This window comes from Salvelinus sp. IW2-2015, linkage group LG4q.1:29, assembly GCF_002910315.2.
Source record: "Salvelinus sp. IW2-2015 linkage group LG4q.1:29, ASM291031v2, whole genome shotgun sequence".
NCBI lineage: Eukaryota > Metazoa > Chordata > Actinopteri > Salmoniformes > Salmonidae > Salvelinus > Salvelinus sp. IW2-2015.
The window spans coordinates 51,837,241-51,909,329 of record NC_036842.1 but is presented as its reverse complement, the minus strand read 5'-3'; the positions used below and the strand labels follow the sequence as shown (position 1 = coordinate 51,909,329).

Sequence of the window (72,089 nt, the reverse complement as noted above, 5' to 3'; positions counted from 1 at the left end):
ACACTTGATATTGTTTCGAACATTTGATCAAACAAGAGGGAGGCACCAGCATTGAGGCTAGACTGTGTGATCAGAGATGAAAGTGAATATGTAATTAACACTCTCCCTATAATTGCTATCAGACATTCTTTTCATTTGAAGATTAAATGAMTTATGTTCTCTTCCGAAACCACGGTCAGATGCCCAGTCATACATATTTAATAAAACAGGCAGGATTAACACACGGGCGGGCAGGCTGGCTGCTAAGCTAAATGCCATGCTATCGTGTGCTCTATCGTGCATCTCTAAATGAATTAAATGGCATATCTAAAGTACACTCATCATGCAGACAATTATTACTGTAAAATGAAATCAAACTTGGTGATAGAGTTGGAGTTTACTTAGCCACGCAGCCATGGGTGAACAGGGAATACGTTAGAGGACTGTGTGTGGAGTAGGTGTTGTTTCTTATCCTGTATTTGTGCATATTAATAGGCCCATAAATGCATATCTTAGTTCATTATTATCTCACAGTGCAAAACGGTCTATTTCATTGAACCATGTAACGCTAATAGCCCCTACTTAGAACAAAAAACAGTTGGGTTGTTTCATTTCAGCAAGCCATGACACCCACAATCTCAGATTCTTCTGAAGTGGATTTCTGTAGTTAGAAACAGATAATATAATAATTCCTGCAACATTATTTTTGTTGAAAGACAWTTTGAACTCTGAGACATTAAGCTAATTTACTGCACCCAAATTGGCCATTTTAATTTATGGGATTCATATAATATATACTATATATTCAATAAATATAGTACCCAACATCGGATTTGGACCAAACCTCTTCTTAACAATCCAACTAAATGGTCAAAAGCTACCCACGGACCACCCCAAACCCCACACCAAGCCCACCGCAATGGCCCGTATACAGTATCAGGACAAACTGAATTGCTTTCATGGAGGATTGGCTTGAATTGTGAGGATGACCACACTATTTATTTTCATAATGAACAAAAGCTATTGTTGCAAAGAAAATGTACTCAGCTCTGGCAACCCATTATGACACACACCTGGCAACCCTCATTACGCACACCTGCGCCCCATCATGAGGCACACCTGGACTTTATCACTACCCTGATTACTTCCCCCTTTATCCAGCACTCCCTAGCATCACTCTTCAGGCAGTGTTGGTTCACTTTTCATGTCCAGAAGCTTCTCTTGTTTTGTAACGCGCCATCTTCGTTATTATTAACCATCTGCACCTGCTTCCTGACTCCCTGTGTCTACATTACAGAATTCGGCCTCAGAAATGATGGAAGCAGCAAATGATTAGACCATCTTCCAGATGTTCAAGCAACAGGTTTAACTACTCTACTGGGTACGACCATGAAGGAGGTCCTACGTGTTCTCCACCGCCTCGACACCACCAGCGAGGTTCTCCATACCGCTGACGGAGTGCCTCCTACCATGTGTCGTCACAGTGAGTCAGTCCCCCAGCCGCCCGCCCAGGTCAGCGATGCCCGACTTTCCCTTCCGAGAAGGATGACGGTACTCTATCGAAATGCCATGGCTTCCTACTCCAGTGCTCCCTCTATTTCACCTATCAGACGGGAGCCCCCACCCCCGAGAGGTCCAAGGTTGCCACGGTCATTTCACTGCTGACTGGACAGGCGTTGGAGTGGGCTACGGCCGGCTGGGAGAGAGGAGAGGATGAGTTTGGTTCCTATGAGAGGTTCATAGCGGTCTTCGACCATCCTCTAGAGTGCAGAGAGGGAGGTGAGTGACTTTTTATTTTTCTTCGGGAGCACTGGTGTCCACCATGCCACTCCGCTCCTCGTTTGGCTGTCCTAAGGGAGAGCCTGAAACCATGAGGTGGGGGCCACGCACCTCTCCACGTCACGGGAGACAGCTGGGACTCTGTTCCTATTGTGGCCAGGAGGGACACCAGCTTCAGRGGTGCCCGGTGCGTGACCTTCCATCTCCCAGGGTAGGCATGAGTTTTCCATCACTTTCCGCCAAACCCTTTCTGGCTTCAATTTGGCTGGCTGTCCCTCATCTGTCTCTACAGCTCTAGTGGACTCCGGTGCCGCTGGGAACTTCATCAACAAGACCTTTGCCTCCTCCCTGAACATAAATTAATACCCGCTCTCCTCTCCTTTTCCTGTTCAAGCCCTGGATACATGACCATTGGGATCCGGCACAATTACGCACATCGCAGCACCCTCACCATGGGACCCATGCACCAGGAAAGCCTTCCCTTCCTCATCATCACCACACCCGTACAGTCATCCTCGGCCTCCGTTGGCTCGAACGTCATAACCCCACCATCTCCTGGTCAAGGATGAGAATCACCGCCTGGGGACCAGGATGCCGGAGGACCTGCTTTCCCACACCCTGTGGTTCCACGTCTGTGGAGGGTCCTGGGAGTGTCCTCCAGCCCATCAAGCGGTCCTCCCATATCGTTGGTCCCATGTTTTGGGACATAGATGTGGACATCTGCCAGGCTCTGGAGAGAACCAGTTCCTGCCACCTGCCCTCCAGAGCGCATCTACGTCCCCAAGGAGGTGAGAGATTGGCTGTTGACCTGGGCACACACCCCTTGCCGCTGGACACACATCCCTTGCCGCTGAACACCCAGGTATCACCCGCACCATCCAATTCCTCTCCGATAAATACTGGTGGCCCACCTTGGCGAAGGACGTCGCCCACTATGTCAACTCATGTTCGGTATGTACTCAATCCAAATCTTCCCAGCACACTCCAGCAGGTAAACTACTTCCCTTCCATCAGCGCCCTTGGTCACATCTGTCCATAGAATTTGTTACGGATCTCCCCATTTCTGATGGTTTTGCCACTATTCTGGTTGTTGTTGACAGATTCTCAATCTTGCCGTTTTTATCCTTCTCTCTGGTCTACCTACCGCTCTCCAGGTCGCTGAGGCACTATTCCAGCAGGTCTTCCGACACACGTCGCGGGTCTGGAAAGCCTTTATGGAGAAGCTGGGGACCACGGTCAGCCTCACATCTGGGTACTGGCCTCAGTCTAACGGGCWGGTGGAGAAGACCAACCAGGAGCTGGAGAGGTTCGTAAGGAGTCACTGCCAGGACTGGCAAGGGGAGTGGGCCCGGTTCCTTCCCTCGGCGGAATTTGCCCAGAACTCACTCCTCCACCAGGCTGACTCCCTTCCAGTGTGTCCTGGGATATCAGCTGGCCCCTGCTCTGTGGACTCCGAGCCAGACTGAGGCCCCTGCAGATTATGAATGGTTCCGGCGCGCCGGCAGAAGGATCAGGTGGACCACCACTGCAGTGAGGCTCCCGTGTTTCATCCTGGTGCTCACGTCTGACTCTCCATCAAGAACCTCCGTCTGCTCTGCTGGAAGCTGAGCCCCCGGTTTGTGGGGCCTCTCAAAGTCCTCCTGAGGGCCAATGGCATCACTGTCACGTCTCCTCCCGCTCCGGCGCTCGACATCACCGGTTTACTAACCACCGGTCCTGGTAACCCATCATTACGCACACCTGCGTCTCATCACCACCTTGATTACTTCCCCTTTATCTAGCAATCCCCAGCGTCAGTCTTCAGGCAGAATTGGTTCAGTTTTCATGTCCAGATGCGTCTCTTGTTTTGGAACTCCATGTTATTATTAAACCAACTGTCTACGTTACAAATGTTTTTAAAATTGTATAACTGCCTTAATTTTGCTGTACCTATTATGTGGATCCATAATAAATACAAATAAACAATACACTACGCCGCAGCTTCATAATACTTGTCAAACATAGAGAACTGATACTGGCCATTAGGGAGTGCTTGGTTTTGGGGGGTCCGTGAGTGGCTTTTGACCATTTATTAAAATCATTGTTAAGAAGACGTTTGGTCCAAGTTGGGTAKTATATTTATTGAACGTTACATGAATCCAACAAATTGAAATAGCCAATTTGGGTGCATCAATTGGCATAATTTCTTAGTTCTAATTATCTTTCAGCAAAATGTTGCTGAAATGCTTATCTGTTTCCATCTACAGAAACCAATTTCAGAACAGTCTGAGAATGTGGGTGTCGAAATCCTCTTGTGCTTTTTGAGATGGAATAACTCAGTAGCCAGACCTAACTATCCAGTACTCATTATAAAACTACATTTGGGACTCATCTGGTTACGCGGTTATGGTGGCTGGGTCTCCGACAGATGATTTCAGCACTTAACCCACTGCCATGCTCGATAAACACACAGCCCAACCGCAGTATTGCTTTCCGCGTATCCTAATATTGACATTATTAGCATTCACAGTCTGAGGAAGTCTCTGGTGAAACGTTTTCCGAACATGGAATATATAATCCAGGAATTATAACATTTTATGGGGGAAATATAAGAGTGTTACCGGAGCAGGCTTAAGACTACATTTGTTCTATGCTAAGCACGCCCAGCTGTGGTAAGGGCTGCTTCTGCCAATAAGCAACACTGCTTCACAGAGCCTAAGCATGAGTCCCAAATGGCACCCTAGTCCCTACATAGTGTCTTAATTTTGACCAGAGCCTTGGGCATGGTCAAAAGTAGTGCACTATATAGGGAATAGGGTGCCGTTTGGGAAACAYCCCAACATCCTTGTAGAAGCTGCTGTTAGTATTAGACTAGAGCCATTTCTGTGGGTGACCTCATGGACTGTGGTTTGGATGGCGCTCCAATGACGAACAATGTTTAAAGCTATGGCAATGGATGACAGAAAAGTGTACAGTACAACATGACCTCAACGTTTCAATCCTCGTCTGCTCTACACGTAGTAGCGTTTCTCCAACTCTTGACAGTCGAGCCAATTGATTGGCTAAACATTGCCTACARATTTTCATTACAAACTGGATACAGTACATACACTCTCAGAAATAAAGGTTTATTTTTGTTCTTAAAGGGGTACAAACACTTGTCACTGTAGTGATACCCTGTAAGGTATGCCCTTTGTACCTTTAGTTATAGGTACTTAATTGTACTCTTGCGGTTTGTACCTTAAAAGAGCCAATAGTGTACCTTAGGGGACAGGTACAAAATCATACCTTTTTAGGGTACCACCAGTGTGGCAAAACCATTTGTTCCTTTTAGTTGGCAAAAAATGTACCTCTAAAAAGGTTTTGGGGTGTTGTTTTAACAGGGTGTAAAGCCTTATTTGCATYTTTCCCAGTGTGCCTTTCAAGTTAATTTTAGAGTAGGCAGTAGCATGTTTGTTAGTGACAGAGACATGGCTGTTGCGTTRAATTGATTTTTGTCCTGTAGTCTTCACCAAGTGATTGCCTAAGTGAATATTTGTAATTGAAATTAAACTCTATGACCACCCACATGAAAAAATACTAGTTTACTATAGAATACTACAGTGCTTACTATAGAATTATGTAGTTAACTGTAGTATACTGTAGAATACTATAACAAACTGTAGTATCCCTCGAGCATGTGTACTGTAGTACTTACTATAGAATGTTGTAGTATACTGTAAAATASTACAGTAAATACTACAATAATGTCCGAAAAACACTACGTTTTTTTAACTATAGTAATAATACAGTATTCACTTTGCATATACCCTTCCCATTCCCCTCCCCCATATCCCAATTTGTGCCACCCATAAGTGAGAAACCTACATGCCAAGTATAGCATAGATTTTCTTTATTATTAGCCTATCAGATTTACTACCAATGCTCCTTATAGGACACATCACTGCACCATGTACTTCTCTGTAAACTGGCAATCTCTGTATAACAGGTGCAAGACCCACTGGTTGATGCTTATTTACATTGAACAAAAATATAAATGGAACATGCAACAATTTAAAACATTGTACTGAGTTACAGTTCATACAAGTCAATTGAAAGAAAAAAATGAGGCCTGGCCGAATCTATGGATTTCACATAACTGGAAATACACATATGCATCTGTTGGTCACAGATACCTTTAAAAAAATAAAAAAAGGCAGGATAGTGGATCAGAAAACCATCCAGTATCTGGTGTGACCACCATTTGCATCATTGCCTCATCTCCTTTGCATAGAGTTGATCAGGCTGTTGATTGTGGCCTGTAGATTGTTGTCCCACTCCTCTTCAATGTCTTTGCGAAGTTGCTGGATATTGGCGGAACTGGAACATGCTGTTGTTCACGTCGATCCAGAGCATCTCAAACATGCTCAATGTCTGGTGAGTATGCAGGCCATGGAAGAACTGGGACATTTTCAGCTTCCAGGAATTGTGTACAGATCCTTGTGACATGGGGCTGTGCATTATCATGCTGAAACTTGAGGTGATGGTGGTGGATGAATTGCACAACAATGGGCCTCAGAATCTTGTCACGGTATCTCTGTGCGTTCAAATTGCCATCGATAAAATGCAATTCTGTTCGTTGTCCGTAGCTTATGCCTGCCCATACCATAACCACACCGCCACCATGGGGCACTCTGTTCACAACGTTGACATCAGCAAACCGCTTGCCAACACAACGCCATAAACGTGGTCTGCGGTTGTAAGGCTGGTTGGGCGTACTGCCAAATTCTCTAAAACGATGTTGGAGGCGGCTTATGGTAGAGAAATGAACATTCTGGCAACAGCTCTGGTGGACATTACTGCAGTCAGCATGCCAATTGCACGCTCCCTCAAAACTTGAGACATCTGTGCCATTGTGTTGTGTGACAAAAAGTCATATTTTAGTGGCCTTTTATTGTTCCCAACACAAGGTACCCCTGTATAATGATCCTGCTGTTAAATCAGCTTCTTGATATGCCACACCTGTCAGGTAGAAGGATTATCTTGGCAAAGGAGAAATGCTCACTAAGACGCATGTAAACATATTTGTGCACAACATTTGAGAGTAATATGCTTTTTGTGCGTAAAATTTCTGGGATCTTTTATTTCAGCTCATAAATGTGTTTGTATTTATTATAGAAACCCATTATCTGCTGCCAAGGCTACTCTTCCTGGGGTCCAGCAAAATGTAGGCAGTTTATACAATTTTCGACACATTACAATACATTCTCAGATTTCACAACACACTGTGTGCCCTCAGGCCCCTACTCCACCACTACCACATACAGTTGAAGTCGGAAGTTTACATACACCTTAGCCAAATACATTTAAACTAAATGAAATGTCAGAATAATTGTAGAGAGAATGATTTTATTTCAGCTTTTATTTCTTTCATCACATTCCCAGTGMGTGTGAGTGAATTAGTATTTGGTAGCATTGCCTTTAAATTGTTTAACTAAGGTCAAATGTTTCGGGTAGCCTTCCACAAGCTTCCCACAATGTTGGGTGAATTTTGGCCCATTCCTCCTGACAGAGTTGGTGTAACTGAGTCAGGTTTGTAGGCCTCCTTGCTCGCATACACTTTTTCAGTTCTGCCCACAAATTTTCTATGGGATTGAGGTAAGGGCTTTCCCCCTTTTTCCTCCAAACATAACGATGGTCATTATGGCCAAACAGTTATATTTCTGTTTCATCAGACCAGAGAACATTTCTCAAAAAGTACGATCTTTATTCCTATGTTCAGTTGCAAACCATAGTCTGGCTTTTTTATGACGGTTTTGGAGCAGTGGCTTCTTCCTTGCTGAGCGGCCTTTTAGGTTATGTTGATATAGGACTCGTTTTACTGTGGATATAGATACTTTTGTACCTGTTTCCTCCAGCATCTTCACAGGGTCCTTTGCTGTTTTGGGATTGATTTGCACTTTTCGCACCAAAGRACGTTCATCTCTAGGAGACAGAACGCYTCTCCTTCCTTCGCGGTATGACGGCTGTGTGGTCCCATGGTGTTTATACTTGCGTACTATTGTTTGTACAGATGAATGTGGTACCTTCAGGTTTGTTTGGAAATTGCTCCCAAGGATGAACCAGACTTGCGGAGATCTAGAATTTTTTTTCTGAGGTCTTGGCTGATTTCTTTAGATTTTTCCATGATGTCAAGCAAAGAGGCACTGAGTTTGAAGGTAGGCCTTGAAATACATCCACAGGTACACCTCCAATTGACTCAAATTATGTCAATTAGCCTATCAGAAGCTTCTAAAGCCATGACATCATTTTCCGGAATTTTCCAAGCTGTTTAAAGGCACAGTCAACTTAGTGTATGTAAACCTCTGACCCACTGGAATTGTGAAACAGTGAATTATAAGTGAAATAATCTGTCTGTAAACAATTGTTGGAAAAATTACTTGTGTCATGCACAAAGTAGATGTCCTAATCGACTTGCCAAAACTATAGTTTGTTAACAAGAAATTTGTGGAGTGGTTGAAAAACTAGTTTTAAAGACTCCAACCTAAGTGTGTGTAAACTTCCGACTTCAACTGTATCTACAGTGCTAAATCCATGTGTATATGTGTGTATAGTGTGTATATTATCGTGTGTGTATGCATGTGCCTGTGCCTATGTTTGTGTTGCTTCCCAGTCCCCGCTGTTCCATAAGGTGGTTTTTGTATCTGTTTTTAAATCCAATTTTACTGCTTGCATCAGTTACTTGATGTGGAATAGAGTTCCATGTAGTCATGGCTCTATGTAGTACTGTGCACCTCCCATAGWCTGTTCTGGACTTGGGGACTGTGAAGAGACCTCTTTTGGCATGTCTTGTGGGGTATGCATGGGTTTCAGAGTTGTGTGCKAGTAGTTTAGACAGACAGCTCGGTGCATTCAACATGTCAATACATCTCATAAATACAAGTAGTGATGAAGTCAATCTCTCTTTGAGCCAGGTGAGATTGACATGCATATTATTATTATTAGCTATCTGTGTACATCCAAGGGCCAGCCGTGCTGCCCTGTTCTGAGCCAATTGCAATTTTCCTAAGTCCTTTTTGGTGGCTCCTGACCACACAACTGAACTGTAGTCAAGGTGCGACAAAACTAGGGCCTGTAGGACCTGCCTTGTTGATAATGTTGTTAAGAAGGCAGAGCATCGCTTTATAATGGACAGACTTCTCCCCATCTTAGCTAGTACTGTATCAATATGTTTTGACCATGACCGTTTACAATCTAGGGTTAATCCAAGCAGTTTAGTCATCTCAATTTGCTCAATTTCCACATTTTTTATTACAAGATTTAGTTGAGGTTTAGGGTTTAGTGAATGTTTTGTCCCAAATACAATGCTTTTAGTTTTAGAAATATTTAGGGTTAACTTATTCCTTGCCACCCACTCTAAAACTAACTGCAGCTCTATGTTAAGTGTTGCAGTCATTTCGGTCGCTGTAGTAGCTGACGTATATAGTGTTGAGTCACCCGCATACATAGACACTCTGGCTTTACTCAAAGTCAGTGGCATGTTGTTAGTAAAAAATGTAAAAAGCAAGGGGCCTAAACAGCTACCCTGGGGAATTCCTGATTCTACCTGGATTATGTTTGATAGGCTTCTATTAAAGAACACCCTCTTTGTTCTGTTAGACAAGTAACTCTTGATTCACATTATAGCAGGGGGTGTAAAGCCATAACACACATTTTTCCAGCAGCAGTCTATGATTGATTATGTCAAATGCTGCACTGAAGTCTAACGAGACACACAAATGACTTGTGATTGGCTGAGAGAAATTGATGATAAAATGATTGTGGGTGTTAAGTGCTGTGCTTGTTGAGTGCCCTTTCCTATAAGCGTACTGAAAGTCTATTGTCAATTTGTTTACTGTTTAATAGCATTGTATCTGGTCAAACACCATTTTTTACAGAAGTTTACTAAGGGTTGGTAACAGGCTGATTGGTCGGCTATTTGAGCCAGTAAAGGGGGCTTTACTATTCTTGGGTAGCAGAATGACTTTAGCTTCCCTCCAGGCCTGTGGGCACACACTTTCTTGTAGGCTTAAATTGAAGATGTGGCAAATAGGAGTGGCTATATCGTCTGCTATTATCCTCAGTAATTTTTCATCCAGATTTTCAGACCCCMGTYGCATGTCATTGTTATTGCCATACCGTATTATTTACATTATCAACATATGAATCACAACAAAACTTATTGTATGACCTCTTATACACTATATTATGCCCAGCCMTTGGAACTTTGGTTTTCCTAGATATACCTATTATATTGTGATCACTACTGTACATCCTATGGATTTGGATACTGCTTTAAAGCAKATTTCTGCACCATTAGTAAAGATGTGATCAATACATGTTGATGATTTAATTCCTGTGCTGTTTGTAACTACCCTGGTAGGTCGACTGACAACCTGAACCAGGTTGCAGGCACTAGTTARAGTTTAAAGTTTTTTCTTGAGTGGGCAGCTTGATGATAGCCAGTCAATATTTAAATCACCCAGAAAATATACTTCTTTSTTGATATCACATACATTATCAAGCATTTCACACATATTATCCAGATACTGACTGTTAGTGGTCTGGTGGTCTATAGCAGCTTCCCACATGAATGGGCTTTAGGTGAGGCAGATGAACCTGTAGCGATATTACTTCAACAGTATTTAACATTAGATCATATCTAAGCTTTACAGGAATGTGGTTCTGAATATAGACCGCAAAACCGCCCCCGTTGGGATTTCTGTCTTTTCGGTAGATGTTATAACCATGTGTTGCTACCACTGTATCATAAAAGGTATTATCTAAGTGAGTTTCAGAGATAGTCAGAATATGAATGTCATCTGTTACAAGCAAGTTATTGACTTCATGGACCTTGTTTCTTAGGCTACATATATGTTAATATGGGCTATTTTTAGCACTTTTCTGGGTTGCTTGATTGTTTTTAATGCTTTACTGGGACGCTTATCAGAAGTAGACCTACTCATGTTATTTACATTGGAGCTGTTAGTGCAGGGTGAGCTGCACAAAGTGGTCTTCCTACTAGGGCACACCGCCTCAGTGCTAACAGTGTAAATCTGGTTCATAGGCTCATGATTACTGCATACAATAGCTGTAGGATAAACGGAAGTATTCGGTGCAATTAGGGGTACATAAATTTAATTACTTACATTGTGTTTGCCAATGCCCCTAGGATCATGTACATTTGATGCAGCAGTATGACGACTTATTGTCACAATGGTAGGGATTAACTGAGCTGGTCTTGGATCATTGACCAGTCATTGCTTCAATGCAGCCTTGAAAAGCCAGTCCAGGAGTCCAGGAGCCAAGATGATTTGGATGGACTCCGTCATTCCTGTAGAGTATCTTCTGTTTCCAGAAGGTGTCAAAGTTATCTATAAAAGTGACTCCAGCAGAGCTACAATAGTCTTTTAGCCAGATGTGTAGTGTCTGCTGAATCTATCACACCGGCGGCCTAACGATGGTACTGGACCTGAAATGATTGGCCGTTTTTTGGAGTCTTTTAATACAAAAATCAGTTCTGAGCTAGCCCTCCTGATGTCGTTTGATCCCACATGGACTACGACAGTGTCAGCTCCCGGCATCTGTGGTAGAACAGTCGGAAGCAGCCTTGTTTTGACCTGTACTCGTGCTCCTGGGTAGCACATGGTTTGTGCCTTGGTAACCGAGATGTTTTTCACCATAGAGCTGCCTATGATGACAGCTGGTGATGTTCAATGGGCCGGTCTCTCAAGGAGCCTCATGGTCTGATGAGGGTGGGAACTCCGAGGATCTAAACCATGGAGACCCCCATTTCCAGAGGATGCGATTTCTTCGACTTCCACAGCGAGTGACGCACCTCCATGGCTGGTTGGTTGGGTCGAGAACAGCTCCGTTCTCCAGGGAAGGTGGAGATGAGGATGAGGGTTGCAGTGGGTATCTCAGATAGGGGTGAGTGAGGCCTAAGAGCGTTTTATACACGTTTTAAACACAACACTTCATGTATTTTCGTGAAATGCCTGGGTTCACCGGGGATCTCTCGGTGAACAGGGTAGCCTTGGAAAGGGGGTTGGGCCTTTTCGTGGCACGCTTGTAATCTTTGTAGTTCTTTGGCCCACTGGTCACAGGTCCAGAAATGTCTGGACTTTCCAAGTTACAGTATTTCCTTTATAACATTTTTAATGACATCACAAAATGACATTAGTGTTCTATAGATCACCTCTGACCATTCCCCACGTTCCTCATTAGAAATATTGTTCCAGTATTCGCTTTTGAACGTGTTAGAGTTTCAGCGGGAAAAAGGTCTGTTGAGACAAAGCACATTCCTTTAGTGAATTTGGAGAGTGCATGACTGGATCTTCTCCCTTGATTTACAACAGGACTTGATTTGTTCATTCCCACTAGTTCTCTCCTTCCCCCTCTACGGGTGAAAGGGGGTCTGATTGAAGTTATTCATTGCAAACCTGATCTGACCTATTTGAATCTCGTGGACAGAGTTGATACCAATCTACCATAAAAGCCTGATTAGTGGAGGGCTGCAGAGATGGTTGTCCTTCTGGAAGGTTCTCCCATCTCCACAGAGGAACTCTAGAGCTCTGTCAGAGTGACGATCGGGTTCTTGGTCACCTCCCTGACCAAGGCCCTTCTCCCCGACTACTCAGTTTGGCTGGGCGGCCAGCTTTAAGAAGGGTCTTGGTGGTTCCAAACTTCTTCCATTTAAGAATGATGGAGGACACTGTGTTCTTGGGGACTTTCAATGCTGCAGAAATGTTGGTACCCTTCCCCAGATCTGTGTCTCGACACAAGCCTGTCTCGGCACTCTACGGACAATTACTTCGACCRCATGGCTTGGTTGTTTGCTCTGACATGCACTGTCAACTGTGGGACCTTATATAGACAGGTGTGTGTCTTTCCAAATCATGTCTAATCAATTGAATTTACCATAGGTGGACTCCAATCAAGTTGTAGAAACATCTCAAGGATGATCAATGGAAACAGGATGCACCTGAGCTCAATTTCGAGTCTTATAGCAAAGGGTCTGAATACTTATGTAAATAAGGTATTTAAAAAAAWATATATCTTCTACATTTGCAAACATTTTGGGGTATTATGTGTAGATTGRTGAGGAAACCTTTATATTTAATCAATTTTAGAATAAGGCTGTAACGTAACAAAATGTGGAAAAAGTTGAGAGGTCTGAATACTTTCCGAAAGCACTGTATATGCCATATCAATTAATAAGGCTGCTGTAACAGATCAGAATGTTTAGCTTAAAATATTGATAAACTGTTTCTTCACATTTTAGTTGCAGCAATGTACACACTGAAATAGGCCCACTCATGATCATGAATGTTCCAAAGTGCAATTTGTAGGAAAACTCTGTTCTAAAATGCGCACGGTTTCATGGACAAATATCTGTTAGACAATTTAGAAAGAGGGGGGATTTAAAGATGCCTACCTGTTAAAATGATATCATGATTATTTGCATCAATCCAGTGGCCATTTATTTTGCAAACTCCAACAGTTCTAGGTGGCTGCACACTTGAATTAAATGGTAGCTACACTCAAAAATCAACATTTCTTAGATTTGTCCAAAATCTTAAAAGTGGTCTGCTGATGTGGTTTAAGCACTGTTATGACTTGAAACATACAATTTTGTTGTTTTTCAGTCAAATAATTATGACTTTGAGAGCGAAAACCTGTAAAAAAAAATATGAAAACTGTGAATTTCTGTCTCAGCTGACAGAATCATTTATCTGATTTAGGTCATTCAGAGTGTATGTCACTGTTTCTCATCAAATTCTTCACACCGGGCACCTTTCTATTGCCAGGCGCAGGCCTTTTAGATTTTTTTGTTGGCAAAATTAGAGTATACCCACTTCTCCAAGCATCAGTACACCACTGATTATTTGTCCTGAAGAGGGCACTCTATACATGGCTTTAAGCCTATCTTGCCTTGGCGCGCTACAGCAAGACTGGACACTATAAACCAATGCAACTACACCAGGGCAAAAAATATGCACTGGCCATATATAGTAGGCTACTGTTATGTGAAGTGTCATGGTAGGGTGTTCGGTGTCGTGACAAACAATAAATGCTATGCCCAAATGTAAAGCAAGTGCCGTGCTAAGAACGTTCAGCTCTGTGGTAAAGTTAACGTTACAGCCCTTTAGTGAATCTGGTGTGTTATTTTATATTTTTGCAAWGTGTAACCTATTCCCCAAGCTCTTGTCATTCAAATGTTTTCAGAGACACTAAATAAACATGGCAGTTTACAAAGTAGCGCTTCGTAGCTACGTTTTTAACCTTAACCCCTATGCTAACCACAASCCTTACTTACTTATATTTTATATTTGAGATTCTTCAAATAGCCACCCTTTGCCATGATGACAGCTTTGCACACTCTTGGCATGTACAAAAAGTGCTGTAATTTCTAAAAGGTTCACCCAATATGGATGAAAATACCCAACAATTAAAGCTGACAGTCTGCACTTTAACCTTACAGTCATTTTTATCATTTAAAATCCAAAGTGCTGGAGTACAGAGTCAAAACAACAAAAAATGTGTGACTGTCCCAATACTTTGAGCTCACTGTAAGTCTGGTTGCACATCTGATTGGCAAACTTACTGTAAATTGAGAAATTATGTGACTAAACTGAACAAAAATAAGATTACATTATTTTTTTGAAACCAAGATAAATGACAATGTATGATGGAAAAAGCTGAGGAATATTTAAATGGAATTATGGGCCGATAGACTAATTCAWCTCCKTCTTTCATTGAATCAGATGGCTCATTTATCACAAAACCTTTTGATGTTGCCAATTACTTTAATAATTATTTAATTGGCAAAGTAGGAAAACTTAGGCATGAAATGCCAACAACAAACTGTGAGCCATCATTTTCATGTATAAAATACCTAATAATGTAATTTAATTTTGAATTCTGTAAAGTTAGTGGGTGATGTGGAAAAAATATTGTTTTCCATCAATAATGAAAAACCACCTGGTATTGAAAACGTATATGGTACCATAACCTGTTGTTGAAAAAACATTTGTGTTATGGCTTTTCAACCTCTGCCATATTGTGGATTCAGAGCTTTCTATCTAATAGAACACAGAGGGTTTTCTTTAATGGAAGCTTCTTATTTGTGGTGTACCGCAGGTCAGCTCTCTTTTCCCTCTACTCTTTACTATGTTTYCTAATGACCTGCCARTGGCATTAAACAAAGCCTGTCTGTCTATGTATGTTGATGATGCAACCCTATACGCGTCAGCAACCACAGCTAGTGAAATCATTGCTAAATAAATAGTTGCAGACAGTTTTAGAATGGGTGGCCAGTAATAAACTAGTCCTGAACATCTCTAAAACTAAGAGCATTGTATTTGGTACAAAGTTCTAGAACTCCTCTGAATCTGATCATTAATAATGTGGCTGTTGATCAAGTTCATGAGACTAAATTACTTGGTGTTACCTCGGATTGTAAACTGTCATGGTCAAAACCTATTGATTCAATGGTTGTAAAGATGAGGAGAGGTCTGTCGAGATAAAGAGATCTCTGATAAAGAGAGCTCTGATTTTTTTTTACACCACACTCCACAAAGAAAGTCCTGCAGGCTCTAGTTTTATTTGATCTTGATTATTGTCCAGTCATATGGTCAGGTGCTGCAAAGAAGAAAAACTGAATCTGYCCAAGAACAGAGAGGCACATCTTGTTTTTCACTGTAATCATATCAAAACCATGCATGCCAGTATCTCTTAGCTAAAAGTAGAGGAGAGATTGACTGCATCACTTATTGCCAAATTGCTTGTAATAGTCAACTTACACACAACTCTGACACACACACTTACCCCATCAGACATGCTAATAGGGGTCTTTCCACAGCCCCCAAATCCAGAACAAATTCAAGAAAACGTACAGTATTATATACAGTGCCTTTAAAAAGTATTCACACCCCTTGTCTTTTCCATATTTTGTTGTGTTACAGCCTGAATTAAACATGTATTACATTTAGATTGTTGTGTCACTGTGTCACKKCATAATGTCAATTTTTACAGATTAATTAAAAATGAAAAGCTGAAATYTATTTAACCCCTTTGTTATGGTAAGCCTAAATAAGTTCAGGAGTAAAAATGTTGCATGGACTCACTCTGTGTGCAATAATAGTATTRAACATGATTTTTGAATGACTGCCTCATCTATGTACCCGACACATACAATTATCTGTAAGGTCCCTAAGTGGAGCAGTGAATTTCAAACACAGATTCAACCACATAGTCCAGGGAGGTTTTCCAATGCCTCGCAAAGAAGGGCACCTAAAAAAGCAGACATTGAGGATTTCCCTTTGAGCATGTTGAAATTATTAATTACGCTTTGGATGGTGTATCAATACACCCAGTCATTACAAAGATACAGGCGTCTTTCCTAACTCAGTTGCCCGAGAGGAAGGAAACCACTCAGGGATTMCATCGTGAGGGCACTGGTGACTTTAAAACAGTTAAAGAATTMAATGGCTGTGATWYGWGAAAACTGAGGATGGATCAACAACATTGTAGTTACTCCACAAAACTAACCTAAATTACAMAGTGAAAAGACGGAAGACTGTACAGAATACAAAATATTTTCCAAAACATGCATCCTGTTTGCAATAAGGCACTAARGTACAACTGCAAAAAATGTGGCAAAGGAAATTAACTTCATGTCCTGAATACAAATGTTGTTTGGGGCAAATCCAACACATCACTGAGTACCACTCTTCATATTTTCAAGCATAGTGGTGACTGCATCATGTTATGGGTGTGCTTGTCATCGGTAAGGCCTAGGGAGTTTTTTAGGATAAAAATTAATGGAATCGAACTAAKCACAGGCAAAATCCTAGAGGAAAACCTGGTTCATTCTGCGTTCCAACAGACACTGGGAGAAAAATTCACCTTTCAGCAGGACAATAACCTAAAACACAAGACCAAATATACAYTGGAGTTGCTTACCAAGATGACATTGAATGTTCCTGAGTGGCCTAGTTACAATTTTGACTTAAATCGGCTTGAAAATCTATGGCAAGACTTGAAAATGTCTGTCTAGCAATGATCAACAACCAACTTAACAGAACATGAAGAATGTTTTAAAGAATAATGTGCAAATATTGTACAATTGAGGTGTYCAAAACTCTAAGAGATTTATCCAGAAAGACTAACAGCTGTTATCACTGCCAAAGGTGTATTATACTTATGTAATCAATATATATGAATGTTTTAGATCTTAATAATTTTTTACAAATGTAAAAATGTTTGTCCACTATGATATTATAGYGTATTTTGTGTKGAAAATTGATGAAAAATTACAATTAAATCAATTTTAATCCCACCTTGTAAACACAACAAAATGAGGAAAAAGTCAAGGGYTATGAATACTTCCTGAAGTACAGTCATAGCCAAAAGTTTTGAGAATMACAGAAATATAWATGTTCACAAAGTCTGCTGCCTCAGTTTGTATGATGGCAATTTGCATATACTCCAGAATGTTATGAAGAGTGATCAGATGAATTGCAATTAATTGCAAAGTCCCTCTTTGCCATGCAAATGAACTGAATCCCCCCAAAAACATTTCCACTGCATTTCAGCCCTGCCACAAAAGGACCAGCTGACATCATGTCAGTGACTCTGTCGTTAACACAGGTGTGAGTGTTGACGAGGACAAGGCTGGAGATCACTCTGTCATGCTGATTGAGTTCGAATAACAGACTGGAAGCTTCAAAAGGAGGGTGGTGCTTGGAATCATTGTTCTTCCTCTGTCAACCATGGTTACCTGCAAGGAAACAGGTGCCAAAATAATTGCTTTGCACAAAAAGGGCTTCACAGGCAAGGYTATTGCTGCCAGTAAGATTGCACCTAAATCAACCATTTATCYGATCATCAAGAACTTCAAGGAGAGAGGTTCAATTGTTGTGAAGAAGGCTTRAGGGCGCCCAAGAAAGTCCAGCAAGKGCCAGAACCGTCTCCTAATGTTGATTCAGCTGCGAGATCGGGGCACCACCAGTACAGAGCTTGCTCAGGAATGGCAGCAGGCAGGTGRGAGTGCATCTGCACGCACAGTGAGGCGAAGACTTTTGGAGGATGGCCTGGTGTCAAGAAAGGAAGCAAAGAAGCCAATTCTCTCCAGGAAAAACATCAGGGACAGACTGATATTCTGCAAAAGGTACAGGGATTGGACTGCTGAGGACTGGGGTATAGTCATTTTCTTTGATGAATCCCCTTTCTGATTGTTTGGGGCATCCGGAAAAAAAACTTGTCCGGAGAAGACAAGGTGAGCYCTACCATCAGTCCTGTGTCATGCCAACAGTAAAGCATCCTGAGACCATTCATGTGTGGGGTTGCTTCTCAGCCAAGGGTGTGGGCTCACTCACAATTTTGCCTAAGAACAGCCATGAATAAAGAATGGTACCAACACATCCTCAGAGAGCAACTTCTCCCAATCATCCAGGAACAGTCTGGTGACGAACAATGCCTTTTCCAGCATGATGGAGCACCTTGCCATAAGGTTAAAGTGTAGACTAAGTGGCTCGGGGAACAAAACATCGATATTATGGGTCCATGACCAGGAAACTCCCCAGACCTTAATCCCATTGAGAACTTGTGGTCAATCCTCAAGAGGTGGGTCGACAAACAAAACCCCACAAATTCTGACAAACTCCAAGCATTGAATATGCAAGAATGGGCTGCCATCAGMCAGGATGTGGCCCAGAAGTTAAATGACAGCATGCCAGGGCAGATTGCAGAGGTCTTGAAAAAGAAGAGTCAACACTGCAAATATTGACTCTTTGCATCAACTTCATGTAACTGTCAATAAAAGCCTTTGATACTTATGAAATGCTTGTAATTATACTTCAGTATTCCATAGTAACATCTGACAAAAATATCGAAAGACACTGAAGCAGCAAACTTTGTGGAAATTAATATTTGTGTCATTCTCAAAACTTTTGGCCACGACTGTATATGAGATTTGGTTGCGTTGTCAGCTAAACACAATTCAATATTACTTTTGTAATACAGTAAATAGTCTACAGTTAAGGCTATCTTACAAACAAATGTAACATTCAATCTTAAAATGCGTAAACACATTCATGGCCACCTTTTGAGGTTACTGTAACTAAAAATGTCTTCTTATGTAATCATATAAAAGTGCGCATGTTCAAGATAGCATGGCATGCATAGGTCGTCACAGGTTTGTGGAGATCTTCACAACTGCTGTAACAATCTGCGCAACATCTCGAACGGCATTGATCACTTGCACAATGTCTTTTTAATGTCATCTCAACTGCGTTCCAGGTCATTTGGTTCTGCTAGATGAAGCACAGTGATAAMAATCTGTTGTATGAATAAACAAAATATCTGACATATTCCCATTTGAATTTTGCTGMGSTTTTAAATGGTTGAAAACGCATTGAAAGACATTTGGGTGACAACTAAACCAAAAATCAGACAGCGTTTTTTTCCATTGGAATTTGGTTGTGCTTTTAGATTGTTGAAAGGATAGTGATGAAAACAAATTGGAAATTCAACTAACTTTCAGCTGCCTTTTTGAGTGGGTGAATATAGGTTGTAATCTCATTGATCAACGCCTCAATGAGAGGGGGGGTAGTGACGAAGTGAAAGTCTGTGAGAAAAAGTGATGGAAAGACAGAAAAGAAAGTGTGTTTGTGTGTGTCTGTCTTTGTATATGTGTCTGTGTGCCCCCCAGTACCCTTTATACTGTTCTTCTAAATAATTTATGTATACACTCATATCTCTCAGTACACAACTTCTTTGATGCCCTTTGATGACAACTGAATTTAATTTGCGTCTAAAAGCCTAGAAAAGATTGAATTCATGATTATCAGCACATTCTTGACTTCTAAGCAATTACTGTAATTATGTAAATGTAGAACTTTGGACCACGTTCTGAATAATTAAAAATGTAAACAGACTGTTATTCAATATGGTAGAATGTTAAAGGGGAAGTTTAGGTTTTTACAACTGGATGTTAGATGACTCCTCACCCTAAAAGGAGAAGCTGTAATGCGTGGTTCAGGTTTTTTTCAAACAGAAAARCGAACCATCTAACATCAAGTAGTAAAAACTTCCCCTTTAACATATTCCATGGCAGTGAACTAGCGTGATTAGTCATGCTGAAAGGATGCTAAATGATGTGATGTTTAAATACGTTTTAAAGAACACCACAGAGATGGCTATGTATAATGGTGCCGGAGGATATGGCTGCCGTTTTACGGTCTCCTAACCAATTGTACTATTGTGTGTGTTTTTTTGCGTTATTTGAAACMTATTTTGTTCATAATGTTTCTGCCACCGTCTCTAATGATCGAAAATAGCTTCTAGATATCAGGACATCGATTACTCACCTCGTACTGGACGAACGAGTTGGACGCAAAGGATTTACTTCAGACACTCGACAAGCCCCAAATCCCTGTGATTCGCATGAGAAAGAGACGGAGATATCGGGGACGTAGGTCGGGTGCCTTGTAAGGATTCGAAAGTCCTACAGCTGCACCATCGAGAGCATCCTGAGCGGCCTCTGACCGCAAGGCACTACAGAGGGTAGTGCATACAGTCCAGTACATCACTGGGGCCAAGCGTTCTGCCATCCAGGACCTCTATACCAGGCGGTGTCAGAGGAAGGCCCTAAAAATTGTCAAAGACTCCAAGCCACCCTAGTCAGACTGTTCTCTCTGCTACCGCACAGCAAGAAGTACCGGAGCGCCAAATKTAGGTGCAAAAGGCTTTTTAACAGCTTCTACCCCCAAGCCATAAGACTCCCGAACAGCTAGTCAAATGGCTACCCAGACTATCTGCATTGTCCCCCCCCCCTCTTTTATGCTGCTGCTACTCTCTATTATCAATGCATAGTCACTTTAACTCTACCTACATGAACATACTGTATTACCTCAATTACCTCGACTAACCGGTGTCGACTAACCGCACATTGACTCTGTACCGGTACCCCCTGTATATAGCCTCGCTACTGTTATTTTACTGCTTCTCTTTAATTATTTGTTATTTGTTATTTTATACTTTTATTTAAATCTGTGTTGTTGATTAAGGGCTTGTAAGCATTTCACTGTAAGGTCTACACCTGTTGTATTAGGCACCATTTTTTTGAAATTTGATATTACTCAGACAGTCCCCTTGGTAAAACGTCTTTGCAATCACCCCAGCCAACTCTATCAAAAATCTTCTTCACCCATCGCACACAATCTGCAGCACATTAGTGATTTCCGCCTGCAGTCAAAGGTACATGTTCTAGACAGGCGGCCACACAAATTGTTAACATTTAGCCCATATCTGTAGTATGTTTTAGCTTTGGTTGTGCCTAGTGTCAGTGAGTTTGATGGTTAATGTGTAACCCCCACAAACTAACTGAACCTGGATTCGTGGAGATGCCCAGAGGAACATTGTGCTTTGATAAGCCAGCTGGTGTTGCGTGCTGAGTCACTGAACACACGACTGGACAAATAGGTGACAAGTTAGCACACATAATGACAGTTTGACTGGGTCCACACCACCGCAAGACAACGCTGTGTCTGAACAGCGCATGTTGGACTGTTCACTTGGTTGAACAACACTCAACTTGGGACTTACTACTACTACTACTAGTTGGTCGGAACACCGCTCAACTTGTTCTAAATACTACTCCACTACACTATCTTGGTTGGACTACCACTCAACTTGGTCTGGCTACCGGTCAACGTGGTCTAAAAACTACTTAACCAGCTTGGGRTGACTACCTCTGACCAAGTTTCAGACCCTGCCCCATCTTGAGTAGTAACCCTGCTTCAGGTGGTCATGGATTGTGGCTCTAAATGCCCCAGGGGTCAGCTCCTGCACCTGGATGTGTGTGTGGATGAGCAGAAGCCTCGCGGCGGTGTCCTAGAGCTCCTCGGGAGACTGAGGCCCCAGTGGAAGCCACAGGACATCAAGATGAAGGTAAGTGAAGGGATCAAATTGTCACATCAGTATGCCAATGGGCAAAACTGGTTGAAATTATGTTGTAATGCTGTAATTTCAACCAGTTTTGCCTGTTGGAATGTAAGCGAGAAGTATTAGTATTCTGAGAAGTGAGTAGTATTAACCCCTAGTTGTGTTCTCGTGCGTATCAGACCTTGAACATGTTTCAATGAAAAAACATTCCCCTCAATCTTCAACCAGACACTCAGAGGTAACAACTTCAGCAATAAGGTCATAGAAAACCATAGGAATCGCGTAGAACGTCTGTCCTCAGCTAACATAGCTTCTCTTAAGGTCTCCATTCGTGTGTGCAAACAGTGGGGCAATCTCCCAGAGAAATAGGATCTATATTTGTCAGGGTCACAGTGGAGCGGGCCTGACCTCTCAATCTAGAACAGGTCTAGTTTAAGCACACAGAGAGATGAACGCTACCCCCCCAGATTTCCCCCTCAAGCCCTCTGAATCAGTATTGAGGCTAGGTTTGTGGGGACTCTGAGCAAAAATATTAAACCAAAAATAGACACTCTTGGTTCATAAAGACGAAACTGTTCAGAAACGACAGAAAAGTGGGTATATAGACATCTCCGAGAAATTCTCAAAAAGTAGGCAGCATAGCCTCTCAAACTCTCTGGATTGAATTAAAGCTTTTCTGTCCGGTTCAAATGCCTTTGCTCTGTCAATCTCAACTCCGAGACAGACATTGTTCAACATAATTCAGAGGCCACGTTGAATAGATATGAGTCAGAATAAATTAGGGAGAGAGACTTTTCAGTCAGTTGGATAGAGAAATGATCCTAAGCAGAGCTTAGACCAAGACATCTAGTTTCACTGACTGGGCTGTGTTCATTAGACACGAAACCGAATAAAACATCCTGAAACCGGAAGGGACTGCCTAGACTTAATGTACGTTTTCCGTGGCAAAGATGGAAGAATTCTTACAGTTCTCCAATTCATCCAATTAATTTAGTGCTCCTCATACCTCTATTGAAGTACGGAACAGATAGCATAATCATCTCTTAAACTCCATAAAAAAAGACATCTATTCAAACGAGGCAAACACCTCTCCTTAAACCAGTGTTTTGGGAACAGGAATACAACTAATTGTTCTTTTAAAGTTGGATCTAGTAAGTCTTATACTACACAAAGCATGTGTTCCATCAAATGTGAGTTCACAACAGCATGAAGGCTACAGTGGCATTGGTGAATGGTGCTCACCACATTGTGCAAACCCAGAACCAAATGTTGTGTATACTGGCCAGCTAACAATTGTTCTAAGAGTCAACTCAAGTTTGCGAAAACATTTGTGATTGCTATCCAACAAAAGGCAGATTCTCGCTAGAATACACCCCCACACAAACGGTTTGTAAARGCATGGTCCTTCATGTTCAAGAATAGGTTATGGGTTTGCTCTCTTTGTCCCACATAACACACCGGTTTGATGACAAAAGCCTGTCGTATTTTATTACAATAGCCTATCTTGTGTCAGCTGTGGCATGTTTGTTCAAATGGCTCRCAATCCAGCGCTATGAATACTTCATCAAATGTCAAGGTGACCATGTTTGTTCTCTGCCACTCTCGATGAAACATTGTGTTAGATGCAGTCCCTTCGGGGTTTGAGGAGCCCTTGGGGGACAGTGGGAGTGAGAGAACGCTGGAGCAGGCAGTGAAAGGAAACAAACGTACATTYATGTGCATGTGGAAGGTCTGATATTGCTTACCATGACCACATCATAACCACTGAACATTTTCCAGTCGGTGCTCAATAATGAAAGTGGCCTGTAGGATTTGTCCTTGAAATTGTCCCAATCCGTTACATAATACACTGGAGTGACTATAAATGCTTACAAGCAGGATGTTTTAATGTTTCATTTGAATAGTTCCTCCAATTAAAGGGATATTTCACTCAAATTACAAAATGACATTAGTTTCCTTACCCTGTAAGCAGTCTATGGACAATGTAAGACAGCAGTCAATGCTATGGTTTTGTTGATCTGGCCACTTTCTGCAGGGAATTTGTATTTATTTMATTTTTATTTAACCTTTGTTTAAACTAGGCAAGGCAGTTAAGAACACATTCTTGACGGMAATGGTGTGGAATTTTYGTGAACCATCCCTTTAATGAGAAGGACCATACATACCCCTCTCCCTCCCTGGAAGAGTCTCCACCTGCTTTGAATAAGAGATGGGATTGTCTCTCTTTGGTTAATCATGGGCTAAATRATCACAACACTGTTATTCTTATTGTAGCGTAAAGTTGGGAGTCATAAACTATTGCGACCTGTCAAAATACCATCACAATATGAATGCTGGCCCAATTGAAGTGTTATGCAATTACTTTAAACAGGAACTTATGACTTGACGTTAGGATACACGTGTTATATTTAATGTTTTGGTTTGTTACGGAACAGTATTTGCCCACGTGGAACAAACCACAGCACGGCAAACCTTTCATTTTTAATCTCATGCAGTTTGGACTTTTGTTTTGGATTTGTTCTGCTCTTTTTGTGTGCTTTTCTCCTCTCTTTCCTCATTCATATTTMTATACATTTTTGGACTGTTGAGGAACAGAGATTGTGAGTCCACWGGCCTATCACCGTAAACATACAAAACATCATTGATGTAGACGTCARGTGTAAAAGTGATATAATCTGATTTAAAACAGGAGGAGTGGGAGACACTCACACATAACAGGTAGACAGTAGTGATGGGGGAGAAAATCGATACAGTTACATATTTGGATATAATTGTTTACAATAAATTGTATCGTTTCGACAATTTCGCAATATAATTTTTTGTACTAGTTGGCTGTACCAAAACTCCAGTATTTTTTCTTCATAGCTTGTTCTCCATCTTCTTTTTAAATAMGGAGCCAATTTGCTTTCAGCAGTTTTATTTCCATGACTGATTAAAACTCGTTTTCTCATGGCTCTCTCTTGTSCCTCTGCATCAGACATATGGTGAGCAATATGTTTGGAACATCGAATCGTAATATAATCACAGTGTCAAATCGCAATACATACATAATCMTGAGAATCACAATACATATTGTATCGGCATCTTATATAATATCGTGAGGTCCCTGGAAATTCCCAGCCCTAGAAAACAGGTATACACATGGGTGGGCTGTGACGTCGCAGCTGAGCTTGCGCTGTTTGTGAAACCTCAGAGCAGGGAACTAACAGCTCATGAGGGGGTTAATATGAGGATGAGAGTCAGGATCGTTACCGGGCCTCCCGAGTGGCGCAGTGGTCTAAGGCACTGCATCGCAGTGCTACCTGTTCCACTAGAGATKCTGATTCYAGTCCAGGCTCTGTCGCAGCCAGCCACGACTGGAAGACTCATGGGGCGYCYCACAATWGGCCCAGCGTCATCCGGGTTAGGGGAGGGTTTGGCCGGCAGGGATGTTCTTGTCCCATCGCGCATTAGCGCGTGGCACGGCTCTCCTGTGGCACGGCTCTCGACCTTRGCCTCTCTCGAGTCCGTAAGGGAGTTGCAGCGATGGGACAAGACTGTAACTACCAATTGGYWACSACAAAATTGGGCAGAAAAAGGGGTTAAAAATTGGAAAAGATTGTTACCGCTATCAACACTATCCTGATATTGTTGTGTTGTGTTCAGGTGTTCACAGAGGGCATCACCAACCAGCTGATGGGCTGCTTCGTGGGCTCGCTCCAGGAGTCAGGGGCTGTGCTGGTGCGTGTGTACGGGAGGATGACAGAGCTCTATGTGGACCGGGAGAGAGAGGTGGAGATGTTCCAGATACTCCACACTCACAACTGTGGCCCGCAGATCTACTGCAGCTTCCGGAACGGCATCTGCTACGAGTTTGTGAGGGGGAACGTGTTGGARGACACACTGCTCACACAGCCTGCCATCTATAGGTATCTGTGAAAAGTTCTAAATGTCTTACACATACTGTACATTTACGGTACAGATTTGAAGAACACAAATGAATAGATTTCATCATGTGACTTTCAAACAGTTACAGAGTTTAATGGCTGTGATAGGAGAAAACTGAGGCTGGATCAACAACATTGTAGTTCCTCCACAATACTAACATATATGACAGATTGAAAAGAAGGAAGCTTTTACAGAATACACATATTCCAAAACATGCATCCTGTTTCCAACAAGTCACTACAGTAATACTGCAAAGAAARGTGGCAAAGCAATTKACTTTTTCTCCTTAARACAAAGTGTTATGTATGGGGCAAATCCAATACAACACATCACTGAGTACCACTCTCCATTATTTTCAAGCATAGTGGTGGCTACATCATGTTATGGGTATGCTTGTAATCGTTAAGGACTGGGTAGTTTTTCAGGATAAAGAATTAACAGAATGGGRCTCCCGAGTGGTGCAGCGGTCTAAGGCACTGCATTGCAGTAATTAAGGCGTCACTACAGACCTGGGTTCGTTCCCAGGCTGTGTCACAACCGGCCGTGACTGGGAGTCCCGTAGGGTGGCGCACAATTGGCACAGCGTCGTCCGGGTTAGTGGATGGTTTTGCTGGGGGGGCTTCACTTGGCTCATTGCGCTCTAGTGACTCCTTGTGGTGGGCCAGGCGCCTGCAGGATGAATTTGGTCGTCAGTTGAACGGTGTTTCCTCTAACACATTGGTGCAACTGGCTTCAGYGTTAAGCGGGCGGGTAAGAAGCAGGGTTTGGTGGGTCATGTTTGGGGAAAGCATGACTCGGCATTCGCCTTTCCCGAGCCCGTTGGGGAGTTGCAGCGATGAGATCGCAATTGGATATCACGAAATTGGGGAGYAAACGGGGGTTAAATACAAATATATATTTGTATTATTTTATTATATATATATATATATATAATAAAAATAAACAGAATACAGCTAACCACAGGCAAAATCCTATAGTTGCTTACTAAGAAGAAAACGAATGTTCCTGAGTGGCCGAGTTACAGTTTTGACTTAAATCTGCTTGAAAATCTATGGCAAGACTTTAAAATGGTAGTCTAGCAATGATCAACAACCTATTTGACAGAGCTTTTGTACAATCCAGGTGTGTGAAGCTCTTAGAGACWTACCCAGAAAGACTGTAACACCTGTAATCACTGACAAAGGTGATTCGAACATAGCAAAAAGCTACGGACAATGTGTTTACGCGGAGTGGATCAGGGAAACCCAAGAGCAGACTCAGACGAGGAGACTGGGATGAAGTAACCAAGGTATTTATTGAAACACGGGGAAGATGGAGTGCAGGCCAGGGGAAGCTCGGACGGGTTGCAGGAAACCAGGTGRGGAGACTGAGGCTGGAGCGAGAGGGGTTGGGAATAAATCAAGGGGTATGAATAGTTTCTGAAGGCACTTTAGTTCCAATGCAAATGTTCTAACTTTCGGCGAAGTGTCTTACGTCTTGAGCGTCAAATATCTTGATAAAAAGCATCAGGTAGGATTTAATCAATACACAAATACGAATATAGTTTTATATATATCTGAAATGACTTTGTTTTTRGTGAATTTGATTACATCATCTTGAGGTCTAGTCAAGAGATTGTGGTGCATGAACCTGGAAGTATGACGTAGGAACGCGCCACTCTCATAGGGCGCTGTAGCAGTGTCAATCCAGTGAGTCTCACATTGGATCTGAAAGTGAACGATAACAGTGGAGCATGGGAATGGAGGAATGAGAGGGTTATCCATCCATGTGTCTGGTGCGGGGGTCATGGGAGTACTCTGTCTTTTAGGAGTATCAGAGGAGAGGATAGGGTCGCTGAGACATCAGAGAACAAAACGATGTGAAGGCTTTCACAGGTTCTTAAAGGTTTTCTTTAGAGTAGCACCTGCTGGTTGGCTGGCTGGCTGGCTGTGTGTGTGTGTGTGTGTACGTGTGTGTGCATGTGTGTGTTTGTTTGTTTTTACTTTATGTAAGTCTCTCAGTGTGTGAGTCTGGGGCGGTGATTAAGATTTGGGTCTGGATAATGGTTTCTCAGTGGGTACCATTGTAAAGAGTATGTTTGTTGGACTCAAACTGTACTAATACCAACCAAACAATTACAGTCAAAMTTRTGTGTATTACCTTCAACCTTCTGACTTACTTTTACCGACCTCATTAAATATGCTCACTCTTCAATTCACTACCTCTCATGTGTGCAAATCAGTTAAATACTGTATATTGTGATTGTATTTAATGATATATATTATGCCTATTATTTAATGTAAATCAGTTTCCTTAGATTTACTCTCTGGATACATTTCCTTTGATCCCCTGAACCAGTTTCCTTAGGTTCTCTAAACCAGTTTCCTTAGGTTCTCTAAACCAGTTTCCTTAGGTTCTCTAAACCAGCTTCCTTTGATCCCCTGAACCAGTTTCCTTAGGTTCTCTAAACCAGCTTCCTTAGGTTCTCTAAACCAGTTTCCTTAGGTTCTCTAAACCGGCTTCCTTAGGTTTTACTCCCATTGATCAATTTTAACTCTGAACCAATTTCCTTAGGTTCTACACGTGATTGTAGGTCAACTCTCGATCAATTTCGTTAAATCCTACTGTTCACCGACCAGATTAATCATTATAGGAAAATAGTTCTGCCAAATTGAACCTCAAAATGTTGTGTATGAGGAGGACAAGAGATCTTTCACCATTAAGACTCGGCTGGAAAACAGACAGTACCTCACAGAGATTTTTGAATAAGGTATCTTACCTTCTTAATTGTGGGCGGAGTTGCTGTCTGGGTCCAAGCCGAGTCAAACAGGTCAAGAAGTCAAGTCGCTTTTTTTGTGTGCAATATCTTGGTTCTGTCTCATTTGTAGTTATGTTATACAATTATACTATTTGTTTTCCTTCTGTAGATTGATTGCGACAGAAATGGGAAAAATCCACTCGATCAAGCTTGAATCGGACAACCCTGTGGAGAATATTCTGTGGAAGAAGATGGCCCAGTTTCTCAAACTTGTCCATAACGCTCAGAGCAACACAACAGCACCACATAGGTGAGTAAACACAACCCTATCTACTTAGAAACTTAAATGTTTTTTGTAAACCAAAGATTTGTAATAGTCGTTCACTTTCCTCTTCCTTTATTAGTTGTATTGATGGTGAAGTCTGACTCATTTAACCAGTCGTTACTGTTGCTATTATGCTGCGTTCATAACCAAGTAGGAAGGTGGTATTTACCAKATACAGCTGGGAAAAATTCAGTTGAATGTCCCTCCAACTGGTAATTACTATTGGTAAATAAGTCTATAAGCAATCTATTAATATGGTTTTTAAACACTATCATTTGTTTGTGAGCTTAATGTGTACTTTTAGATTAGGGTTGACATAGCTTGTTTGCCATCCGCCAATTTGTGTTTCTCAGCGGGTTCAAAGCATGTGAATGTATCCGGCTCGTATTGTAAGAAGCACTATGCAGAAATCGCTCAGCCATATCCTGGTTGAAAATTCTAATAGTTCTCCTAATTTCAGTTTGTATGACAAAACAAGCAGTCATTGTTCCAGAGAATCATTGTACCATCTAAACCGGTGTGAAACATATTTTCCATAACCAAAATTATTGTATTTCAGCTGTTGTACAACCAAAGTAAAAGACACAAAAACAAAACTACAGAAAGGGAAGCATAGAAATAGCATACATAGAACAMATCTACCGCTTCTTAGACTTGCCTTCAATGAAAGATCTATTACTCATATTTTTATGTGAATTTGCTATGGTTGCCCAAAAAGTTACATATTGTAGCTTTTAAGACTGAACAAGTGGAAATTACTAGCTTCCTATTTTGTTATGAACGCAGCATTAGTCCACTCTCTCTTGCTATGTGGGGACACCAAGATGAGAAGAAGTGATTGGCCCATTGAGGAGGTGGGGGAGTAGCGCCTGTGGTAATGACATTGTGCTATCTTAGCCAGGGTCACAGGGTGAAAAGTGAGATGGAACTTCCAGACACTACAAATAAAAGCAGACACTGGCTCGGTTTCCTTGAAACGCTCTCTCCCTTATCAGTCAAATGTTCTGCGTTGTTTACGTTTGCTAAGAGGGGTCGGAAGTCCATGCAAACTCGAGTCAAACTAGAGTCCCAAAGTAGTGGGTCTGCTTTAGTTTTTCAGATTGAAAGAATATCACCAGTCTAGTATGTTCGTTCTGTTTTTTTATGTTTTGGGGGGAGAGGGCAGGGCAATTAGCTGTGGAGTGGGTCATCCATTTAACATAGAAGTACGATGGGGAGATTGGGATCACTACGATAAGATAGAAGCAGCTTCCTGCATACATATGAGATGGAGTCAGCATGTCTCTAGTAGTCTTTTTAACATTGCTATGACAGGACACAGACAACTAACTTGTGTGTGTGTGTAACATCCCATATAAGTTCTATTTTAAATAAAGAGAGTCGCACACGCTTGATATAAACRTCCAGTCATTTATCGGGTAAACCACCAACGTTTCGGCATCACTGTGCCTTCTTCAGGATAATGTKACGAATGCTTGAACCAGGTTATGTAGACAAACAGTGCAATTAGTGCAACCAATGACAATAGTGAGGGGGTGTGTCATAYTTACTGGGGGTCTACAAGCATGGCCACAGTATTGGGGATAGCTTAGTGAGATCTGACCTGCCCCCTGAGCCCACTCTGACACTCCTGACACCCATTCCAAATGGGAACTACGAATGTGGCTCATGCACCCAGTGCAATAGCACCACATGAACATCCTTCTTCAGACACCCACATACAGGTCAGAAAATCCCTGTTAGGGGTATCATCTCATGCAAGACAAAGGGAGTAATCTATCTCATCACCTGTCCATGTGGGAAAGCATAGATAGGACAAACGAAAAGGCAATTAAAACAACGCATAGCTGAACACCAAAGCTTAATCAGGTGTAAGAYCGTTGACTTTCAAGTAGCAGCTCACTTTGTTGGAGCTAACCATCCTATCTCCTCCCTCAAATACACAGGTATTGAGCAATGGCTATCCAGACTACTTGCATTGCCCCKCCACCTTTTACACCGCTGCTACTCTCTGTTATCATCTATGCATAGCCACTTTAATAACTRTACCTACATGTACATATTACCTKAATTACCTCGACTAACCGGTGCCCCCGCACATTGACTCTGTACCGGTGCCCCCTGTATATAGCCTCGCTGTTGTTATTTTACTGCTGCTCTTTAACTACTTGTTACTTTTATCTCTTATTCTTATTCGTATTTTTTCAACTGCATTGTTGGTTAGGGGCTACAAGTACGCATTTCACTGTAAGGTCTACACCTGTTGTATTCGGCGCATGTGACTAATACTATTTGATTTGATTTGTTACTTTACCTAGGAGAGGAGGTAACATCGAGACCCTACTACTACACAGGGAGGCCTACAGGATATCCTGTCTAAAAACACTGACCCCTAGTGGTCTGAATATTGACGTTGATCTCAAGCCCTTCTTATGAACATTTCTCCTTCTTATAAATGAATATATTCTTTCTACAGCCTATCAGCGTGCTTATTATGCATTATGGTTGAACCAAAAGATTACATGTAACAACAATGAAATGTAATGGAAACAAATAAATGTATATGAAATAAAATTCAACAGTAATGTATGTTGATGCTAATATGATGTACAATATCTAATTTATGTTGCCATATGATAACGATAGCCTAATATATTCAACATGCTGTAAACTATTGTCTTGTAASGGTTTCACTCAATTCATTCTCGTCAACCTAGTAATTATGACACACCCCCTCACTATTGTCATTGGTTGCACTAATTGCACTGTTTGTCTACATAACCTGGCTCAAGCATTCACGACGTTACCCTGAAGAAGGCACAGCAATACCGAAACCTTGGTGGTTTACCTCGATAAATTACGGGAAGTTTATATATATATATATATATAGCGTGCGACTCTCTATTTATTTTGATAGCTTACAGTTTACTCGCCGTTAGTCAGCACCTCTACACAAAATAATTTCTCAGGGTGTGCGCCWGCTCATGSTTTTTCTTAGACATATACATGATGTGGCATGACACAGGTAGTGGTATTTACAATATGATAATGGAAGTATAAGCAAACAATTTTCAAGAATCTTAGAAGTAACTAAGATGATGTTAAACCCAAGTATGTCAAGGCAATTGCTAACCTGTAGACAATTTKATTATAGAAAGGGCATTATTCATTTTGCAGAGCGTACACCAGCTTTAAAGTTGCACCGCATTCYGACGTCCAATAGATGGAGCTATATTGTGATACATTTTTAAACCTGGACAAATTGATCCACAGTTAAGTRTCAAAATCAAATTCATAGGACAAAAAAAGAACAAATAGAAAGTCAGAAAGGCCCCACTAAAAGGTTGAACATTGTCTCCAGACATTTGGATGCACAGGAGGTTGGTGGCACCTTAATTGGGGAGAACGGGCTTGTGGAAARGGCTGGAGATGTATAGGTGGAATGGTATCAAATACATCAGACACATGGTTTCCATGTGTTTGATGCCAATCCATTTACACCGTTTCAGGTATTATTAGGAGCCGTCCTCCCCTCAGCAGCCTCCACTGTTTGGATGTCTAGATCAATATTTAAATGTCGGTTTATACACTACATGACCAAAAGTATGTGGACACCTGCGAACATCTCATTCCAAAATCATGGGCATTAATATGGAGTTTGTCCCCCCTTTGCTGCTATAACAGCCTCTACTCTTCTCGGAAGGCTTTCCATTAGATGTTGGAACATTGCTGCGGGGACTTGCTTCCATTCAGCCACAAGAGCATTAGTGAGGTTGGGCACGGATGTTGGCCGATTAGGTCTGGCTCGCAGTTGGTGTTACAATTAATTTCAAAGGTGTTGGATGGGGTAGAGGTCAGGGCCCTGCAGGCCAGTCAAGTTCTTCCACACCGATCTCGACAAACCATTTCTGTATTGACCTCGCTTTGTGCACGGGGGCATTGTCATACTGAAACAGGAAAGGGCCTTCCCCAAACTGTTTCCACAAAGTAGGAAGTACAGACTCGTCTACAATGTCATTGTATGCTGTAGCATTAAGATTGCCCTTCACTGGAACCAAGGGGCCTGAACCATYAAAAACAGCCCGAGACCACATAGTTGGCACTATGCATCCGCCAAACCCAGATTTGTCCATCGGACTGCCAGATGGTGAAACGTGATTCATCATTCCGGAGAACACGTTTCCACTGCTCCAGAGTCCAATGCGAGCTTTACACCACTCCAGCCAACGCTTGGCATTGCGCATGGTGATGTTAGGCTTGTGTGCGACTGTTTGGCCATGGAAGCCCATTTCATTAAGTTTTCGACAAACAATTATTTTGCTGACATGGCTACCAGAAGCAGTTTGTYACTCGGTYGTGAGTGTTCCAACCGAGGGTCGACGATTTTTACACACTACGAGCTTCAGCACTCTGCAGTCCCGTTCTGTGATGTTGTGTGGCCTATTACTTTGAGGCTGAGCCGTTGTTGCTACAATAGACGATTTCACTTCACAGCAACAGCACTTACAGTTGACTGGGGCTGCACTAGCAGGGGCTACTCTGACAGTGCCACGTGGAAAGTCACTGAGCTGAATCCACTCATTTGAAGGGGTGTCCACATACTATTGTATACATAGTGCATGACATAATCAAATATGGTTGATTTCTGTGCAGAACAAATTTGTTTATATTTTTCACATCTCTCATTGTACGGTATTCCACTTATACAAGGAATTCTTCCAATCTATTGGCTCTTACAAGTCAATCGTCCATAAAATATACATTTCAAATTATTGCCTTGAATGTTTGTTTGTGGTTTTGTGTGTGATAAAAGGAGCCACAGAGGGAGAGGTTGAGAACCGGACAACACACAAAAGCATCAGAGAGACTTTTGTACTTCGGGAATGTAAAAGTGCTTGTGAAAGAGTGTCTTCCGAGGAAACGGAGGTAGAGGGGGAGCAGGAAGAGGCTGCACCTGCAGAAGAGCCCCTCAGTCAGCGTCAGACAGTCACCCGCTGGGGTGGGAGGCAGAAGAGAGGAAGGAGAGGAGAGAACAGGAGAGGAGATACATCTGTGGTGTTGAGGAGAGGGGGGAAGAGGGCAGAACAGGAGAGGAGTGGGGGAGGAGAGAACAGGACAGGAGAGATACAGCTGCACTACAGTTCCGAGGAGAGTGGCGAAGCCGGAGAGAGCAGCCTCCTGCTCTGCTCAAAGCCCTCCTGCTAATTCTTCCATTTAACACTCAACACAAACCACACAATACTGCCATAATCACTGCTGCTCCACTGGAGCTGGTAATCAGCTGTAAATAAGGCGCATTGATAACGAGCCGCCAGAAGAGGAAATTCCTCTAATTACTGTAGCTAGCTCTCTAGAAACTTCACTGAAAGAAATGAGAGGAGTGGGAGCCGGGAGACTAGCAGCATACTTCACGACCGCCTGCATCTGAAAGGCAGAGGAGTTGGGCAAGAGAAGGGGGGGAAAGTTCAAGATAGCAGAGTGGTGTTGCAATGTAAAATGTTTGGGAGCTTGTTTTTGTTGTTTGAATTTATTTTCAAGATAGAATAATTGATCGGAATTAATCCAGTTTTCTTTTTTACCATGGATTGTGCCTTTGAACAAACATTTGTTTTCTTCTGTACTGTTATTCTGCAAACAGAATAAAAAATGAGTTTGCATTTTTAAAGAGATATGGAATTTGCGAACCACATTTAATAGGACATATTTTAATGAATATTGATGATATTGAGATACAAATAAATTGCCCATAAAAAGCTAAAATATGAATGAAATACTAATATCATACTGTTTTATTTAACTAGTCAAGTCAGTTAAGAATAAATTCTTATTTATTATGACAGCCTACCAGGGAGCAGTGGGTTAACTGCCTTGTTCAGGGGCAGAATGACAGATTTTTACCTTGTCAGCTCAGGGATTTGATCCAGCAACCTTTCAGTTACTAGCCCAACACTCAAACCAATAGGCTACCTGCCACCCCCTGTACTAAGCTATTTTTAAGAGTTTCTGGGAAAGTAAAAAACTAAGAAAAAACAGGGTTATTCTAAAATTGCAAGAACACATGTTGTAAGAACAAAACTGTGTTACAGTGTAGGCTATATCCCAGAAATACAGATAACAGTTTTGACTGAATAGGGCCCAAAGCCTTTATGAGTGATGAGCAAAGTGTCCATTCGTAACGACAATGAAAAATTATTCAAACGGAGCTGAACAAAGTAATCTTCCATCCAAATGAGTGATTGTGGGTCTGAGAAAATAGTGCAGGGTCTGTAGGAGGGGAAAAGAGCTCTGTCATGACTGTAAACAACGGCCTACGTCTCTGCTTTTATTGTACGTTCCTAACAGACCCCACTAAATTATGTCGACAACTGTGTATAATAGCACCACAACTGTTTGTCCCCTTGCATAAATAGGTATAACAGTGTTTAAATTACTTTCTTGGATTTTTTTTCTTTGGCGATTGAAAAGAGACAAAAAAAATCATTTGAACGGCACAATGCTTACACAGCGTTTCCCAGGTGCATTTTCGAGTGGCGTCCGTGAAAATAAGACCTTTGTTGATTGATAGTGCTTTCCCAAGAAGGAATAACAAAACATTGTGAAGGCATGTAACCTCTCCGGATGATATGTTGTGCTGTCTAGTGTCATAAACAACTTGTTTTGATGTAAACGCATGCAGGCCTGGAGAATGCATCTACAGGTTGGAGAACTACTGCATTAAGTAATTCTCCCCCTGGTTGAATACAAGACCGGGCCAGACGTTTTCCTCTTCTAGACTTTCTTCAAGTCTTTGCAGGCACAGGAAGTAATGGACTTTATTTGTCTCTGTATTTGTACTGTGTACTGATAGATTAATGGCCAACATGGACGTGATGTAATGCAACAACTTGAAACATGGAAATAAGTCCAATATAGTATATTTTCTTTTAAAATGTCCGTATTCAGTCAGTGGTCAAGTCTCTTGAAGGCACTGAGCCCTGCACATGTACTATATACTGTTTACTGTTTCAAGATTTAAGTTTTATTGTCACATGAACAAGTACAGTGAAATGCCTTGCACGCGCCAAACCCAACAATGCAGCAATCAATATCATTGTAGCACTAAAAATAACAGAAGGTAGAACAAAAACAATAAGAATAACACAAGAAAGTAAGAAGCTATATACAGTGTCAGTTCCAATACCATATTATTAACAATGTGCAGGAATACTGGAGTGATACAGGTAGATATGTAAGGCGACTAGGCATCAGGATACATGATAAACAGAGAGGCAGCAGCATAAATGATGATTGTGTGTGAGTGTGTGTGCAGGTGTGTAGTCTGCATAAATGTGTGTGCATGTTATGTGTGTGTTGGAGTGTCAGTGTGCGTGAGTGTGCATAGAGACAGTGCAAAAATAAAATACAGTATAAGGGTCAACTCAGATAGTCCATGTAGCCATTATGTCAGCTACAGTATTTAGCAGGATTATGGCTTGGGAATAGAAGCTGTTCAGGAGCATGTTGGTGTCAGACCTGATGCACCGGTACCGCTTGCTGTGCGGAAGCAGAGAGAACAGTCTATGGCTTGGGTGGCTGGAGTCTTGAACGATTTTCCGGGCCTTCCTTTCACACCACCTGATATAGAAGTCCTAGATGGTAGGGAGATCGGCCCCAGTGATGTACTGGGCTGTCCGCACCACCATCTGTAGCACCATGCGATCGAGGGCGGTGCTGTTGCCTTAACAAGCAGTGATCAAGATGTTCTCAGTGCTGCAGCTGTATAACTTTTTGAGGATTTGAGGGCCCATGACAAACCTTTTCAATCTCTCGACTGTGTGAGTAGACCATTTTAAGTCCTTAGTGATTTGGACACAGAGGAACTTGAAGCTCCCCTCCATTGGTGGTATGCTCGCCCCCCTGTTTCCTGTAGTCCATGATCAGCTCCTTGGTTTCACTGATGTTGAGGGAGAGTTTGTTGTCCCGGCACCACACTGCCAGGTCACTGACCTCCTCCCTGTAGGCTGTATAATCATCGCCGGTGATCAGGCCTGCCACCGTTGTGTCCGTCAGCAAACTTGATGATGGTGTTGGAGTCGTGCGTGGCCACACAGTTGTGGGTGAACAGGGAGTACAGGAGGGGACTAAGCACACACCCCAGTGGGGCCCACGTGTTGAGGGGCAGTGTGGCAGTCAGGAAGCCCATGATCCAGATGCAGATGCAGATGGAGTTCAGTCCAGCTGATCTGCACATGCTCTGAGAATGTGCCCAAGAATATTGTCCGGCTCCGAAGCAGCGAACCTTCACTCTGTGGACAACGTCGCCGATGCATTTCCTAATGAAGCCAGTGACGGAGGTGGTGAGCTCGTCAATGTTATTGGCGGAGTCTCGGAACATATTCCAGTCGGCGCTAGCAAAGCAGTCCTGTAGCATAATCTCTGATTCTGATGACATTTCTCAACGGGGCGAGTCGCAGGTACTTCCTGTTTGAGCTTCTGCTTGTAAACAGGGAAGCAGGAATACGGACTCATGATCTGACATGCCGAATGGCGGATGAGGGAGGAGGGCCTTGGACGCTTGCTTGTGGGTAGCGTAACAGTGGTCTAGGACTTTATCGCCCCTAATGGCGAAGGAGATTTGTTGGAAGTTTGGCATCACGTGTCTTAATGACGCAGAATTAAAATAGCCGGCGACAAGAAAGGCTGCAGCACATGCATCTTTAGTACATTATAAAACACATTATACCGTCCTTCATCTGTGTAAAAACAGCATGTGGAATAGCATGAAATACATTTGAATGTGATGATACTTTCAGTGCCTGCAATGTGTAACTGTTATTTTATTGATTTTTTTTGCCCACACAGTTCCAAGCTGCTGCGAGAGATCCCTAGCATCGAAACCCTGTCAGATGAAATGGAGACGCTGAAAAGACACCTCTCTCAGATCGGCTCGCCGACCGTGCTGTGTCACAACGACCTCCTGACTAAAAATATAATCTACGACAACAAAGAGGGTGGGTGAGGGTGTATGATGCGAGTTCATTTTGTACAGTAGTTAGAAAAGCAACGGGGCATGAGGTAGAACTGGATTCATTAGAATTGAACTGTTTAGGTATAGCATTTGTTCTGCCAATCTGGTGCAATAGACCATCAGTGTCGGTAAGAATACAAGATTGCCATATTTTAGACTCAATAACTCTTGATGTCCCTTCGATTTCACTTATTTCCACTTATAAAGTGGTCTGATTGTAGGACATGTTCCACTTTAAAACTTTGACAAAATGTGGTTCACGAAACGGTCTTGATCGATCCCACAGCTTTCCTTTATTTTGCTACTAAACCTATACCCTATTCCCTTAATCCTCTTTTCATTTTTTTAATGTCCTAATGTCATTTCAAACTTGCAGCATTGCTATGATGCATGTAAGGCACACGATTATGATAAAGAAATTATTCATGTTTCTCTGAATCTTGTCAGGGACGTTGCAGTTGCAACAGTAAAGCACAAACTAAAAGCCTATGATACTGGAACATAATCTAAGTAAAATGGAAAATAATTTCATTGTATCTAATTGAGGAAATTTAGCATTGACTTTTGGGTGTTGACTAAGGTGCGGGAGGTAGCCTCGAGGTTAGGCTCAAAAGGTTGGTGGTTCAAATCTCACAGCCGACAAGTTGAAAAAACTGCCGCTATGCTCTTGAGCAAGGCACTTAACCCCAATTGCTCCAGGGTCGCTGGACAACGGTGACCCTGACCATGACCCCACTCCATCCGGGTGTCTCAGGGGGAGTTTGGATTCGCAAGAAGCACATTTCAATTACAAACTTGCAATGATGAACACTTGTACAAGTGTGTAACACGACAAATATAAGCACCCCCAAAACTATTATTTGTTGAAGCTTTCAGATCACACTATCAATTATAGCAACATGAATAGAGTACAGACTTGGGTTTCAAGTACTTGAAGTCTGCCTGGTGGGTGGAGTTGACAGTTTGATTTATTAAGCCAGGCAAGCTCCAACAGGCCCAGGTAAGGTATTTGAATGGATTTTTTACAAGTATTTGAGACCCAGATCTGGATTCAAATACGTCTATTACTGAAGTGCCAAAGAACAGTTTACTAATGTGCATGTGTGTCATCGTAATAAGCTGCATTAACCCTACATTAATCTCTCCTCCTTTAGGCATGGTGAGATTCATTGACTATGAGTATGCTGATTTTAACTACCAGGCCTTCGACATAGGCAACCATTTCAATGAGTTTGCAGGTGCGTTACTTCAGTTTATAATTCATAGGGAGTGGCCCCTGATCCGTGACTGGTTGTTTTATTTCTGTGTATCTCGGAGGAACTGGAAACTTATTTTCTTTACCTGGACCGGGTTAACTGCATAGTTTAATCCCAAAAATAGATTAGCAATGTCACTATGCAAAATCAAACAAACCCAACAAAAATAGCCAGTACAAAAATTGTATTTACTTAGGTGGTGTTGCAGTTTGCACGAGCTAACGTTAGATAGCTAGCTAGAAGGCCTCAGTAGACTATTTCATCTCGCTAGCCAAACAGTGTGGGCCCATCAGTCTCAGGCATTGATCTAAAGCGCTTGCTAAAGGGCTTCTTAGCTAGCTAGCTAACGTTAACTGGTTCTATTTGGAGCCTTAGCTGAGAGCGGTATAGTGTAAACTGCAAAATCACATGAGTAAATACAGTTTTTGACAGGGGTAGTGGCTATTGTTGTTTGTCACTGAGCTTTCTCTCACATCAGCTTTCTCTCTCATTATTTAAATGTATTTCAATATTTAATTTCGCCTTCAACATTGAACTTGTACTAACCAAGCTCATTAAATGGACATTACACTTTCAAAGTTTGTTTTCAGACCTCTAAAGAAGTATTTTTTCAGATCTCTAAGTCTAATGTCAAGACACGACCCCTGTCCATCTACAGTATATGCCTCCACCCCAAATGTATAGAAAAGATAAACTGACAAGTTAAATTTATGAGTAAAATGTCCCTTTAAGATGTGTAATCAAACCCTATGGTTTGACAAGTTCTCATTTATCTGTGTGTTTGATCCATCCCCAAGGTACGAGTGACACTGACTACAGCCTGTATCCCAGACCTGAACTGCAGAGGGACTGGTTGACTGCTTACCTTGAGAGCTACAAGCACAGTGTGGGGCTGGAGGCCACAGTTACAGAACTAGAGGTTCAGAAGCTCTATGTTCAAGTCTGCAAGTTCTCACTGGTGAGAGTCAATGGCACAGCACCTATTATCCGGCATTGATATTTCACAATAGTCTAAGTAGACAATCACAGCAAAATACTTTATATCTACTTTCTAACTCGCATATATATTTGTTGTGTTCATTGGCTGACACATCCATTTAATGAGTATTTGTTGATGCAGAGACAAGTAGTAGTTTTTGCAGGGGAGCCTGAATTTCACTATAGTTCAACATTTAAACTAACATCCAACTATGTCCGTTTATGGGTCCAGATTCCCAAAAACCAAAGTATGATCGACCTACCGCCCTGTGCGTTTTGACAGACTCTATCGGAGTTGATTTGAAACCACTGCAAGAAAAAATGACAGACAGCAGCCGAGATGTATTTTTTTTTACAACCACAATTTCCAGGCGTTGGAGGCTCGAGTGGAGCTGGACTAGACTCATGCTGCTTTCATAAGTCGACACAATATGCAAGATTGTCTTGGTAATCTTTGGGGTAGTGTCGATGTCTCTCAAAATAGCCCAGAAATGATGAGAAGGCATTTTCTTTTCCTCTAAACGTGGAGCGAGGAAGAAAAAATTATGGCCTGGAAATGAATAAGAGCAGCGATAACATCTTGTTGATTGAAATCAGATTTCTGTGACAAACCAAGAACTCTGGCTTGGTGAAGTGGGAGAAGTCACTCACTCACTGACAACTAATGGCTGTGTCAAGTTTCCAGTCCAAGTAATTTGCAAGTCTGGCGTGGAGATGGTGGATATGCTTGTTGATCAAAACAATCACGAGAAAAAACGTTTGGCGTAGCTGGTTTTCATTTAAAGGCCCAGTGCAATCAAAAATGTGATTTTTGGGGGGGGGGTTTTCTATACATTTCCACACTATGAGGTTGGAATAATACTGTGAAATTGTGAAGGTTATGATAATACCCTTTTAGTGTAAGAGCTGTTTGAAAAGGCCGCCTGTTATTTCAGCCTGTTTGGGTGGGATTGAGTTTTGGCATTCCTGACAACATCACCAGGCGTTATAAGTTAATAGACCAATAACATAGAGAGTTTCAAACCTGTCTGTTTTCAGCTAGTTTTCAGGTTACATATCCCTCCCTTTAGGCTCATCCAATTAGACGCCTCTCTCAGACCACACCCAGACAGTCCTAGCTACAGGACAATAGGCAAGCAGCTTGGTGAGAAGGCAACAACTGTTGGCGCAATTATTAGAAAATGGAAGAAGTTCAAGATGACGGTCAATCAACCTCGGTCTGGGGCTCCATGCAAATCTCACCTCGTGGGGATCAATGATCATGAGGAAGGTGAGGGATCAGCCAGAACTACACGGCAGGACCTGGTCAATGACCTGAAGAGATGGGACCACAGTCTCAAAGAAAACCATTAGTAACACACTACGCCGTCATGGATTAAATCCTGCAGCGCACGCAAGGTCCCCTGCTCAAGCCAGCGCATGTCCAGGCCCGTCTGAAGTTTGCCAATGACCATCTGGATGATCCAGAGGAGGAATGGGAGAAGGTCATGTGGTCTGATGAGACAAAAATAGAGCTTTTTGGTCTAAACTCCATCGCCGTGTTTGGAGGAGAAAGAAGGATGAGTACAACCCCAAGAGACAATCCAACCGTGAAGCATGGAGGTGGAAACATCATTCAAAGGGGACAGGACGACTGCCCGTATTGAGGGGAGGATGGATGGGGCCATGTATCGCGAGATCTTGGCCAACAACCTCATTCCCTCAGTAAGAGCATTGAAGATGGGTCGTGGCTGCGTCTTCCAGCATGACAACAACCCAAACACACAGCCAGGGCAACTAAGGAGTGGCTCCGTAAGACCATTTCAAGGTCCTGGAGTGGCCTAGCCAGTTTCCAGACCTGAACAATAGAAAATCTTTGGAGGGAGCTGAAAGTCCATATTGCCCAGCGACAGCCCGAAACCTGAAGGATCTGGAGAAGGTCTGTATGGAGGAGTGGGCCAAAATCCCGCTGCAGTGTGTGCAAACCTGGTCAAGAACTACAGGAAACGTATGATCTCTGTAATTGCAAAACAAAGGTTCTGTACCAAATATTAAGTTCTGCTTTTCTGATGTATCAATATTATGTCATGCAATAAATGCTAATTAATTACTTAAAAATCATACAATATGTTTCTGGATTTTTGTTTTAGATTCCGTCTCTCACAGTGTCACGTTCTGACCTGTTTCTGTTAGTTTTTGTATGTGTTAGCTGGTCAGGACGTTAGTTTGGGTGGCAGTCTATGTTTTCTGTTTCTATGTTGGTTTGGGTACCTAATGGTTCTCAATTAGAGGCAGGTGGTTTTCATCTCCTCTGATTGAGATCATATTAAGGTAGGTGGGTCACATTGTTTGTTTGTGGGTGGTTGTCTCCTGTGTTAGTGTCTGTCTATGTTGCACCATACGGACTGTTTCGGTTTGTTTGTTCATTTTGTTCGTTCGGGTTTTATGTAGTCATTTCCCTGTTCGTGCGTTCTTCGTGTTACATGTAAGTTCGTAGTCCAGGTCTGTCTACATTCGTTTTTTTGTTATTTTGTTTAATAAATATCATGTCTAAGTATCACGCTGCGTCTTGGTCCATTCATTCACCTCAAGACGGCCGTGACAGAAACACCACCAATCCAGAACCAAGCAGCGTGAGTTCGAGCAGTGGACATGGGAGACGTGTTAAATGAAAAGGTTGCTACACATGGGAGGATCCGAGCTGGAAGAGATCGCCTTCCATGGGAACAGCTGGAGGCGATTAGGAGAGCGGAGGCAACGGAGAGAGAGACCGGATTTATGAAGTACGCGGCTGCTAGCACGGAAGCCGTGAAGAAACCCAAAAATTTCTTGGGGGGGCTAAGAGGTGGTGGGCCAAGGGCAGGTAGGAGACCTGCGCCCACTTCCCAGGCTAACCGTGGAGAGCGGGAGTACGGGCAGACGCCGTGTTACGCAGTAGAGCGCACGGTGTCTCCTGTACGTGTGGCATAGCCCGGTGCGGGTTATTCCACCTCCCGCACTGGTAGGGCTAGATTGAGCATTGGCCAAGTGCCATGAAGCCGGCTCTACATATCTGGCCACCAGTGCGTCTCCTTGGGCCGGCTTACATGGACAGCCTTACGCATGGTGTCCCCGGTTCGCCTACATAGCCCGGTGCGGTTTATTCCACCTCCCCGTGGGTGGGCGACGGGGAGATTCAACCAGGTAAGGTTGGCAGGCTCAATGCTCAAGGGAGCCAGTACGCCTGCACGGTCGGTATTTCCGGCGCTACTCCCGCCCAGCCCAGTACCACCAGTGCCTACACCATGCACCAGGCTTCCAGTGCGTTTTCAGAGCCTGTCCTCCTCCACACTCTTCCTATGGTGCGTGTCTCCAGCCCAGTGCCTCCAGTTCCGGCACACGCACTAAGCCACCTGTGCGTCTCCAGAGCCCTGTCACACTGTTCCTTTCCCCGTATCGTCCTGATGTGCGTGCCCGCAGCCCGGTGCCACCAGTGCCGGTACCACGCACCAGGCAAAAGTACCCTTTGAGAGTCCAGTGTGCCCTGTCCCTGCTCCCCGCACTAGCATGAAGGTGCGTGTCCTTAGCCGGTGCCTCCAGTTCCGGCACCACGCACCAGGTCTACAGTGCGCCTTATCCGGCAGAGCCATCCGTCTCCACAGCGCCATCTGAGCCATCCGTCTCCCTAGCCCATCGAGCCTTCGTCTCCCCAGCCATCTGAGCCATCCGTCTCCCCAGCGCCATCTGAGCCATCCGTCTCCCCAGCGCCATCTGAGCCTCCGTCTCCCAGCGCATCTGAGCCATCGTCTCCCGGCGCCATCTGAGCCATCCGTCTCCCCAGCGCCATCTGAGCCATCCGTCTCCCCAGCGCCGTCTGAGCCATCCGTCTCCCAGCGCGTCTGAGCCATCCGTCTGTCCCGAGCCATTAGAGCCGCCCGTCTGTCCGAGCCGTCGAGCCGATAGTCAGTCAGGAGCCGCTAGAGCCATTCGTCAGACAGGATCTGCCAGAGCCGCCAACCAGACAGGATCTGCCAGAGCCGCTACCAGACAGGATCTGCCAGAGCTGCTAACCAGACAGGATCTGCCAGAGCCGCCAACCAGACAGGATCTGCCAGACGCGCCAACCAGACAGGATCTGCAGAGCGCAACGCAGACAGGATCTGCCAGAGCGTCAACCAGCAGGATCTGCCAGAGCGCCAACAGACAGGATCTGCCAGAGCCGCCAGTGAGCCATGAGCATCCAGAGCTGCCAGTGAGCCATGAGCGTCCAGAGCCGTCAGCCACATGAGCGTCCAGAGCCGTCAGCCAGCCATGAGCGTCCAGAGCCGTCAGCCAGCCATGAGCGTCCAGAGCCGTCAGCCAGCCATGAGCGTCCAGAGCCGTCAGCCAGCCATGAGCGTCCAGAGCCGTCAGCCAGCCATGAGCGTCCAGAGCCGTCAGCCAGCCCGGAGCTGCCAGTAATCTGGAACTGCCCCTCAGTCCAGAGTGTCTCTCTGTCCGGAGCTGCCTTTCAGTCCGGAGTTGCCCCTCTATCCTGAGCTACCTCTCTATCCTGAGCTACCTCTCTATCCTGAGCTACTCTCTATCTCGCTACTCGCTGTCTGAGCTACCTTGTCCGGAGCTGTCCCTTATTTACATTTACATTTAAGTCATTTAGCAGACGCTCTATCCAGAGCGACTATCTTGGTGTTGCCCCTTATATTAGGTGGGTGGAAAAAGAGGGTGGTCATTCTAAGGGGGAGATGTAAGCTGGATGACTATGGTGGGGTGGGACCTCGCCCTGAGCTGAGCCACACACCGTGGTAGAATGCCCACCCAGACCCTCCTAGACTTTTGGTGGTGCGTTCGGAGTATGCACCTTGAGGGGGGGTTTGTCACGTTCCTGACCTGTTTTCTGTTAGTTTTTGTATGTGTTAGCTGGTCAGGACGTGAGTTTGGGTGGCAGTCTATGTTTTCTGTTTCTATGTTGGTTTGGGTACCTAATATGGTTCTCAATTAGAGGCAGGTGGTTTTCATCTCCTCTGATTGAGAATCATATTAAGGTAGGTGGGGTCACATTGTTTGTTTGTGGGTGGTTGTCTCCTGTGTTAGTGTCTGTCATGTTGCACCATAAGGGACTGTTTCGGTTTGATTGTTCATTTTGTTCGTTCGGTTTTTATGTAGTCATTTCCCTGTTCGTGCGTTCTTCGTGTTACATGTAAGTTCGTAGTCCAGGTCTGTCTACATTCGTTTTTTTGTTATTTTGTTTAATAAAGTATCATGTCTAGTATCCCTGTCGTCTTGGTTCAATCCATGCTCCTCCTCTTCGGATGAAGAGGAAGAGGAGAACCGTTACACACAGTTGAAGTGTACCTATGATAAAAATGACAGACCTCTACATGCTTTGTAAGTAGGAAAACCTGCAAAATCGGCAGTGTATCAAATACTTGTTCTCCCCACTGTAGATACTTTTGTACCTGTTTCCTCCAACATCCTCACAAGGTCCTTTGCTGTTGTTCTGGGATTGATTTGCACTTTTCGCACCAAAGTACGTTCATCTCTAGGAGACAGAATTTGTCTGGACTCACACTGGACTCACTATGTAGTGTGTGTGAGTGTGTGTGTTCGGGTGTCAGTGTAAGTATGTGTGAGTGTGTGAGTAGTGAATCCAGTGTGTGCCAGAGAGTCAGTGCAAGAGAGTTAGTGCAAAAAATGGTCAATGCAGGTAGTCCGGGTAGCCATATGATTAACTATTTAGCAGTCTTGTTCAGCAGTTATGGCTTGGGGCTAGAAGCTGTTCAGGCTCCTGTTGGTTCCAGACTTGGTGCACTGGTACCACTTGCCAGGCAGTAGCAGAGAGAACAGTCTACGGCTTGGGTGGCTGGAGTCTTCCTCTGACACCGTCTGGTATAGAAGTCCTGAATGGCAGTGATGTACTGGGCCGTACTCACCACCCTCTGTAGCACATTTGCGGTCGGATGCCTTGCAGCTGCTCTGTCAAGATGCATTCAATGGTGCAGTTGTTAAACTTTTTGAGGATCTGAGGGCCCATGCCAAATCTTTTCAGCCTCCTGAGGGGGAAGAGGTGCTGTCGTGCCCTCTTCGCAACTGTGTTGGTGTGTGTGGGCCATGTTAATTCCTTAGTGATGTGGACACCGAGGAACTTGAAGCTCTCAACGCGCTCCACTACAGCCACATTGATGTGGATGGGGGTGTGCTCGCCATTCCGTTTCCTGTAGTCCACGATCAGCTTCTTTGCTTTGCTGACTTTGAGGGAGAGATTGTAATATATTTAGTTATTAAGAGATCGTGCAATCATTCTCACGATAGTGTATTGGTACTAGTCAGTGGCAAATATCAAAGCTAAGCAGCACAGGGCTTGGTTAAAACCCTGGATGGGGGACCAAATGAATACCTGTAGATAGATCAACTATCCAGTAGGAGGTGCTGCCCAGCAAATAACGTTGAAGATCTGATGTTGTTTCAAAGGTACAAATTAAACATATTTTATATAAGGTTTGTCTATGTTGAAAATTGGTTACAATGATGACATAATCCCGTGGTTGAAATTCCACCCTCAAAACAACCGTTAACTTTTTTCAAATTCAATGTATTTTCCACGTAGATTCCGCAGCACAATACGTTTACAAATTACTTTGAAACAACTTCGATTCAACCAGTTGGTGCCCAGAGGAATGTAAAAGTAGACCTACCAATATCAATTTTGTTTATGATCTATTAAGTGATTAAATCTCTTAATTCTGTTACCAAATTGGGAAATGGGAAATCATAGCACATGTGTAGTCAGAAACCACGGACTTTGATTTATCATCCAGACCGGCCTTGACTTGGCCCAAACATAGACGTCAATGATTGGTGACCGGACCAAATCTGAACCAATCATTGATGTTTATGTTTCACAAGTTTGGACAGCACAGTTTTATTAGAGTACAGTACTGTAAATACACGTAGAGTTCAGTACAGTACAGTAGAGCACACTAGACTATAGTACAGTACTGAACTATACTTTGCTTTACTGTACTGCACTGAACTATACTCTACTCTACTGTGCTGTACTGTAAGCTACTTTACGCTACTGTGCTGTACTGTGATGTCCGAACTTATGAAACATAGACGTCTATGATTGGTTCAGATTTGGTCCGCTACGAACCAACCAAATGTAGCCAGTGGGTAGAATAATACCCAAATATGCAAATTATGATATTGCATATTTCTACATTTGTGTGCCTATTCAGGATACATCACCATGAAGAGAATGACTTACAGTTGAAGTCGGAAGTTTACATACACTTAGGTTGGAGTCATTAAAACTTGTGTGGGTCTTCCAAATGGACAATGACCCCAAGCATACTTCCAAAGTTGTTGCAAAATGGCTTAAGGACAACAAAGTCAAGGTATTGGAGTGGCCATCACAAAGCCCTGACCTCAATCCTATACAAAATGTGTGGGCAGAACTGAAAAAGCGTGTGCGAGCAAGGAGGCCTACAAACCTGACTCAGTTACACCAGCTCTGTCAGGAGGAATGGGCCAAAATTCACCCAACTTATTGTGGGAAGCTTGTGGAAGGCTACCTGAAACGTTTGACTCAAGTTAAACAATATAAAGGCAATGCTACCAAATACTAATTGAGTGTATGTAAACTTCTGACCCACTGCGAATGTGATGAAAGAAAAGCTGAAATAAATCATTCTCTCAACTATTATTCTAACATTTCACATTCTTAAAATAAAGTGGTGATCCTAACTGACCTAAAACAGGGAATTTTTACTCTGATTAAATGTCAGGAATTGTGAAAAACTGAGTTTAAATGTATTTGACTAAGGTGTATTTAAACTTCCGACTTCAACTGTATATATCCACGATTATGCATTTCTGTATAGTACAGATCAGGGACCCATTATGTAATTCCGTTACCGTAAATATTTTACCGGGTGTAAATCCACTACACTTATTGTAGTTCAATAACCAAAAGGGATTTTTTTTAAACTCAAGGTGTCATGTCATAGCTGACAAGCAATTCTTTCTGCAGACATCTTTGAATCTTAATTCGGAACACTATATTTGTTCAAGATTTTGGAAAATGTGGTCGCATAAAAAACTGAGCAAGATTTTACCGCGATTCTCTTACCAAACTTTGCATCTGCACAGTTCTTCCAGTAACTGTGTTTTTGTGAATTTCTCGATGGAAATTGCTCAAAGTAGTCCTTGTGCATAGAGTTGTATGGTTTGTTACCGTTATCCGTTTCTGTGGAATTGCCCTTCATCAATCACAAAAAGAGAAAGAACTGATATTGATGCCCCCTGAACTGCTGGGGTATGTTTTGATATTTCCCAGAGCCCTTTAATAGACAAATCGTCTCTGTGGCATCACTAAGAAGTGGCTCTCCGCCAATGTTCTTGGGATGGGAGCTTCTCCACTGCTCCTCTCCCCATCTTAAGCCCAGACAGAGCGAGCCAAGGCACACTGAGTTCTCTACAACTCGCTCTATGATAAAGAAATTGCAAAAGAGAATGTTTTTTTACGCAAACTGAACATTTTTAATATCGACTGCCATATCTAACAAACGTTCTATAAATCTGTCCTGCAGTGTGCAGTCCTTTGGTCATATATGCATGTTTGGAAATAATTGGTGTAGATCAAGAATCAGACACCAACGTATACACAAAACTCATCCTCCTAAAACTTGAAAGTATTTAACAAGACAGTACTCATCCCCTTTACTCAAAACTCAGTCACAGCAGCAGCCGGACAAGGGGAAAGAGACTTTTTCAAAAGAAAATCAAAACAGATAGATATGGGGACTCATTTTTTCCCCAACATCCATTAGGCTGTATAATAGATAGTCTGTTGGTCCCTCGAGTATACATGTTATGCTGATGAATGAGGACCCAAAAGCGACGTAATAGTAACAGAGTCTTTATTCCAGTAATAAACAAATAATGATTCTCCTGGATATAATCAATGGTAATCCAAAACAGGAAACTGAAATCCTCTCGTCAATAGAGAGGAACGCCTGGAGACGCGACCACAGACTGCAGGTCGCTTCGGGAAGGCACTGGCCGTAGCTGACATAGACACCTGCTCACACGCAGCATCTGAAGAAGGCAAAGAACACGACAGGGCGAAACAACGACACAGGAACAGCAAACATCAAACAAGAATCCGACAAGGACAGGAGCGGAAAACAGAGGGAGAAATAGGGACTCTAATCAGAGGGCAAAATAGGGGACAGGTGTGAAAGAGTAAATGAGGTCGTAGGGAGAATGAGAAACAGCTGGGAGCAGGAACGGAACGATAGAGAGAGAGAAAGAGAAAGAACCTAATAAGACCAGCAGAGGGAAGCACAGGGACAAGACATGATCAAAGACAAAACATGACAATACAGCATATTGCACTTTCACTTTCAATGTGTAGCTATGGCACTTTGAATGAATTCCATTGTGTTGTTTCTGTGTGTTTCATGTTTTATGTACCGTCTTTTTAAGCACATGACCAAATGAATCCCCCCCCCCCCCCCCCACCCCACCCCCCGGGGGTATAATAAGTTGATCTGAATCTTCTTTGTCCCCATCAGGGAACCCCTTCCCAGGTACCGAAGGGCCAAAGACTGTGACTCTGTGATGATGACTCTATTTCGTATTAGTAGCATGCTTCGTCTCTGGGCTTTTCTGAATGGCTCCCTGTCATTGGCCATCTCTGCTTAGAGTTAGGCTAATGGCATCTTAATGTTATTAATCATAGCAACAAAAAAAATGCACTCCATCTCCATCTAGAACTGAGGAGAGACGTTACATATGAAAATGTGGCAGGGAAAAAACGAGAGGGGAAACCACATACTGCTCCAGTATTTCATTCCACCCTTTATTTGATTATCAAATAAAAATGTGATTATATCATTCGGCCACAGCACAGAGGTCTGCCTGGAACTCGTTAGGAAATGATTAGTGGTCCCACCATAGAGAATTACAATAAGGGTGGATGACAACAGAAATGTATGGAAGCGTGGGAACCTATAGACTTTTCCCCATATTTTTCAGAAGCAAAACACAGGGAAAGCAAAACCACAATTCACATGTGGTTTATGGGTATACAAAAGCCTGTCATGAAAATATTTCCTAAATAACATCCCAAAACAATACACCTCTTGCAAGTTAGAGTCCGGGCCTCTATTTCAGCTCTTGCCTCAAATTCCGTCCAGCCGCAGTGGGCAGTATTTTCTGTCGGCCGTTGCAGCATTTGTCGTCGTCATCTCATTGAAAACAGTTACATCTGTTTCTGTCCTGCCATCATGATTCGCCCGGGACGCGGCATAAGAAAGCCCATTACATTTCTGTCCGGTGGGCACACAATCTTTCACCATGAGAGGTACATCCTCAAAACCACAGCAATGTTGAACAAAGGCCGCTGGGGACATACATGACAGGACAATAACCAGAGAGGATTTTTTTTATTGTTTTCTGGCGTCTAAAGCACTTCAGATTCAACAGCAGGCTACAATGTCTCGATATGACAACTCAGTGGGTACTTCAATTTCAGAACTTTAAGATGGACAAGACTCTGAAATCTATTCAATAGTAATACAACATTTTTAGTCACAGGGTAAAGCATTGGATGTATACAGAAGATGAGGTCAAGTGCAACCCTGGCCTGAACAAGCAGGAAACCTGTGTCCTAACTTTTGCTTCTCTCGCTTTCTCCTTATCCCTCTGTTTTTCTCCATCTATTCGCAGGCCTCCAACTTTTTATGGGGTCTCTGGGCAATCCTGCAGGCCAGATATTCCTCCATTGATTTTGACTTTGAAAGGTGAGTGACCTGTATCTCTAGAGTCTTGAATGTGACCAATATTCCCATTGGGCAAAACTGGTTCATCAACATTGTTTCCACGTCATTTCAAACCCCCCAAAATGTATATGACGATATTGAATCAATGTGTAAAACTGATTGGATTTGTAAAAAGTCATCAGCGTCAGGGCATTTTGTATTTTTTTCACTCAACTTTTCACCTAAATCCAATGGCATGGTGAATTGTTTTGTTGATTTCATGTTTCACATTATTTGACAACTCAACCAAAGGTAAATCAAAACTAGACGTTGAACTGATGTCTGTGCCCAGTGCGTTGCTTCTAAATGCTGATACCAAGTAAAACCTACAAGTGTTTACATAGCTTTACTACGAATAGCCGTTCCTCTCGTCAGATCCCTGCCGCCCAACACTCACACAACCTTCATGAGAAATAAGAAAAATTATTGCACAATGCATTAACTTTAATCGAATCACCTGGTAACACATTAGCCCCAGTAACAAATATTTGTATTTTCAGGGGGACCAAAATGTATTATGAACAGCATAGTCCTCTGAGCAGAAAGTATTCCTGTCCTCCAATGCCCCATTGTACCCCACAGAAGCAGCAGTCGCCACTGTGCTGACGTTAATCACTATTGACACACGGCACCCTCCCCTATGTGTGGCTTCGCTGTCCGCTCTGTGGATCAGTGACAGGGGCCCCACCACTTTATATCGGAACTATGGAGGAAATGCGATCCAGCAGGAGCAGATGGAACAGAGACAGTATTGTTCCAGTCTCATTGGTCCTCCATGTCTGTCTCTCACCCCTGGTTCGGCCATATGTGGCTGTTAGCCTGTCTGGCCCCACTAAGCTCCAGGCACAAGTTGCCCCAATGTGCGTAGAAAGAGTCAGATTACATCCCTATATCCCAAATCTAAGGTTAACCATAACAAGGTGGAAAACAACAGTGAGTTTGCACCAGTCACTTAAGGGGTCCCCCTCCAGAGCTTCCAAAAGAGAGCATATGTCCTAGACTTGGAGAAGGAGGGTCCTCACGATGGAGGTTTGTTGGGGTGTTTCTCTCTATGCCCATTTACTTGTTGCGTTATCCCTTTTAAGACGAGTCTCTGCTGACTACTCAACGAGTGACAGGCAACTGCTAGGCCTCACACTTAACCAAAGCCACATGTCCATGTGATATTGGGGAGCCGCAATGGGAATGCATGAACTCCACCCTCCCTGCCTCCCACCCTACCGTTGATATTGACTTTATTTATTTTTTGTTTCACTTGTATCTGCTAGGCAGCGGTTGAGTTTGTGGATGTATTGGCAAGGCAGCGGTTATTCCATGCTTCCAAAGCCAATTTGACGAAGACATTATTATGAGGAAATGAGTAAGAGGCCCACTGTTTGGAATGGTTTGAGTGAAGAAAATGGGGACATGCACAAAAGCACATTGTGGAATGGTTTACCTGCTTTTCAGTGTTTGAATTTGCCCCCCTTTTTCTAAATAGTAAATAGGAAAATGTTTTTATTTTAGATTTATTGTAAGATAATATGGTTAATTTTTTTCTACTTTCATTTTCATTTAATACTGTTGGAGAAGTTAAATGTAGGTTTTCTTTACTGCGCTTCATGTGGTCAATGAGGTCACGTGTCAAACGGTATGCCTACATCATATAACCATAGACTTATTTCATCTTTAAGCAAAAGGGAAAAAACTGCAAATTACAACAGATGGCTCAATGGAAAAAATATTTGTAATCATTCGTTCTCAACAATAACTGTTTTCTGATTAACCAAGTTACTATTAGAAGTCAGATGACGACTCTAAAACAAGTTCTACATTTTTCAGATAAATAACTTTTTATGAAATTGAACAATGGAAACAATTTACCATCCTTTCCATAATGTCATTGCCAATTTCAGGCCCAAACTATCAATTTTAACAGAGTGAAAGATTCATACAAAACAAATACAACAAAACAAAATCAAAACACACACAATGCCAAGGGGTACGTGGCGGAACTGGAATAGAGCTTTATGTAATTCAACTGTTGTGTCTAAATGAGTCTTTTCATCACTGAGTTAAGGCGCTGTCCAGTAACGTTCACACTATATACTGAGCAGGCATTGAGGAGTTAACGATAAAGTCCTTTATGTCTCCATTTTCCGTTCTTTTGAAACTTCACTCTGTTTCAAAGACAAGCACAATAGCCAACGGCGAGAGCACACACAGACATTAGACGTATTGAAGTGTTGAACAACATGGTTCAAACAAATACAAAACCACTTTACTCTTGGTCAACTTTTGAAACATGTCTAGGCTTTAAAAGAAACCGTACTTTGTTCAGATGTTGAAAGTCAAAACAAACTTAATGTAATGAAAGGCAAGTACACAAAGCAATGCCATTTTGGGGCAACTTCTGTGAAGATACAACATGCTATTGTATTTATTATGGATCCTCATTAGCTACTGCCTACTCTTCCTGGGGTCCAGCAAAATTAAGGCAGTTACACATTTTGAAAAAAAAATTGTAAAACAGTTTGTCCAAAGTAAGAGGGAGAAATTGCCCGTGGAATAAAGAAAATGTGTAATATATTGATTAGAAAACCTTAGTTTTCCTAATCAGTATTGTTTGATTATTTGACTGTCAAGTCCCATTATCATCAGCRTATCTACAGGATATGAAATGTAGGATGACATTTGGTATAAATCCCAATCTTTGTAAACATGTTATTTTAATTTCATCATTGTCATTTGTCAAAATCAATTAAGTGCTCTCTCATGCCCCCCCCCGAAAGGAAAGGCAGCGTAGAATGAGGAACATTTAAAGTGCTTTCACTGAATTGCTTCCTCTCCATGACTGAAACAAGCTACTTTTATCTGGCGTCACTGAAAGAACTGTGATAACGGTTATCAAATGAATCATGTTTTTTCCTCCCCTGCATTATGGCAACACACCGCATTTGTGTTGATGAATAAGTCTCTACGCTGGAGTCTGAAGCACAGTTCACGAGTGTAGAAAAGCGCTGAAAAGGCAATCCGGGCCAGCCAAACAAGACTGGGACTGATCCCGAATCATCTCCTATACAGTTCTAAATGCTTTTGACAGAATGGATATACAGTAGTTCGCAGAGCAGTGCAACACTTTAAAAAATAATTGTATTTATCATCTTTTTACTCATTAGCATGTAAATCCATGATTTAAATATTAATTAGCAGAGCAGGTGAAAACATTTTCTTTGAATAAACACCAGATGTTTCATTTCTTTGTGTTTTACGGCATAATAATTTTAGTGTGGATTATTTAACTGTACTTCACTATGTTAAACTGTTGACGGTAAACAAAGAAATGTGTTTTTCCGTCAATGTCATTCCACCTGTGTTCATGCAGGTGTGTTCATGAGGGGAGTTAGATTTAAGACAGGATTTAATCCAAGGTGCTTTATAAAGCAGAGCACTACAACATACGTTTTAAGGTCATTTACACATGAGCCGACATGCATTTACCGTGACTAAGATATCCGTGAAATGCCTTTAAACGGCGAATTGTCGGCTGTCTAGTGCGATGCGCTATAATGCACCTTGGATTGAATCCCAGCCTTATTATGATGCGCATGGAACACCTCAAGGTCTTTCATCTCTTATCCTCTATCTGCAGGTACGCCATAAACCGATTCGACTACTACTTTGAGAAGAAGGAAGAATACTTTGGATTGACTCTTAGTTAGAAAACTGAGCCCGAAGAAATGTAAACAGTTCCAGTCTGCTGCATCTTTATTTGAATCGAAGATAGTATTTTTATCGATACACAATGTTGAAATGTTGCAAAAGAATGCGGGCAATATAACCATGTGTGTTTCCAGAAAATGTACACTTGATTGTTACAGTTACTAAAAAAGAATGGCGTAATTTCAACTGATTCTCCAAATATTTGTTTTACCACAGTGAGGTTGGAGATAACCTCCTTTGGAAATGGAGATGGCTTCCAGGCCAGAGAGATGTTCATTTACATTTAACCAAGTTACTCAAAGCAACAAGAACTAATACTAAAATCATGAGAGGGTTATTTCCAGGCTCATTCAACATTACGCTCAGTTGCATTTTTTTTTTTTTAAATGGCCCCTGGCATGGATTTTCAGCGTTGTATTATTTCAAGATGGTATTACCATCATGCTCTGTTTCAATTGTTTTGTTATAAGACTGCTCTCTTTTGTTGCCCAAAAGATGAATATTAGATAAATAAATTGTTCATACAATGTACATCGAACAGTATATTGTACAGTATATACTGCAGCATGTGTTTTTTGCTGAACTTCACTTCAGTACAAATCATTACAATTGCATAAAAAGTATTTTAGAAATAAAGTGTTGTCTATCCATTTATCTATCCCTCTTGATAGCTGGAGGGAGTGTCATCTATGGATTCATCTCTGTTCAATATCTACTATGGACATCTAGTTACTAACGGTGTACATCCGATTTTGGCTACCATGGCTGCGTTCATACAGGCAGCCCAATTCTGACCTTTTTTTTCCACTAATTGGTCTTTTGACCAGCCAGATCAGCTCTGAAAGAAATCTGATGTGATTTGTTCAAAAGACCAATGAGTGAAAAAAAGGATCTGAATTCGGCTGCCTGTGTAAACACAGCTGTATATGCGTTTTATATGCAATATGGGCAAAAACATTTATGCTCATGGGTGTGGAGAGGTAATTTCTGGGCAATATCTCTGTCCATTTGGAGGAGCCCTTTTGCCTCAAGAGCACCTCCAGAGACAAAAGTTTATTTTAAGAGTAGTGTGACAGAGAAGTGAATTTCTTCTCTGCTGCTGTAAATGAGAAAGTGCCTTAATCAGCTTAAAATAACAATATCAAATGAAACACACAAATTGACTAACTGTATTCAGCAATGTGCTACTACAGTACATCCTACCCCCAGAGCCCTAAACCTAAACATCAGATTGAAGCCAAGAGATCCCAAAGTTCCCAAAAAGAAGTGGGATGTCTTACAAAAAAACAACAAGAGGGGCACTGAGCCAAATCGTTTTGGACCGAGAAAGGCCTCTTTAACTGATGATCCCATTCTCCAAGTCGGACAATGCTAATGTGAGGCGTGCTGAAGGCTGGTTAACGAGATCAAGAGGCGACCGCAGCGCTGACGGTCACCTTAACAGAACAGTTGTCTAATTCAAACCAGGCCATCTCATCCCCTTCAAGACATGGTAGGACCAAGCGCTCATACTGGAAGGGGAGGCCTCGGAATAAACACATGACTGTTTAGTGCAGTGCAGTGCAGTGGAGGCTCTTCAGAGGAGGAAGGGGAGTACCATCCTCTTCAGTGAATTTCATAAAAATAAAAAGTGAAACATTATCCTTTTTAGATAAAACTATTCTAAATATATTCACCTCACCAAATAATTGATTAAAACACATTGTTTTGCAATGAAGGTCTACAGTAGCCTCAACAGCACTCTGTAGGGTAGCACCATGGTGTGGCTGGAGGTCAGCTAGGTTCCGTCCTCCTCTGGGTACATTGACTTCAATTCAAAACCTAGGAGGGTCATGGTTCTTACCCCCTTCCATAGACTTACACAGTAATTATGACAACTTCCGGAGGACGTCCTCCAACCTATCAGAGCTCTTGCAGCATGAACTGACATGTTGTCCACCAAATCAAAGGATCAGAGATTGAATCTAGTACTGAAAGCATAAGCTACATTTAGCTAGCACTGCAGTGCATAACATGTGGTTAGTAGTTGACTCAAAGAGAGAGAAAGACAATACTTCAACAGTTTTGAACAAATTAATTTCTTCCAAAATTAAGGAGAAGCAAGAGAGAGAGCTAGCTATATTTTTGACTTTCACTTTTACTTACTTAGCTAGCGTCGAATGCAGTTAGCTAGTTTAGCCTACTCAAACTCCCAGTTCAAACAGAGGGATGCTATGTTAGCTAGCTGACTATGGCTATCCAACACTGGAACTCTTCCAAGTCAAGGTAAGCCTTTGGTGTAACTGCTTGCTGCTGACTGTACACTAGTAGCTATGTTGATTATGACGTGACATCGTCATACCTGAAATTATCCAATAGAAACTCTCGTTTGCAACTGTTGGGCGAATGATTACACCCTAGATCAACTAGATGCAGGCAAGAGTGTGTAAGGCGGTATAGAATGTGTCAATTGATACTTTTGTATTTGATTATGAAATGTAGGACCCCTGTAGGTATTAAAAAAAAGGATTATACATTGATTTTGGCCCGACTGCTATGAGCCCATAGAAACGCATTGAATAACATATTCATATGTGGCAAAACAGATAGTCAAACAATATATCAACAGGAAGTTTGTTTTGATGTGTCTGTCCTAAACTGGGAGGTATAAGAAAGATCTTATTGATTTTTTAAACTATATTTAACCCCTTTTTTTGGCCACTAAACTACTTCCATATACACAGAGAATACCTATCAAGACTCAGGATATTACCCAGATGCAGACACAGGAAGCGGATAGTTTGATTCTCAGAATATTTATTATAACAAAGGACGAGGCAAAGGGCAGGTCGAGGGCAGGCAGAGGTTCGTAATCCAAGGCAGAGTCAATCAGGGACAGAACGGCAGGCAGACTCAGGGTCAGGACAGACAGAAAGGTCAAAACCGGGAAGACTAGAAAACAAAACTTGAAAACAGGAGAAAAACGCTGGTAAGACCTGACATAACAAGATGAACTGGCAACAGACAAACAGAAAATGCAGGTATAAATACACAGGGGATAATGGGGAAAATAGGAGACCCCTAGTGGGGGGTGGAGACAAGCACAGGGCAGGTGAAACAGATCAGGGTGTGACAATAGCAAACATTAGGAACACCTTCCTAATATTGAGTTGCACCCCTTTTTGCCATCAGAACAGCCTCAATTCGTTGGGGCATGGACTCTACAAGGTGTCAACAGCTTTCCACAGAGATGCTGGCCCATGTTGACCCCAATGCTTCCAACAGTTATGTCAAGTTGGTTGGATGTCCTTCATGCGGTGGACCCTTCTTGATATACACTGGAAATTGTTGAGCGTGAAAAAACCCAGCACCGTTGCACTTGTTGACACAAACCGGTGCACCTGGCACCTGTTACCATACCCCATTCAAAGGTACTTAAAGCTTTTGTCTTGCCCATTCACCCTCTGAATGACACAAATACACCATCCATGTCATGTTCTAGACCTCAGCTGAATCTGGTAATGAATGGTGTGGCTGTTGAAGAAGTTGAGGAGACTAAATTACATGGTGTTACCTTAGATTGTGTATTTTTACTATTTTCTACATTGTCGAATAATAGTGAAGACATCAAAATATACCACATCAGTCACCGGCTTCATCAACAAGTGCATCAATGATGTCGTCCCCACAGTGACCGTACGTACATATCCCAACCAGAAGCCATGGATTACAGGCAACATCCGCACTGAGCTAAAGGCTAGAACTGCTGGTTTCAAGGAGGGACATTAATCCGGACGCTTATAAGAAATCCTGCTATGCCCTCAAATGAATCATCAAACAGGCAAAGTGTCAATACAGGACTAAGATTGAATCCTACTACACCGGCTCTGATGCTCGTCGGATGTGGCAGGGCTTACAAACTATTACAATGGGAAACCCAGCCGCGAGCTACCTAGTGACGCGAGCCTACCAGACGAGCTAAATGCATTCTATGCTCGCTTTGAGGCAAGCAACACTGAAGCATGCATGATAGCACTAGCTGTTCCAGACAACTGTGTGATCACGCTCTCCATAGCCGATATGAGTAAGACCTTTAAACAAGTCAACATTCACAAGGCCGCGGGGCCAGACATATTACCAGGACCTGTATTCAGAGCATGCGCGGAACAACTGGCAAGTGTCTTCACTGACATTTTCAACCTCTCCCTGACCGAGGCTGTAATACCAACATGTTTCAAGTAAACCACCATAGTCCCTGCGCCCAAGAACACCAAGGTAACCTGCCTAAATGACTACCGCCCCGTAGCACTCACGTCTGTAGCCACCTGGAAGAAACAAACACCTATGTGAGAATGCTGTTCATTGACTACAGCTCAGCGTTCAACACCATAGTGCCCCCAAAGCTCATCACTAAGCTAAAGACCCTGGGACTAAACACCTCTCTCTGCAACTGGATCCTGGACTTCCTGACGGGCCGCCCTCAGGTGGTAAGGGTAAGCAACAACACATCTGCCATGCTGATCCTCGACTTCAAGGATCATTCAAGCTCGACTTCAAGCACGACTTCAACACCATCATTAAGTTTGCCAACGACACAACGGTGGTAGGCATGATCACCAACAACGATGAGACAGCCTATAGGGAGGAGGTCAAAGACCAGGCAGTGTGGTGCCAGTACAACAACCTCACCTCTGTGAGCAACACAAAAGAGCTGATTGTGGAGTCGAGGAAAGAATGCCTGAGCATGCCCCCATTCACACAGACGGAGCTGTAGTGGAGCGGGTCGAGAGCTTCAAGTTCCTTGGTGTCCACATCACCAACAAACTATCATGGTCCAAACACACCAAGACAGTTGTGAAAAGAGAGCACGACAATGCCTATTCCCCCTCAGAAAACTGAAAATATTTGGCATTGGTTCCCAGATGCTCAAAAAGTTATACAGCTGCACCATCGAGAGCATCCTGACTGGTCGCCGGGAATGGTGACTGCTCGGCATCTGACCATAAAGGCACTACAGAGGCTAGTGCGTACGGCCCAGTATATCAGTGGGGCCAAGCATCCTGCCATCCAGAATCTCTATACCAGGCGGTGTCAGAGGAAGGCCCTAAAAATTGTAAAAGACTCCAGCCACTCAAGTCAAAGGCTGTTCTCTCTGTTACTGCATGGCAAGTGGTACCGGAGTGGCAAGTCTAGGTCCAAAAGGCTCCTTAACAGCTTCTACCACCAAGCCATAAGACTGCTGAACAATTCATCAAATGGCCAACCAGACTATTTGCATTGACCCACTTTTTTTTTTACACTGCTGCTACTCAGTGTTTATTATCTATGCACTTTACCCCTACCTACCCCTACCTACCTACATGTACATATTACCTCAATTAGCTCAACTAACCCCCGCACATTGACTCAGCGTGGTACCGGTACCCCCTGTATATAGTTTCTTTACTAAATATTTTTTTAACAATTATTTTCTTAAAGCTGCATTGTTGGTTAAGGGCTTGTAAGAAAGCATTTCAATTTGTCAGAGCTAATGGTGGGAGGCTTCGGCGACTCAGACCACATAACGGGTGGCGGAAAGACTTGGGAAGGCTCGGGCTCTGACTCTTGCTTAGTGGGGAAAAATGGTTGAAAATGTATATGGCTAAATGAGCAACATTGGTTGAGAATGCACCAAAGCTGTCAGAAAATTGTCCGGCTGCGGGGACTGTGCAGGGGGATTAACACTCCTGGAGGTGTATAATAATAAACGCACACATGTTTAGGTGAGGTGCTGGCTAGTGGAGTAGAACACTTGAACAAGAAAAGGAGAGCTGTACCCTCTAGGAGCTCAAATGCAATAATTTTATAACCAACGTTTCGACAGCCAAGTTGTCTTCATCAGGGTATAATAACAAACACTGCGGGTCACTAGTTTATATAGTTTGAAAGGACATACACAGGTGTCTGTAATCATGGCTGGCTGTGGCTTGATTTCATTGGTTGATTAAGAGATATAAATGGAACATATAAAAAAGCATGAATGGATAACATAATATCATAGATCCAATTTGGCTAGATACAGTGCATTCACTTTTTCCACATTTTGTTACGTTACAGCCTTATTCTAAAATGGATTCAATTAATTTTTCCTCATCAATCCACACACAATACCCCATGATGACAAAACTAAAACAGTTTAGACATTTTTGCAAATGTATTAAAAATTAAAAACTGAAATACCTTATTTATATAAGTATTCAGACCCTTTGCTATGAGACTCGAAATTAAGCTCAGGTGCATCCTGTTTCCATTGATCGTTCTTGAGATGTTACAACTTGACTGGAGTCCACTTGTGGTAAATTCAATTGATTGGACATGATTTAGAAAGGCACACACCTGTCTATATAAGGTACCACAGTTGACAGTGCATGTCAGAGCAAAAACCAAGCCATGAGGTCAAAGGAATTGTCCGTAGAGCGCCGAGACAGGATTGTGTTGAAGAACAGATCTGGGGAAGGGTACCAACATTTTTGGGCAGCATTGAAGGTCCCCAAGAACACAGTGTTCTCTATTCATTCTTAAATGGAAGAAGTTTGGAACAACCAATACACTTCCTAGAACCGGCCGCCAGCCAAACTGAGAAATCGGGGTAGAAGATGTCAGAGCAAAAACCAAGCCATGAGGTCGAAGGAATTGTCCGTAGAGCTCCGAGACAGGATTGTGTCGATGCACAGATCTGGGGAAGGTAGCTTTGAAGGTTCCCTTCAATGCATTTCTGTAGCATTGAAGGTTCCCAAGAACACAGTGGGTAAATGCAAGAAGTTTGGAACCACCAAGACTCTTCCTAGAGCTGGCCGTCTGGCCAAACTGACCAATCGGGGGAGAAGGGCAGTTCTTGGTCAGGGAGGTGACCAAGAACCCGATGTTCCTCTGTAGAGATGGGAGAACTTTCCAGAAGGACTACCATCTCTGCAGCACTCCACCAATCAGGCCTTTGTGGTAGAGCGGCCCGACGGAAGCCACTCCTCAGTTAAAGGCACATGACAGCCCGCTTGGAGTTTGCCAAAAGGCACCTAAAGGACTCTCAGACCATGAGAAACAAGATTCTCTGGTCTGATGAAACCAAGATTGAACTATTTGGCCTGACTGCCAAGCGTCACATCTGGAGGAAACCAGGCACCGCTCATCACCTGGCCCATACCATCCCTACGGTGAAGAATGGTAGTGGCAGCATCATGTTGTGGGGATGTTTTTCAGCGGCAGGGACTGGCAGACTAGTCAGGCTCAAGGGAAAGATGAAGGGAGCAAAGTACAGAGAGATCCTTGATTAAAACCTGCTCCAGAGCGCTCAGGACCTCAGACTGGGTCGAAGGTTTACTTTCCAACAAGACAACTACCTTAAGCACACAGCCAAGACAATGCAGGAGTGGCTTCGGGACAAGTCTCTGAATGTCCTCGAGTGGCCCAACCAGAGCCCAGACTTGAACCCAATCAAACATCTCTGGAGAGACCTGAAAATAGCTGTGCAGCGATGCTCCCCATCCAACCTGACAGAGCTTGAGAGGATCTGCAGAGAAGAATGGGGGAAACTCCCCAAATACAGGTGTGCCAAGCTTGTAGCATCATACCCAAGAAGACTCAAGGCTGTAATCGCTGCCAACAAAGTACTGAGTAAAGGCTCTGAATACTTTTTTATTTGTTATACATTTACAAAAATGTCTAAAAACCTGTTTTTGCTTTAACATTATGGGGTATTGTGTGTAGATTGATGAGGGGGAAATAAAAAAAAAATATATATTTTAGAATTAAGCTGTAACGTAACGAATGCACTGTCAGCCTACAAACATGATTTACAATGGATAGCAAAAACACAATAATCACAAGAATGGCTTCAGATATAACTCTTCGTTTAGACCGAAGGGAGCAAGGGTCATTAAATTAAAGAGGCAGGCGGACTCTCGTTTAGACCGACGGGAGCAAGGATCTTTCATTTAAAGACCCTTTCTTCCTTCAGTCTCAACATAGATTTTGATCTAAAGCCATTCTTGGGATTATTGTGTTTTGCTATTCATTGTAAATAATGTCTGTAGGCCTTATGTTATCGATTCATGCTTTTTTATATGTAATATTTATATCTCTAAATCAACCAATGAAATCAAGCTACAGCCAGCCATGATTACAGACACCTGTGTGTGTCCTTTCAAACTATACTGAACAAAAATACAAACGCAACATGTAAAGGTTGGTCCCATGTTTTATGAGCTGAATTAAAATATCTGCAAAATTTTCCATACGCACAAAAGGCTTATTTCTCTCAAATTTTGTGCACATATTTGTTAGCATCCCTGTTAGTGAACATTTCCCCTTTGCCAAGATAATCCATCCACCTGACAGGTGTGGCATATCAAGAAGCTGATTAAACAGCATAATCATTACAAAGGTGCACCTTGTGCTGGGGACAATAAAAGGCCACTCTAAAATGTGCAGTTTTGTCACACAACACAATGCCACAGATGTCTAAAGTTTTGAGGGAGCGTGCAATTGGCATGCTGACTGCAGGAATGTCCACCAGAGCTGTTGCCAAAGAAATGAATGTTCATTTCCTAACCATAGCCGTCTCCAACGTCGTTTTATAGAATTTGGCAGTATGTCCAACCAGCCTCACAACCGCAGACCACGTGTAACCACGCCAGCCCAGGACCTCCACGTCTGATTTCTTCACCTGTGGGATTGTCTGAGACCAGCCACCCGGACAGCTGAGGGCGCCCCTGCTCAGTCATTCGAAATCCATAGATTAGGGCCTGATGAATTGATTCCAGTTGACTGATTTCCTTATACGAACTGTCACTCAGTAAAATCGTTGAAATTGCTGTTCTTAAAAAAAAAAAAATCTTATACACTGATGAAGACAGCTTGGCTGTCGAAACGTTGGTTATAAAATGATTGCATCTGAGCTAGAGTGGCTCTCCATTTTCATTTTCAAGGATGAACTCTACTACCTGTATTTACACGTGGCACAGGCACTGTTTCATCCTTTGCCTAATGATTGTGTCTGAAGCCGGGCTTGCAACTCGGGCTATACTCACCTTAAGGTGATAGTTCTCCTGTATATTATGAGTACAGCTACATGATGTTACAGTACTTCGCTTTTCCGGTTTGGAGGAGGTCCTGCAAATCCATGTCCAGATAAGCGGAAGTGTGACGGAATGTAACAGCCTTAAATAGCCGCCTGTCCCTTTTAATAGCCGGGCGTCAGCACACATTTCAGCAAATAAACGCCTCTCTCAAATAAACGCCGGGTGTAATTTAAATGTTTACGAGGTTACCATGGACACATCTTTGATATTCCCACGGTCGTGTGCAATAAAAGTATGAATATTTGTTATTGCGTCATCGTTGGTAGCCAGGGCGCCACCAAAAAGAAAACACGACATCAAATTCAAGCTAGCAGGGAACAAATTCAGAGAGCAGAATTTGGTCGAGGCAACCGCCAGGTATTTTGGGTCCAAACGAGTGAGAGAATGGCGAAGTCAAAAAGTCAATGTTTGTCTGAGGTGGATCAGAAGAGGGCGAGACTGCAAGGTGGGGGGAGGAGAAAGGGAAGTTGAATGCACGCACTGGAACAATCGAAAACACAAAACAAAAAGAACATCAAGATACTGAAAACATGTTCTATTTCGGCATCTTTACAGGTCGACTCAAGGGCTTAATGGGCAGGTTTGGCTTTGACCTGAAGACAATACACTCATTTATCACTCAAAAAAAGTGTTATGAGTGAGTGCACCACAAACATCTTTCCAGGGTGTTGATGCATTCTCTTCCCAATCCAGTTCCACCTCAAAAAGCACAAGGAAGAGGATTTCGACACCCATCATCTCAGATTGCTCTGAAATCGTTTCTGTAATTTGTAACAGATACGATTAGCATTCCTGAAACATTATTTTGTTGAAATATAATTTGATCTCTGAGAAATGAAGGTAATGGATCGCACCCAAATTGGCCATTTTAATTTATAGGATTCAGATAATATTCAATAAATATAGTACTTAACATCTAATTTGGACCTAACTTCTTCCTACCAATGACTAAGACATGAGCACCCCCCACACCCATGCCAATTCCACCCCAGTCAACCAATCACACTTATTTATGAAGCCCTTTTTACATCAGCAGATTAGCCAAAAACCCCAAACAGAAAGCACTGCAGATGTAGAAGCACAGTGGCTAGGGAAAACTCCCTAGAAAGGCAGGAACCTAGGATATAATCCCACCCACTTTGCTAAAGCACAGCCCCAACACTACTAAAGGGAAATCAACAGACCACCAACTTACTACGCTGAGACAAGGCTGAGTATAGCCCACGAAGATCTCCTCCACCGCACAAGCCCGAGGGGGAGCAAAACCGGACAGGAAGATCAAATTAGTGGCTCAACCCACTCAAGTCGACCATAGCGGGAAAAACCCTGGCACGACATGACGCATCCCTCCTAGGGACGGCATGGGAGAGTATTAGTAAGCCCCCGTATTTGGGCTCCGAATGGCGCAGCGGTCTAAGGCACTGCATCTCAGTGCAAGAGGTGTCACTACAGTCCCTGGTTCAATTCCAGGCTGTAACACATCCGGCTGTGATTGGGAGTCCCATAGGGGGGCACACAATTGGCCCAGGGTCGTACGGGTTTGGCCGCGGTAGGCAGTCATTGTAAATAAGAATTTGTTCTTAACTGACTTGCATAGTTAAATAATGGTAAATAAAATAATAGGTCAGAGGCAGAGAATCCCAGTGAAGAGAGGGGAGCCGGCCAGGCAGAGACAGAAAGGGCGGTTCGTCATTCCAGTGACTACACTCAATCATAGGACTTACTGAAGAGATGAGTCTTCAATAAAGACAAAGGTTGAGACTGAGTCTGCGTCTCTCACATGGATAGGCAGACCATTCCATAAAAATTGGGCTCAATAGGAGAAAGCCACAACTCCAGCTACTTAGAAATTCTCGGGACAATAAGGAGCCCTGCGTCTTAGTGTACTTGTAAGTATGTACGGCACGACCAAATCGGAGAGGTAGAAGCAAGTCCATGTAATGCTTTGTAGGTTAGCAGTAAAACCTTGAAATCAGACCTAGCCTTAACAGGAAGCTAATTAAGGGTAGCCAGTAGAGAGGCTATCACTGGAGTAATATGATCACATTTTGGGGTTCTAGTCAGGATTCTAGCAACCATATTTAGCACTGACTGAAGTTTATTTAGTGCTTTATCCGGGTAGCCGGAGAATAGAGCATTGCAATAGTCTAATCTAGAAGTGACAAAAGCATTGAAGTTTCTGTTTTTTTCAATGTTAAGAAGATGGATAAAAGCTGCCCTTGAAATATTCTTGATATGTTCGTCAAAAGAGAGATAAGGGTCCAGAGTAACGCTGAGGTCCTTCACAGTTTAATTTGAGACGACTGTACAACCATCAAGATTAGTTGTCAGATCAAACAGCAGATCTCTTAGTTTCTTGGGACCTAGAACTAGCAACTCTGTTTGGTCCGAGTTAAAAGTAAAACATTTGCCGCCATCCACTTCCTTATGTCTGAAACACGGCCTTCCAGGGTAGGCAATTTTGGGGCTTCACCATGTTTCATCGAAATGTACAGCTGTGTGTAGTCCGCATACTGTAGCAGTAAAAGTTGACATTGTGTTTCCGAATGACATCACCAAGAGGTAGAATATATAGTGAAAACAATAGTGTTCCTAAACGGAACCTTGACGAACACCAAAACTCACTATTGATTTGTCAGAGGACAAGCCACCACAGGGACAAACTGATATCTTTCCGAGAGATAAGATCTAATCCAGGCAAGAACTTGTCCGTGTAGACCAATTAGGGTTTCCAATCTCTCCAAAAGAATGTGGGGATCGATGGTGTCAAAAGCGGCACTAAGGTCTACGAGCACGAGGACAGATGCCATTGAAAAGTAATTGACTACCTTCACAAGTGCAGTCTCAGTACTACGATGGGGAGCGTTTCATATATCTTATTTGTCTTCAGGGCGGCAGTGAGTTACTGCGCAACAGCTTTTTCAAAAAAATTTGAGAGGAAAGGGAGTTTCTATATAGGCCGATAGTTTTGACATTTTCTGAGTCAAGGTTTGGCTTTTTCAGGAGAGGCTTTATTACTGCCACTTTTAGATTCAAAGAAGACCATCCTCACTTGAGGAATACTGCTTTCTAGTTAGCTTCGCGACAGTATCAAAAATAAATTTTGGCATGTTTTTATTCTCCTCATTCAGGTTGGAAAAGTAGGCTGATCGAGCAGCAATGAGGGCTCCTTCGATATTGCACGGTACTGTCTTTCCAATAACCAGTATACAGTATCAGTTCTCTATGTTTGAAAAGTACTATGAAGCTGTGGCTTGGAGTATTGCTTCTCCATCCCATAAAACTCCATCGCTTACTAGGCATCAATTAGCTAACACAATTGATTTGTTTATTGGGAAGTTTAACTAATGAGTTAGACACTCATCATACAACTTTGTTAGGTAGGTCATTTGGTTTCCATTTCCAACAAATGTTTCTTCTTCAGACTTTCTGGTCTTGGAACTGGTCTAGGAACTCCTGTGTTCACCAGAAACGACTTCTGGTAAACTATTTGCCACTAGTGGCAATAAATATTGTTGCCACAGGTATGCCACAGATTAAAATCGTTTTTTTTCCAGAAAAAAAAACTCTTGCGAACTGTTTGCTACTAGTGGCAATACATATTATTGTTGCTGCAGATTCACCACTAGTGGCAAACATTTGCAAACCTCTGGCAAATTTTTTTGGCACACTATTTAGTTTGCAGCAAATTTGCCACAACGTTAAGGGAAGTTTGCAGCAACACATTCATTTTTGTAAGGGAAATACACCAAGAAAAGACATTGACAGCTCTTGTCTTTGGTAAATGTTTCGTGTCTTTATCCATTATTAAAAGAGATGCGAATACAAAAGTGATTGTAAAAGGGTTATTGATGTAGGGGCTGTTATTTTTTGTACCATAAGTCTTGGACATATGGCAATGCATTCTGTTACATCATTAGAATTACAGCTGCACACAATTCCACTGATCAAGGCTGCAATAGTGCCTTTCATTCACACAATCTGACAAGCTTTCAAACGAACATTGATTGAATATAGCATATTTAATTAATGAACTGAGCATGTGAAAGCGACCAAGGACTTTGAATGAAGAAAGGAAAAATTGCCCTTTTGTCCATTGACCATTTTCCTTTGAATGTTTCCTTTTTTAATTGAAATAAAAGGTTTGATGTATAAGTACAGAATTCTAAAGCCTGTCTCACAAAGGCAATGTTTCAACATTTTATTTTATTTCTGTGATTTGCGTTTAGCATTTTAGTATCTCCAAGGTTGACCGTTTGGTATTTTAATTACTAGTGTTCCTGAACTGAACTTTCTTAACAACTTTTACAGTGGCTTATTGTAGGCCATTCTATCAAAGCTGAGGATGATTGCTACTGCTTAGTCATGGGGACACTTTTTACGCGTGTCACAGCCAAGCGTGCCGCAGTCACCCGGGTCAAAATCCGTGAGAAAAAAAGGCAGACAAAATAATTTCATTTCTGTGGCATTTGTTTTTGTAATTGAATTAAGTAAAATATTTATCCCCAGGCGAGTGAGGCATCCTGGTCTGTGCTGTGATGTGAGACAACAACAAAAAGGACTTGGACCTGACTGAATCGATGAACTGATAGCTGTTTATTGTACCGCCACATCTAGGTGTAACAAAAACAACCAATGAGACAACGCTCTTGGAGAGAGCCTCTCCAAGAGCGTGTTACCATGACCAAACCTTCTACTATAATGACCTCATCAGACGCAAGCTACCTTTTGATGATTCATCGGGAAGAGAGAGCCTCTCCAAGATGTTTGAAGAGCCTGCCTTTGTGATAATGATTTATAATTATCTTGGTGTGAAGCAAAATTGGCGAGAGGAAAAAACAATAGATTTTATAATGTACATTAAAAATCTTTTTTTTTTTAAATAAAAACGTTAATTGTGCCTTGAGGGTTCATCTTAAGGAGAGTCTTTCGTTATAAGATCACCCAAGAGCAGAGTATGTGATTATGTCACAGTTCCTCTGTAACCATAAAAGAATAAAGGTAAATTCAGTCTTTGTAATTAGCATTCGTTTATGAGTGTGTCAATCTTTCTCTCTGGCATTGGGCCATATGAACCAGTGTTAGACAAGAGCAGAACTCATGTCTGCCTTCCTTTTTGGATTTGATTCACTTGAAGATAGTGGATTTGTACTCAAGTGGTGTATTAGAAATCTCATCACATTTCCAAGTGAGGCACCAGGTAAATGCACAAACAGGATTCCTCACACTGGTGGAATGAACATCCCTCTTGATCCACTGTGTCAAACCTGTTGTCAACTAAAAATATTTTCCAAGTTAACATCCATGGCAGTAACATTCTCTTTTAAACAAATTAATTGACATAAATGAATATACTTTATACTATTTAGAGTCTGTAAACAATGTCAGGTGATCTATTGAGCCAATTCTGAAATTAAGCATCATTATGTGAGAAAAACAAAACATGCATATAAAGGTGCATCAACAGCATCAGAAAAGTACAACGCCTTAGGGCCCTCGTGTCAAAATATCCTGCCGTTTTGCTTAACACTTCATGGCTCTTTCTGCCTTGCAGTAAAGTTAGTCATACAAAAGAAAATCAGACCTGCAGGTTTTTTCTCAAGTGGGGGGAGTTCGGACTGGAAATGTCACTCTCGGTCGCGTTCATTAGGGCAAGCAACGGAAAATACTTAAAAAAAGAATGTGCAAAAGAAAACAGAAATAGCCATTTCTTATTGGGAGGCCCGGTGGTCCCCACCTTTCAGTCTATTTACTTCCGTTTTGGTGCCTAATGAACACAACCCAGCTCTGTCAAACGCTAGCTCCTCTAGAACTCTCCCCTAACTGTGTAGTCAGCACAGGAGAGTCCATTGTAGACGCAGAGCAATACATTAAGGTATCAATCACATCAAACACATGGAACCGACGTTTGACTCTGTTCCATTAATTCCATTCCAGCCATTACAATGAGCCTGTCCTTCTATAACTCCTCCAACCAGCCTCCTCTGATACACACACACATACAGTACACACACATACACACATGAACACACACATGCACAACTGATCCTTTCTATTTATCTGGTGTATGACAAACTGTACATCCTATAAAAACATTGAAAAGAAAGGGAAATATGAATTATTACGACTTATTTAACGAGATTAAGATGGCAATGGCACAAGTATGACTTCAAGCAGGCTCATCTCCTGGGAGCCACTTACACAGACACATGCACACACACAGAGCAGCGTGACAAACTTCCCGGCGCCCCTCATATGGTACAGTCAATTTGGGAATTACAATAAGATTTATTGAGTGGGTGGCTGGCTGGGAATGGCTGGGACTGTGTACACACCACAACGTAGTGAGAATGTGTGGCGTTCCCAAACACACACCGACACACACACACCGACACACACACACGACACTCACCACCCCCACCACCCATCCCCACATCACACAGCACCCACACACACACACACACACACACACACAACACACACACACACACCACACCACACACACACACACACACACACACACACACACACACACACACACACACACACACCAACACCAACATGCAGGCCAAGGACAACTCACGATGAAGGAATAGAAAAATAGGCCACATTTAAATCGGTTCCCAAAATGATATTGCCCAATATTATTGGATGGGGACGACATGGGGACGACATGGATGGGAGACGGTTTTCAATCTGACTTTATTATATATAACACATCGACTAGGACCGCAGTGGAGAGGTTCAAAATCTTCAAGTTCCTCACCTTGCACATCACTGAGGACCTGAAATGGTCCCATCACAGTGACAGCGTGGTGAAGAAGGTGCAACAGCGCCTCTTGAACCTCAGGAGGCTGAAGAAATTTGTAGTTACGAAAGTTCAATCAGTAAGGCTGGTCTGAATGGATCGTCACTTTTCATTCATCTAGTAAACTCATAGAATTCACATCGCTTCCTATCTCACTCATCAGCGTAGCAGGTATTTATAAGGTAGTGTCTATAACGTTAACCCCCAGCATAGGGCAACCTGTCATCAGCATCTGGCTATGAGGAGCATTCTTCGGAGACGAGGCCTACCCCAAACTATTCGATAAAATTACATATTTTATTTTGTTTCTGTTGTCATTCAGTTAAGTCTGTACTCGATTGAACTACAGATGCACCATCGAGAGCATCCTGTCGGACTGTGTTACCGCATGGTATGGCAATTGCACCGCCTGCAAACGCAGGGCTCTCCAGAGGATAGTGTGGTCAGCCCAAAGCATCATCGGGAGCACACCGCCTGCCCTCCAGGACATCTACAGAACCCGGTGTCACAGGAAGGCCAAGAAGATCATCAAGGACCTCGCCACCGTGCAGTTCTTGACATAAACCGGTGCGCCTGTTCCAAGGCACTTCAATCTTTTGTCTGGCCCATTCACCCTCTGAATAGCACACATACACAATCAACTGTCTCAAGGCTTACAAATCCTTCTTTAACCTGTCTTCTCCCCTTCATTTACACAGATTGAAGGGATAATCTGTGTAAATAAGGGATCATAGCTTTCACCTGGATTCACCTGGTCATTCTATGTCAGTGGTCACCAACCGATTGACTGATCAAGGCATTCATAGTCGATCGCCAAACATTTTTGTAAAAAACCCAGCGATAAAGCCTATTTTGGCAGTAGATTCAGCAGCCCTAGTGCCATGAAGATAAAGTGTTCACATTTTTAACCATTTCATGTCTGAAGGTAGAACTCCGCCTACCCGGCAGGCCCAGAGAGCAAATGAAGTGCACCTATAGGCCTACCGCTGGCCAATCAGATAGCACAGTTTCCTCGAGCTATAGACTATAAAAAGAAGCCTCGAACGCACAGCAAAGTTGATACTGTGAGATTTCAAAACTTTTAAAACTATGACGAGAGAGAGACACAACGAAAACAGCAAAGAGCTGCTGTTTTTATGAGTAAGTTCATGTTTAAGTTGTTTTTCAGCACTGTCAGCACTGTTCAACACTTTTATAAGCCATGAAATACGCGTTCTCCATACTTCCACTCCCGCTACAACCAGCACTGCAGCTGCAATGAATGATTAGAGCAAAGTGTTCCGATAAGCTTGCGTTGTTATTATTAGCGGCTTGTGGCTTTTTTAATATCGAGGAATATTTAACTTTCCCTGGTCATAGGAGTAACAACATGAATTGGTGCATGAGGCAGAAGTAATGCAGTGAGACCTGAGTTTTGCCATCAGCTGGAAGACCGCATCCCCTTTTCTCAGCAGAGGGAGAGCGGAGGGAGGGAGAGCGGAGGGGCGGTGAGTCGGGTGAGAGGCAGCCTCAACGCTGCTCCCTCCCTCCCCTCAGACTGACCATCAGATGCAGGCCATCTGTCCAGTAAAAAAATAAAACACAATTATTATGCTCACTCAGCTGTGCCTTACAAGTAATATAAAAAATGATTTATTACCAGTGTGATCATATACCATTTAAAAATATATATATATAATTTCAAAATGATCTGAGAAGAACAACATTGGCAGGGCCTATAGCCTACAGACGTGTTTTAATTGGTTAATGTTTTTTAAGTGATGTTTTA

At 42.6% G+C, this 72,089-nt stretch overlaps 1 protein-coding gene and 1 long non-coding RNA gene across 2 annotated transcripts in view; both read left to right on the top strand.

The window, feature by feature from the left end:
• The window catches only part of LOC111962148 (uncharacterized), a 3,995-nt gene extending 331 nt beyond the window's left edge, over positions 1 to 3,664 (top strand). Inside the window, exons 2-3 of the long non-coding RNA XR_002877081.2 lie at positions 1,277 to 2,709; positions 2,913 to 3,664. This is a non-coding gene — a long non-coding RNA (uncharacterized lncRNA). The remainder of the gene's footprint in view (positions 1 to 1,276; positions 2,710 to 2,912) is intronic.
• Positions 3,665 to 21,175: 17,511 nt separating this feature from the next.
• On the top strand, positions 21,176 to 55,070 carry zgc:113516 (ETNK_euk domain-containing protein). Its single transcript, XM_023984982.2, has 8 exons — positions 21,176 to 21,711; positions 25,351 to 25,613; positions 28,539 to 28,679; positions 37,536 to 37,684; positions 38,856 to 38,939; positions 39,755 to 39,915; positions 50,625 to 50,698; positions 54,348 to 55,070. The coding sequence occupies exons 1-8, from the start codon at positions 21,571 to 21,573 to the stop codon at positions 54,415 to 54,417; spliced, it is 1,083 nt and encodes a 360-aa protein (XP_023840750.1). The 5' UTR covers positions 21,176 to 21,570; the 3' UTR covers positions 54,418 to 55,070.
• Positions 55,071 to 72,089: the final 17,019 nt, after the last annotated feature.